Source organism: Dendropsophus ebraccatus, chromosome 1 (assembly GCF_027789765.1).
Source record: "Dendropsophus ebraccatus isolate aDenEbr1 chromosome 1, aDenEbr1.pat, whole genome shotgun sequence".
Lineage (NCBI taxonomy): Eukaryota > Metazoa > Chordata > Amphibia > Anura > Hylidae > Dendropsophus > Dendropsophus ebraccatus.
In genome coordinates this window covers 203082166-203148425 of record NC_091454.1, presented here as the reverse complement: position 1 = coordinate 203148425, position 66260 = coordinate 203082166, and the positions used below count along the sequence as shown (strand labels likewise).

General features: G+C 43.4%; 2 protein-coding genes across 3 annotated transcripts; one reads left to right on the top strand and one right to left on the bottom strand.

Annotated features, from left to right (window-relative positions):
• The first annotated feature begins 5552 nt into the window (after window positions 1-5552).
• On the top strand, window positions 5553-32207 carry PLAT (plasminogen activator, tissue type). Its single transcript, XM_069944935.1, has 15 exons — window positions 5553-5618; window positions 13821-13897; window positions 17701-17784; window positions 18303-18345; window positions 19053-19184; window positions 19615-19725; window positions 20006-20180; window positions 21865-21956; window positions 23329-23500; window positions 27329-27414; window positions 27963-28155; window positions 28231-28367; window positions 28629-28769; window positions 29532-29680; window positions 31257-32207. The coding sequence occupies exons 2-15, from the start codon at window positions 13889-13891 to the stop codon at window positions 31422-31424; spliced, it is 1692 nt and encodes a 563-aa protein (XP_069801036.1). The 5' UTR covers window positions 5553-5618; window positions 13821-13888; the 3' UTR covers window positions 31425-32207.
• A 5849-nt stretch (window positions 32208-38056) lies between these two features.
• Window positions 38057-53483, bottom strand: AP3M2 (adaptor related protein complex 3 subunit mu 2). Of its 2 annotated transcripts, none has more exons than XM_069966100.1 (9): window positions 53424-53483; window positions 44464-44780; window positions 43908-44079; window positions 43649-43786; window positions 41895-41980; window positions 40571-40704; window positions 39659-39866; window positions 39430-39574; window positions 38057-39045 (listed from the first exon to the last, which is right to left on the bottom strand). In XM_069966100.1, exons 2-9 carry the CDS (start codon window positions 44734-44736, stop codon window positions 38945-38947), a joined length of 1257 nt encoding a protein of 418 aa, XP_069822201.1. In that variant the 5' UTR covers window positions 44737-44780; window positions 53424-53483; the 3' UTR covers window positions 38057-38944. The 2 variants fall into 2 exon arrangements, with proteins under 2 accessions (XP_069822201.1, XP_069822119.1); XM_069966018.1 differs by lacking the exon at window positions 53424-53483 and adding an exon at window positions 46876-46963.
• Between the last annotated feature and the right edge of the window lie 12777 nt (window positions 53484-66260).

Below are 66260 nucleotides of genomic sequence, written 5' to 3'. Positions count from 1 at the left end.
GCAAAATTCAGCAACTTTTCCTCAGTGTGAACATATCCTAAGAAATACAAGAAAACAAATGGACAGAAGGCAAAAGACTTGGTTTGGACCTGATCCCATAGAGAGATTTTGCCATTTCTGAATGGGACTTTTGTGACTTAACCCCTTGAACTGCAACTTTCCATATAACACATATATATATATATATATATATATATATATATATATATATATATATATATATATACACTCACCGGCCACTTTATTAGGTACATCATGCTAGTAACGGGTTGGACCCCCTTTTGCCTTCAGAACTGCCTCAATTCTTTGTGGCATAGATACAACAAGGTGCTGGAAGCATTCCTCAGAGATTTTGGTCCATATTGACATGATGGCATCACACAGTTGCCGCAGATTTGTCGGCTGCACATTCATGATGCGAATCTCCCGTTCCACCACATCCCAAAGATGCTCTATTGGATTGAGATCTGGTGACTGTGGAGGCCATTTGAGTACAGTGAACTCATTGTCATGTTCAAGAAACCAGTCTGAGATGATTCTAGCTTTATGACATGGCGCATTATCCTGCTGAAAGTAGCCATCAGATGTTGGGTACATTGTGGTCATAAAGGGATGGACATGGTCAGCAACAATACTCAGGTAGGCTGTGGCGTTGCAACGATGCTCAATTGGTAACAAGGGGCCCAAAGAGTGCCAAGAAAATATTCCCCACACCATGACACCACCACCACCAGCCTGAACCCTTGATACAAGGCAGGATGGATCCATGCTTTCATGTTGTTGACGCCAAATTCTGACCCTACCATCCGAATGTCGCAGCAGAAATCGAGACTCATCAGACCAGGCAACGTTTTTCCAATCTTCTACTGTCCAATTTCGATGAGCTTGTGCAAATTGTAGCCTCAGTTTCCTGTTCTTAGCTGAAAGGAGTGGCACCCGGTGTGGTCTTCTGCTGCTGTAGCCCATCTGCCTCAAAGTTCGACGTACTGTGCGTTCAGAGATGCTCTTCTGCCTACCTTGGTTGTAACGGTTGGCTATTTGAGTCACTGTTGCCTTTCTATCAGCTCGAACCAGTCTGCCCATTCTCCTCTGACCTCTGGCATCAGCAAGGCATTTCCGCCCACAGAACTGCCGCTCACTGGATGTTTTTTCTTTTTCGGACCATTCTCTGTAAACCCTAGAGATGATTGTGCGTGATAATCCCAGTAGATCATCAATTTCTGAAATACTCAGACCAGCCCTTCTGGCACCAACAACCATGCCACATTCAAAGGCACTCAAATCACCTTTCTTCCCCATACTGATGCTCGGTTTGAACTGCAGGAGATTGTCTTGACCATGTCTACATGCCTAAATGCACTGAGTTGCCGCCATGTGATTGGCTGATTAGAAAATAAGTGGTAACGTGCAGTTGGACAGGTGTACCTAATAAAGTGGCCGGTGAGTGTATATATACATATATATATATATATATATATATATATATATATATATATATATATATATATAATTTTTATTTTTACCATAAAATTATCTATGAAAAAGTCTTTCATTTCTGAATTACAAAATTGTATTTGCTGTTGCAGCAGCTGACTGGCCCTGAGCTTATTCTCCATTACTATTCCTGTGACACTTGGTAAAGTCGTCTCGTGATCGTCATATGTTACTGATCATAATGATGGCCAAAAAAATTACACAACCCTCTCTAGTGACTGTAGAGTTACCAATGATTTGTAATGGGTGAAGTATTGTTATGGTTAGATATCATCTGTACCGGACTCACTGCCATTGCATTTACCATAAGCCTGCTCAAGTGTTCTTCCTGTGAACATTGGGTCGATTTCCAGAAAATTTCCGGCAAATTCCTAAATCGCTCTCGCAGTGTTTAATAACTGGGACTGCCAATAGCTGGATGCCAATGATAACAGTTTTAGGTGTCATACTGTTAAAGGGGCAGTGAACGCATAGACAGTTCCTATTATTGTCTGTTCTTATTAAATGATCTCTATTAATTTCTTAATTCTTGTCCCTTAAAGGGGTAGTTCAAAATAAAAAATTCTAATCTTCTGGTACTAGAAAGTGCCAGAGATTTGTAATTTACCTCTATTAAAAAAATCACAAGTTTTCCAGTGCTTATCAGCTGCTGTATGTCCTGCAAAAAGTTTTCTTTCCAGTCTGACACAGTGCACTCTGCTGCCACCTCTGTCCATGTCAGGAACTGTCCAGAGCAGCAGCAAATTCCTATAGAAAACCTCTCCTGCTCTCCAGGCTGCAAAAAATATTGATTCATACAGGATATACAGCAGCCGATAAGTACCGAAAGAAAAGATTTTTTTATATAGTAATTTACAAATCTCTGGCACTTTCTGGCACCAGTTGATTTGAAGGAAAACATGTTTTGGTGAACTTACCCTTTAACAATAAGCTGATTTCAAAGTGTCCCATTGATCAGTTGTTATTTTTGGGATAACTTTTCAGTGTTTGATTTCCCAGCAGCGCCACCACAGTATGAATAAAGCATTACACAGAGACTGTTAAATTAAAGGAGTTGTTTGTATAATGGATGACAGGACAGGTCCTTCTCAGTGGGAGTCTTTGTAACCATTCTCTACTCAGATCAATAAACTCAGAATAATGTTATCGGGCCCTACTATATAGGATGGCTCATCCAAATAGAAAGAACAGGGGACAGGGGTGCAGGTGTAAAATATGGATGCACATCCTTATCCCATTCCTGACAGTAGGCTTCAGATGTTTTTAGGTGGCATTTGGTCACTCAACTATTTTGTGACAGATACAACTTATCCTCAAAAGAAACATGTAAACTCCAACAGTTGATGTCCTACAGTTGTAACTATTTTACACCAAGGCAATTTGAGTTCCTTCTCTGATTAGTCCAGGGACTCCACCCTCCCTCCCCACTATGTTACCATTATAGTGAGATAATCTCTACAACACTGGAAGCACTGTGCATCTAACTATCTCTACAACACTGGAAGCACTGTGCATCTAACTATCTCCACAACACTGGAAGCACTGTGCATTCAACCATCTCTACAACACTGGAAGCACTGTGCATCCAACTATCTCTACAACACTGGAAGCACTGTGCATCCAACCATCTCTACAACACTGGAAGCACTGTGCATCTAACTATCTCTACAACACTGGAAGCACTGTGCATCTAACTATCTCTACAACACTGGAAGCACTGTGCATCCAACCATCTCTACAACACCGGAAGCAATGTGCATGTAAATATCTCTACAACACTGGAAGCACTGTGCATCTAACTATCTGTACAACACTGGAAGCACTGTGCATCTAACTATCTCTACAACACTGGAAGCACTGTGCATCCAACCATCTCTACAACACCGGAAGCAATGTGCATGTAAATATCTCTACAACACTGGAAGCACTGTGCATCCAACCATCTCTACAACACTGGAAGCACTGTGCATCCAACCATCTCTACAACACTGGTGGCACTGCATCCAACTATCTTTACAACACTAGGAGCACTGTGCATCCAACTATCTTTACAACACTAGGAGCACTGTGCATTCAACTATCTCTACAACACTGGAAGCACTGTGCATCTAGCTACAGTATCTCTACAACACTGGAAGCACTGTGCATGCAACTATCTCTACAAGACTGGAAGCACTGTGCATCTAACTATCTCTACAACACTGGAAGCACTGTGCATACAACTATTTCTACAACACTGGAAGCACTGTGCATCCAACCATCTCTACAACACTGGTGGCACTGCATCCAACTATCTTTACAACACTAGGAGCACTGTGCATCCAACTATCTTTACAACACTAGGAGCCCTGTGCATTCAACTATCTCTACAACACTGGAAGCACTGTGCATCTAACTACAGTATCTCTACAACACTGGAAGCACTGTGCATGCAACTATCTCTACAAGACTGGAAGCACTGTGCATCTAACTATCTCTACAACACTGGAAGCACTGTGCATACAACTATTTCTACAACACTGGAAGCACTGTGCATCCAACCATCTCTACAACACTGGTGGCACTGCATCCAACTATCTTTACAACACTAGGAGCACTGTGCATTCAACTATCTCTACAACACTGGAAGCACTGTGCATCCAACCATCTCTACAACACTGGTGGCACTGCATCCAACTATCTTTACAACACTAGGAGCACTGTGCATCCAACTATCTTTACAACACTAGGAGCACTGTGCATTCAACTATCTCTACAACACTGGAAGCACTGTGCATCCAACCATCTCTACAACACTGGTGGCACTGCATCCAACTATCTTTACAACACTAGGAGCACTGTGCATCCAACTATCTTTACAACACTAGGAGCACTGTGCATTCAACTATCTCTACAACACTGGAAGCACTGTGCATCTAACTACAGTATCTCTACAACACTGGAAGCACTGTGCATGCAACTATCTCTACAAGACTGGAAGCACTGTGCATCTAACTATCTCTACAACACTGGTGGCACTGCATCCAACTATCTCTACAACACTGGAAGCACTGTGCATCTAACTACAGTATCTCTACAACACTGGAAGCACTGTGCATGCAACTATCTCTACAAGACTGGAAGCACTGTGCATCTAACTATCTCTACAACACTGGAAGCACTGTGCATACAACTATTTCTACAACACTGGAAGCACTGTGCATCCAACCATCTCTACAACACTGGAAGCACTGCGGCACAACTGTAGCAACAAGTAGCCAGCCCATCAGCTGACATTAGCAGAGTTCCTCTCCCAGTTTTTTCCCCCCAATTCCTCTTTGCAGTGCTTTAGGATATGGGCTGCCCTGCCCTGACACTACTCACGGTGGACTTGCCTCATGATGACCGCATAGGGGACACAAATTACTTCACACATCTCTACGTCATTGTTACTCGTTTTGGCGGACAAACCCCAAGGACGCACCAACCAACTTCACTCATTACTGCTATAAATCTCTATGATGACTTGAATGTATGCCTGGCAGCCAGTCACTGCTCGATCAGTCACATACCAATATGGCATATTATCACTCTTGATAATCTCCGCTCCATTATTCATTCTTCACTTCAATATCCTACCTTCAAAATTAAGAACTATATGGCGTGGATATCAGCTTAATGCTGGGGATGGGGAGTGCCTGCACCATACGTATAAATTCGCCCATAGGTAACAATCAAACTAGACTTTATTAGTGGCCAATGCAGAAATCCAGGTAATTCCAAAGGGATCACCGTCTTTTTCTTACAACTATATATTGTGTAAGAGACTAGCGGAATAAGCGGCCAGCCTCTCCAGGCCTGTACAGGTCACATTGTCTTATCTCCTGACTGTAATACCAGGTTTCCGGTTATTCAGCTAAAAAGGGAAAGCGGCTAGCAGGGGGGATTGCACTAATAATTCCTAAACAAAATACACCAGTGCCAAGTCCTGAGCCTGTGAAGCCAAAGCATGCGGAGGGTGGAGACTTATGGCGTCATCCCACGTTCTCCCACTACACCAATCCCTCCAGCCCCCTGCTACTAGCTTTATAAAGAATCAAGTGGCATCAAAGTGTTCACATCTCAGGGGCAGAAAACCCGCAGAGGTAAGTGCCAGCTCCCCGGATGCAGGGGGACAGCCAATGACTATGGATGCAACTGCTATATGCAGATAGGAAAAGGATGAATAATGCTAAAATACTGAAACATTAATATATGCAAGTGGTCTGTATCTGTATTGGGCACAGTCTCATTTTATATATATATATATATATATATATGTGTGTGTGTATTCTATGTAATAGGACTGTTCCCTGGTCTGTATCTCAGTATATAGTGCACAGTCTCTGGTATATATATATATATATATTTACTTTACATAAAAGGACTGTTTTCTGGTCTGTATCTTGATATAAAGAACATAGTCTCTGGTAAATATCATGTATATAACAGGACTGTTCTCCGGTCTGTATCTCAGTATATAGGGCACAGTCTCATTATATATATATATATATATATATATATATATATATATATATATATATATTAGAACCGTTCTCTGGTCTGTATCTCGGTGTAAAGAACACAGTCTCTGGTATATACTGTATACATATATCATTTATATAATAGGACTGTTCTCTGGTCTATGTCTCAGTGTATAGGACACAGTTTCCGGTATATATCATGTGTGTGTGTATATATATATATATATATAATGTGTGTGTATAATAAGATTGCTCTCTGGTCAGTATCTCAGAGTATAGCACACAGTCTCTGATATATATATATATATATATATATATATATATATATATATATATATATATATATATATTTATATATACATATATATATATAGGACTGTTCTGTGGTCAGTATGTCAGTGTATAGGACACAGTCTCTGATAGATAGATATATATATATATATATATATACGTATGTATATACAGTGGTACCTTGGTTTAAGAGTAACTTGGTTTAAGAACGTTTTGATATAAGAGCTCACAGTTTTTCAAAATTATGACTTGGTTTAAGAGCATTGCTTTGGTTTAAGAGCTCCCTGTACTGTGGGAGTGCGCATGGAGGAGGGGCATGGTCTGCATAGCGGGGTCTACAGCCCTGTACTCAGACCCAAAAGGTCTTCCTCACCTTCCAAATCATACCAGATCCACTTCAGGCTCGGGCTTGCATCAGGGGACAGGACTGTGGAGGTAATCTCTCCATAGCTGTAACCCCTCTCTCCCCGGACAGAGAGTGCTGCTATACTGTGCCCACATATGTCCGGCTCATTCCTTCATGCTCCCTGCAGTCTCTGTCGGCCCTTGTGTTTCCCATCCTCTCCATTACTGTACAGTAACCTATAATATCACAGATTCTGCTGTTTCTGAATGTTTGTTTCATTAATTTTACATGTTATTCAGAATAATAAATCATTATTTTTGGGATGTGGAACCAATTGTCTGCATTTCTGTGATTTCTTATGGGAAAATTTGCTTTGGTTTAAGAGTGGATTTGGATTACAAGCACGAATTATGCTCGTAATCCAAGGCACCACTGTATATATATATATATATATATATATATATATATATATATATATAGAGGACTGTTCTGTGGTCAGTATCTCAGTATTTCCCTCCTGCCGGTTTAGGACTTTCTCCATCCTATAGACATGACGGTCTCCGTGCTCCGGTATACTATATGTGTGTTGGGCCTCTTGAGGTCAGATATCAGTAGGCTCCTGTATGTGTGGGGCCTGGGCTGTGATGGTGTCAGGGTCAGATAACCCTTATCGGCTGTATCAGGACCTCACGTGGTAAACAAACAGATTCAGCCCTGTGGATCAGGATGGCAATAAGAATCATCACTGGGGAATAGCAATGTGTCCTCCTGCATGCGGCTGATTTCGGGGGTCCCCTACTAGGAGCCCCCACAATCACTTGTTCTGCAGGTGCTCATAGTACATATGGGTAGAGGATGTATAAACTATCCAGCATCACTATAGAGTCACAGGGGTCCCATGCTGTGCACATCCCAGAGATCCTTCCTGCGTTTGGTAGATCATGACTATCTCAGCACCTGCACCAGTGATGACATGACCTGCAAGAGGAAGGAAACGTGACTCTTTTTGGCCATTTTACTTCCATGTTTAGGCTCTAAAAGTTTTTGTAGGACACATGAACCAAGTAACACTCCTTACCATCAGGTGCAGGGTTGGAAAAACACAGCTACTTTCTTCCAGAAACAGTGCCACTCTTGTCATGAGTTTGTGTGTGGTATTACAGCTCAGTCCATTCAAAGGGGAAAGATTTTTTTTTTTATTCAAATCAACTGATGTCAGAAAGTTATACAGATTTGTAATTTACTTCTATTTAAAAATTGGCATGGACAAAGGTGGCAGCAGAGAGCACTGTGTAAGACTGGAAAGAATATACCACTTCCTGCAGGACATACATCAGCTGATAAGTACTGGAAGGCTACAAATTTTTAAAAAGAAGTAAATTACAATTCTATATAACTTGCTGACACCAGATAATTTGAAAAGTTTTTTTTTGCTGGAGTTCCCCTTTAAGTTAAAGTAGAAGCCCGGACATTTTAAAAAAAGCAGGCAGCCAGCAGGGGGAAACATAACAACCAAACATTACTTACCTCTCCACGTGCCTGCGAAGCGCCAAAGGCTCCCGGAGTCCTGATGACGTCACAACGTGGGGAATAATGCCGACCCAGATGACACATTGCACGCTCAGCCAATCAGTGACTGCAGCGGCGTCCTACCCCAGTCGTTGACTGGCTGAGCCAGAAGCCCATCAACTGGGTTGTGACGTTAGTTTAGGAGAGATCACAGAGCCCAATGGGAGTCCCGGAGCAGCGATCCAGCACTAGAGAGGCACGGGGACAGGTGAGTAATGATAGTTAATTTTTTTTCTTTGCTTTAATAGAGCCAAGTTGTAATACCACACTTAACCTGAAGATAGGTGTGGCGCTGTTTTTGGAAGGAAGTAGCAATGTTTTCAGAATCCTGGATAACCCCTAATACCCTTTCACCGTAGATGATGCATCCGTCCATCAGCTGTAATCTGAAGCGAGTTTCTTGTATGAGTCGCCTCCTTATATCCAGGTGTCCTTTACCTTCACTGACAATTGCACATTCTTTCAAGGAACGCTTTCACCATGAGTCACCTCTCACACCGACCACTTAATGGCGGTATCACAGACAAGGCTACATTGTATTATCTAAGACTCTGCTCTTGCTTTGATTTTTAATTACGTCCGCTTTGCAATCTTCAACGATAAAGCTCCAACATATATAACTGTACTAAGTGTATACCACATAGGAGCATATATCTTCTATAGGGATGCTGCTGCTTTCATTACAGCTATAGGCCATGTTCACACAACGTATATTTTTGTAAAAGTACGTCCGTTGTTGCCGATTGCAACAACGGCCGTGATTAATACGAAAATATACGTTACCTTGACGTCTATGGGATCCCGGCCGGAACGTATACACATAGGGGGAGATTTATCATCATGGTGTAAAGTGAAACTGACCCAGTTGCCCCTAGCAACCAATCAGATTCCACCTATTATTCCTCACAGACTCTTTGGAAAATGAAAGGTGGAATCTTATTGGTTGCCGGGGGCAACTGAGCCAGTTTCACTTTAGACCATGTTTGATAAATCTCCCTCATAGTATACACTCTGACCGGGATCTCTAGCGGCACCGCAAACAACTGACATGCTCTGGCCGCACGATCCATAGTGTGCAGTGGGGAATTCTGATGCGGGCGCGCACGGATATGCCCGCATCAGAACTCTGCGATGCTAAAGATCATCCGGCCGGTACTGCAGTTCCATCCTTTTGTATGGCTATATTCACACGCTGTATTAGACCGGTCGTTCTGTGACCCGGTCGGGTCACGGAACGGCCGGTCTCATACAGCGCGTAAACATAGCCATACAAAGGTGAATTGATGTGTACCCTCCAAATACTTAACAATAGGAAACTTTATTGGAGTCTATGGAGGCTTTTTGCATAGATGCAGGAACACACACTACTGAGGATGGACCTACAGTGCCCACCACTCCCCCAACCCAACAATACCAACCAGGTCTGGGTATGAGCGTTGTATGTCTAGTAAGATAGTAAAAAAACTAGAAAAATACATATAGACAAATCCTAGTAATAGGGACCATATGCACACTATAGTCACCCATCATAGAGAGTTTTACATATCTACGATATGATTTGGATCCATGAAACATGGTCAGCAGGATGTTGTCTTGACTGGAAAACTCATTTTTATATACATTATTGGGACTCCATAGAGGGGCGTCTTTTCTTTGGGAGCTGAGAGTGGCTACTAAGTGAGTCCTGATCTTTGGAGGACCATACATGACATGGACACCTCATTGATTTCCATTTGAGATGTGTAATGCCTCATTTCCCCTGTGGCGGTGCTGTAGAGAAATTCAGCAATAGCTTGGAGAGTGGGGAGACCTTCTTGCTCTACCACTGGTTGGGGCCACCAAAATTTTTTCCCTTGAGCCAGGGATTGAAATACAGGGTTAGGGCAATACACGGAACCTTTGCCCCAGGTGAAAAGAAGCCAAACTATGGGAAGCTGAGGAAATTGAATATTACACCATTGAACACTATAGCTGATGCTACAGCAGTGATTTCTTTTTTTTTTGGGGCTCTCCTAACAAAAAAGGGATAATTTATACTGGAAAACATCTTGGTTAGTGATTTCATCATTGCACAGAACTCTTGAACTCTCTACAAGAGGATAAATAGTTCCTGACACATCCTTCATGCGCAGGTTTTGGAAGTCTGCATAAGTTTTTAGTTTGCACGAATGACCTAGATATGGTTTCCATAACCAGAACTTGAAATAATCATCTTTGCTAACATGACTGTGTTATGATTCATCGTAACCAGACCCTTAAATTATCCGGCTTTGGAAGATGGTCACACTCTCCTTCCCAATCTCCTACCATCTCCGATGGTTAAAAAAAAGATTTTATTCTATGGAAAGTAGTGGAGACAAGACTAAATAGCACCAATGTATGGAAACTTAGTTGTCACGGAAAGTACTGACAAAACAATCTCCTTAGCAGGTGATGGACTTTTAAAAAGTGTTGGCCAACCATTGAAATGATCGGGTCCACCAGTGGACAGAATTACTAAAACAGGGCTCCGTAAACTTTGAGTTCTTTAGAACCTTCTCACTGGTTCCTTAGAAGACAACAGCCAGGAGAGCAAAGAGAAAACACACCGTCATATATAAGGACAGGCAAAAAAGTCAATATATCTAATATATACTGTGGAATACTTTACTCAACCCTGCACCAAGAGTTCATGGGCATACGCGAGTTTACTGGCATACACGTTAGATAAAGGTCATCTAAACCCACAATTTTCAGTGAGACAGGACAACCACATAATATGTACGCTGACCTCCTTACACTCCCCCAAGAGTAGATAGTAAAGTGAAGGACTACCCGATCCTTTTGTTCTCGAGGACAAAAGCTGCCACCAAAGGAGACTGCCCTTTGCCTGTTGAAAACACATGGATGCTTAGCCAATGATGCATTTGTATTGGGAGGATCGGAAGAGATCACGTTTGGTGAACGCCTGTCTAATGTTTATGACCAGATTTAAAGACTTTCAAGCATAGTTCATGCACGGTTTTGTTTCATGTATTTTTTGTATTTTTCAGCATTTTCATGTTTTATGCAAATCAGATAACGGCACTTGAGGAAGTTGAATGTCACACTATTAAACACTCCAGAAGATGGGTGGGTACCCACCATACTATGATCACTTTTATAATACCCAATAGGGATGGTCCGAACCTGCCGCGGTTCGGGTTAGTACGAACCTGAACTTTCGGCAATGATTCCTGCTGTCTACCCGCTCCGTGGAGAGGGTGGATACAGCGGGAGGACTGCCTGGAAAACTGGGATACAGCCATAGCCAAAGGCTGTATCCCAGTTTTCCAGGCGGTCCTCCGGCTGTATCCACCCTCTCCACGGAGCGGGCAGACAGTGGGAATCTGATGCCGAGAGTTCAGGTTCGTACAAACCCGAACCTCAGCACGTTCGGACCATCCCTAGTACCCAACCATCATCTGTAGTGACCAGTAGTGTAACATTAAACCTTCCCAAGTGCCTGGTTTCCTGGATTAGAGGGATTGTCTCTGCTGGAAAACCACTTTGTTTGTGAATTCCTCATTACACAGAACTCCTGTTTAACTTCTAACCCATTGTGGACAGGTTTTGGAAGTTTCTGCATAAGTTTTTAGTTCACGTGAACCCTACAGAAGAGAATGACCTACATATGATTTCCATAACCAGATCTTACAATAACACTCTTGACTTTAATAACATGACTGTGTTATGATTCATCGTAACCAGACCCTTAAACTATCCAGCTTTGGCAGATGGTCACACTCTCCATCCCAGATTACCACCAGCTCCAGAACGAAAAAAAATTTATTTTATGGAAAATCGTGGCAAAATTGAGACAAATAACACTGTTTTATTGCTGATTTGAAGTATTCATGGAAACTACTGACAATAATCTCCTTAGAAGGTGATGGACTTTCAAAAAGTGTCGGCCAACCATGGAGATGAACTAGTCCACCGTAAACCTCCGGTGGCTCCTTTCTTACATAGTAGCCTGATTCTGCTGCCACTATCAGACACCGATTGTGGTTACATATTTTAGTGGTTACTTTATGGTATAGCTACCATAACACGACCTGTAAAACATGCCTGGATATCAGTTGTTGTGTCGAAAGAGTAGGAGGTAGAGATGAGTGAAACTACAGTAAGTTCAGGTTCGTGAAAGCCTGAACTTGGGATTTGACTCCTGGTGGTTAAAGAAGATGGATGCACCCTTAGGGAGTCCTGGGAAAACGTGGATACAGTCTATGAGTGTTTGGGGTTTCGCAAACCCAAACTGACTGTAATTTCATTCATCTCTAGTAGGTTGCCTAAAGCCAACCATACACACTAGATAAATGTCACCATTTTTAACAGGACCGGCCAACCATCTAATATGTATAGGGGCTCCTTACATTAACCAATAGCAGATGTTGGGGGACAGAAAGATTTTAGCTATCCAATCCTTTTGCTCTTGGCGACATAAGCTGCCAGCAGAGGTATCTGGCAACAGCTTAACCTGTTTGGTCGAGCATACATTTGTATACAGGGATTGGGAATTGGTAATAGGAGGGAATGAATTAAGAGATAGCCAAGTCCTTAAAGGGGTTATCCAGCACTACAAAAACATGGCCACTTTTTTCCATAGACAGCACCACTTTTGTCTCCAGTTTGGGTGCAGGTTTTGTAATGGTGCATTTACACAGACAGATTTATCTGACAGATCTTTGAAGCCAAAACCAGGAACAGACTATAAACAGGGATCAGGTCATAAAGGAAAGGCTGAGATTTCTCCTCTTTTCAAATCCATTCCTGGCTTTGGCTTCCAAAATCTGTCAGATAAATCTTTCTGTGTAAATGCACCCTAACTCAGTTCCATTAAAGTGAATGGAGCTTAATTGCAAACCGCACCTGACCTGGAGACAAGAGTGGTGCTGTCTCTGGAAGAAAAAGGCCATGTTTTTGTAGAGCTGGATAACCCCTTTAAGGGCAAATTGGCCTCCATTCTCATGATCATTGGTGGTCCCATCAGTCAGACCCCTGCCCATCAGCTTGTCCTGTAGATCGGGGTTAACTCTTGGGCTAACCACTATAAGTAATTCATCCACAGACAATTTTTAAGGGATTCTCCATAACAATGACTTGCCAATTGTCTTACCGGCAGCGGTACATATTATGGCTACCTACTTAAAGGACCTGGGGGGCAATTTGCCAGCTGTCCCCAGTAGTCAGCATGAGTAAATTCCCCTTCAGAGATGAAAAGGTTTCTAAACACTTAGATATACTAAGAGACATAAACATATCTGACGCTGGAGTCCACTCACTATGTACTCACGTAAACTACTTTACATTCCGCTTCTGGTTAACCCCTTGTATTGAAGCGTTTACACGTCTATGATGTATATTGACTATGTGATGTATTACTTCCCTGAATATTTGTTCGCTGGGCACACTCATCACTTTGTGTCTCTATAACTTCCTCTATATGAGCACTCTCTTTCTCTCTGAGTTGTGTTGTGGTCCTCTCTTCTAGGACTCTCCTCCTCCTCCTACACATGTCCCCCGCCTGCCTATCTCCTTTCTTTCCCTCTGCTGACTAACCCTTTAGTAATGTTGTCCTCTGTCTTTTCTCTGAGCAGCTGCTCGCAGTCTTCTGGGAGAACACAAGGCTACAGACTGCAGAAGGTCTAGCAAGAAGTCTCCAACCATGCAGAAGGTAAGGGAGCAAGCACTATACATTACATACGTGATACCTCTATGATCAGTGTCTGGAGGACCAGAGAATCCTCCGGTGGGCCCCCAGGTTTAGAACCTGCACTAACAATGACTGACATATTGTTTCTCAATGGTTCTTCATTGGTGGCCCCCAGGATCATTTCCGCTGGTGGGCCCCAGATACCCCAGTCCCACACTGTCTATGATATCATGACTTACTGGTTGCAGACGCAAGATGCATTAGCAAATGACAAATTGCATCCACCAATATGAAATCATGTGATGGGCTGTAGAAAAGTTTCGTAGAGAAAGGATACTGCTTCAAATACCTTCTTGAAGTAGTACTTAAAGTAGTTAAAGCAATTGTCTTTCCATTCATCCTAATGGCAGAGGCGTAATTTGAATCTCCTATGCAAAATTAACATATGTGATATAAAATGATCGGGTCTTGATATTTGGGCTTCCATTAGGCATTAGGGTCTGTTCACAGCTGCTTCCTCTGCAGCCCCTATAACTGTGCCCATATCATAGGGAACATGGGGGGATTCTCTCTTTAAAGGCTTGGTATTTATGCATTATGTAGATGCCCTATGATTGCAATGGGTGTTGTGTACTTCATCTACAAGGATAAGGGCCCTATTCCACCGGACGATTATCGTTCAGATTATCGTTAAATCGTTCGAATCTAAACTATAATCGTTCGGTTGAAATGCAGTTAACGATTAACGACCGAACGAGAAATCGTTGATCGCTTTATAAGACCTGGACCTATTTTTATCGTTGCTCGTTCGCAAATCGTTTGCATTGAATAAGACGTCGTTCGGTCGTTTGCAGTAGACACGAACGCAATAGCGAAGAAATAGCGAAGAAAAAACTATCGCAATTACGATCATAAGTAACGATTATTGTTCCATGGAAATGAGTGAACGTTTTCAGGTCTTTCGCAATAGCGGTCGTTTGAGATCGTTAACGATTATGCGAATGATAATCGTCCGGTGGAATAGGGCCCTAAATCACAGCTGATCACCTGAGGTCCAGAAAGGAGTTGACCAGGGGCTACTTAGTTGAGCATAGAAGAGCTTATTTCTCGATCACTTGCTCCTTAAAGGGAACCTGTCACCTAGACGATGCTATATAATCTATCACCATCATGTTATAGAGCAGGAAGAACTGAGCAGTTTGATATATAACTTTGTGGGAAAAGATTCAGTATAACTTGTAACACGTTGAGTGAAATCCCTCCCAGACCCCAACTGATGAAAAGTTTTTGAAAGTTTAACGTTTTTAAAGTGATGGTACCTCTTAAAAAAGTGTCCGGTGTTGCAGTTCAATCCCATTCTTTTGATCATACTTCTGATCAATGGGGGTTATGAAGGTCAGGACCCCATTCATCACTAGGGAGAGGCCATCAACGCACTTTCCCAAACAACCTTTTTTAAGTCATGCCAAGAACCCTTTTCCTTAGCCATCCCTGTTGCTAAGCATTATCTTGATGGAAATACAGCCGCCCTGTCATGCATCGCCTTTAACCCTCCGGAAATGTACTATAAAAACATAAAATTCTTCCCAGAACAGCCAAATTGCATCTGACCATTACAACTTATGGTAGACGCTTCAACATAATTTCGAGATTCATCAGCCGATGACGAACTCGCTCCAATGAGTTTTTCTGGATATCTTCCATTAAGGAAACAATTGTATAAAGTATACCACCTTAATACTTAGAGAGTACGGTATGTTTGGCTAAACAGTGAAAAAGTTGAGACACGAAGAAGAAAACACACAACACTTCATTTGATTCCAAGTAGACCAGGCGCTGAGCCAACTGGAAGATGCTCTAGTAATCTGGTGGGTCAGACTAGGCCTGGAGTGATGTTTTTCTTGCCTCAATAACCTAAGCCCGTGAGTCATCTGATGACCCATAATGGTTCATGTTTTCAGACATAGAGTAGTAATTGAATCCAGCTCATCCACACTGCTTGGATCTTAAAAGAGACACATTTCATATGATGCTTGTAGCTTTTTTTATACAGTAAGTAATGGGCTTTAGAGTTCAGGTAATTAAAGACATATTTTTTTTATCAGAAAAACAAAAAAAGTTACCAGTAAATAAAAGATTTTCACCCCTGTGCCCTTAAGTTATTAGTATTCATTGCACCCAGGGAGACTAAAGTTATTTAGACTTAATTTAGATTTCTTAATAGGATTTCTATCATTTATATTATTTTAGGAATTAGTAGTATTGTTATTATTACTGCTCATTTACCATAAAAAAGAGGGAGGGGATTACTTCTGAGCTAATATGAATCTCTTTAGATCATTATGCTGTGTAATCATAAGAGATCTCCAGTGATTTAAAAAAAAAAAGTAAAACATATACCAGTAAATATAAGCCCCACAGTTTTCCACCTCTGTGCTCTTAAATGATTAGTATGAATGACACCCAGGGAGATTAAGGTTAGTTAGGCTTGAACTAGATCCCCAAATGGGATTTGTACAATTAGCATTATTATAATAAGTAGTAGTATTGTTGTTATTATTATTATTATTATTATTATTATTATTATTATTATTACTGCTTTACCATACCAAAGAGGAATGGAATTATTTCTGAGTTAATAAGAATCCCTTTAGATGACAGGTGTCAAACTCTTGGCCCTCCAGCTGTTGCAAAACTGCAATTGCCATCATGCCTGAAATTGTAGTTTTGCAACAGCTGGAGGGTTACAAGTCAGACACAGTAAATATAAGCATCCAAGTTTTTCACCTCTGTGCCCTTAAGTTATTAGTATAATTGACACCCAGGGAGTCTAAGGTTATTTAGGCCTGAATTACATATGCTAATGAGATTTATATAATTAATATTATTATAAGAAGTAGTAGTATTGTTATTATTACTGCCTATTTACCATTTAAAAAGAGGAAGGGAATTATTTCTGAGCTAATATTAATCTCTTTACACCATTCAGCTGTGTACTCATAAGAGATCTCCAGTGATTTTAGAAAAGCAAAAAAAAAAATAAAATAACAGTAAATAAAGGCCATAAGTTTTCCACCTCTGTGCCCTTAATTTATTAGTATGAATGACACCCAAGTGGACTAAGGTTATTTAGGCTTGAATTCGATCTCCTACTTCGGATTTCAATTATTAATATTATTATTATTATTAGAAGTAGTGATTATATTATTGTTATTAATTCTGAGCTAATATGAAGCTCTTTAGACTATTCACCTGTGTACATAAAAGACATTTATGACCAATCATACCATCATACGACAGTAGCGGTCAAGACTATTTGTAAATTTTTTTTTCTTTTCATTTTTGGGCCAGGAAAGTCTTGAAACCACATCCTCCATTTGCGTAAATCCCAGCACACTTTGTCATATACAGTAACGGACAGTTCATTGTAATACCATGTGGCAGGCAGACAGAAGGCCTTTGTTATGGGAAATGTAGGCTGCGTAGAACTGATATCAGGAACTTCTGTTCTATGTCATCTGATTATTTCAGTAAGGGCTATATCTAGACCACACATGGACAAGTCTATAAATTACAGCCTCACTGACAGATCACTGCCGTCATTCCAGGCCTGGATTCAAGGGATGAGATAGGAAAGATATAGTACGTGTTAGATGCGAGGATCAAGGTCTACTAATAGTCCTGGGTTATGTTATTCTATAGAGGGTTCTGGAAACTGTAAGTTATGGAGACATGATAAAGACAAGAATGTGGGGGAGAAATCTTTGGCTGTGAAATATTCTGGATGAGTAGCTTCATCTTAATTTAGTGTCTTCTCCTTGCAGGCCGAAACATGTCTTCTTGGCCACCGGGCCATGACCATCTTATTGATCGTCCTCCTTGGTGAGGTTGTATCATCCACTACAGAGGTAAGAGGTCTGATCAAATAACGCTACAGTACACTATATGCTTTTGGTTATAGGCCTTAGCCTAGATTACCTCCTTGAGGCCGGGAGAGGTGGCTGTTGGACAAACTCTAGGACCTCACCATACACATAAATGGGAGGGGTAAGCCCCTATCAGAAGCGGAGCCGTCTTATACCTCCAAGAACAAAAGGGTCCAGAGTTAGAAATCCATCACACTCGACCCCCTTTTCCACCAACATCATCTTTTGGTAGAGAATTGGGAGGCCTTTATACACCCTATACTGTTGACCAGACCCACAGGTAGTGGTGGATTTGGCTGACTTTAGTATAAAGTGTTTGGCCAACTTAAAGAGTAGCTCTGTTAGAGTTGTTCCCTTTCTGATGGACTCTTTCAGCCTTTCATATGGCCATGTACGGCTCCACATCATGGCTCCAAACAATCACTTTATTGTTTATGCTTAGTATTTCACAAAATCCACGATCAGAATGTCCACGAACAACACTGTCACTTCTTTCTCAGGTCTTTCATCGACGAGAGAAGAGAGGAACAAGGACCAATAAATGTGATTATTGATTTTTTTTTTTTTATTGTCTTGGGTTTGGACATTCATTGTGAGGAATGAGACAATGGGGAAGATGCATTTCGGTTTCATATATAGTGGTTTGTTAAAGGGGTACTCTGTAGAAAAAAAATGCTTTCAGATCAACTGGCCAGAATGTTATACAGATTTGTAAATTACTTCTATTTAATATTCTCCTGTGTTCCAGTACTTATCAGCTGCTGTACGCCCTGCAGGAAGTGGTGTATTCTATCCAGTCTGACACAGTTCTCTCTGCTGCCACCTCTGTCCATGTCAGGAACTGTCCAGAGCTGTAGCAAATCTCCATAGAAAACCTCTCCTGCTCTGGACAGTTCCTGACATGGACAGAGGTGGCAGCAGAGAGCACTGTGTCAAACTGGAAAGAATACACCATGTCCTGCAGGACATACAGTAGCTGATAAGTACAGGAAGACTGGAGATTTTTAGAATAGAAGTAAATAACAAATCTATATAACTTTCTACCATCAGTTGATTTAAAAAAGTACCCCTTTAAGTGGGAAATGTAAAGAAGATTCACTCACTATACTATGGTGTCACTTCATTTATGGGTAGGGGTGATGTGATAAGAGAGCTAGTCATTGGGAAAGATACTGTATCATATATGGACACTTTGAATGAATCTACAGCCCATGTAAAAATCATTTTGCTTATTTCACCTTTATCTACAGTAACCTGCACAGAAAGACATTCCGGAAGAATCTACACGGCTGGCGACACCTGGCTGCGCCCTGCAGGGCGGAGGGTGGAGTTCTGCCGCTGTGATGAGGGGCGAAGCAGGTGTCACAGTGTGCCATTCATGGGTAAGACGCTAATTCCAACGGAAACATGTCTGACGGCTATTTGTCCTGACTAGAGATAAGCGAACCGGCCGAGGTTCGGGTTCGTATGAACCTGAACTCTCGGCTTCTGATTCCCGCTGTATCCCAGTTTTCCAGGCCGACCTCAAGGTTGTATCCACGCTCTCCACAGAGCATGCAGACAGCGGAAGTCAGAAGCCGATTGTTCAAGTTCATACGAACCCGAACCTCGGCCGGTTCGCTCATCTCTAGTCCTGACTCCCCGCATGCACACCCAGCCCATCTGAGCGTACATGTGTTCCAGATGGGAAAAGTAAAACCAGACACCTCTAGCCTGTCTCTTAACTTATCTTGATTCTACTTAGACATTAGATATGCGTTCCCCTCGGCTAAGGACAATAAAATTAATTCTCTCTCGTGTTTTTTTCAACAGATTGTACCGAGACCAAGTGTTACAATGGAGGGCGCTGTGTACAAGCTCTGTACTCCCCGAATTACCTGTGTAAATGTCTCAGCGGATTCACTGGAGAGCACTGCGAAATAGGTACGAGGGGTGGTAGCCATGTTGTACTGGTTATAATGAAGGTATATGAGGGTATCCATACACTTCATATACCTATACCAGCTATATGGTCATATAATATGCAAACAAGACAGCGGGGAACTGTTCATATACAGCCATATATTATGGTCACATACCAGGCCCAAATGTCCTTGGCACCATAACAGGGCTCTCTGGTAACCTTTACTATGTCCTCCCCATACTTATATGTACTTCTTTATACTGATTGAATGATATTGAAAATCACATGACTGCTTTGCAGATACTACAATGTCTTGTTACGAGGGCACAGGACAGTCCTACCGAGGAAACTACAGCCGGACAAACAGCGGACTGAACTGTGTGAATTGGAACACCCAGGCACTTAGTCAGAAGCTGTACAATGCACAGCACAGAGACGCACAACAGCTCGGGCTGGGAAACCACAACTACTGCAGGTACTATAATTACTGTGCATGTGTATACTGCCCCCTACTGGTATGACAGCATTGGTACATAACTAGTATTAAAGAGACTCTGTCAGTAGGGTTAGGCTGTCCTATTTCAGGGTAGCATAAACTAGTGACAAAGAAGCTGAACAGAATCATGTATCACTTACATTGATCTGTGCAGCTGATCCAGAGATATCCTCCTGAATAACAGTAGTCCTCTCCATTATGTGCATGAGCTCAGACTCCTGGATATTCATGAGAAACAGAAAACTTCGCCCACCAGCTGCTGATTGGCAGTTATCTATCCGTGCTGTGTATAGGCAGTCACCTGTGAATCAGCAGCTAGAATCCTATTCTCCTGCATATTAGGAGAACGGCTGAGGAAAATTAGTAATACATAGATCTGTTCAGCATTTCTGTGACTAGTTTATGCTGCCTTCATTTAAGGCGGCATAAACCTAGTGACAGGTTCCTTTTAAGTTATTATAGTAGTCACTTAAAGTGATACTGTCACTCTCTTTACTCTCGCTTAATTTCATCGGTGGACAGTGTCACCTAGGCTGGGCTTCATGGCAGTCAGGCCCAATATCCTGGCTATGGAGAGAGCCCAACTGTCATGAAGCCCCGCCCAGGTGACACTGTCCACTGATGAACTCATTTTAGAGCAGATGATCTAAGCTTGTGGATGGTGCAAAGAACCGCACATAGAGTAAGGGGGGTGACAGTATCACTTTAAATGATCTGAGCTGCAATACCAGATGCAGATTAGGGGCAAGAATGGTGCTGTTTCTGTATTCATGTAGTCATAGGTGTATACCTTGTTACAATCTTATAGAATTTAAAGGACAACTCCCGCGGGACCCCCCCCCCCCCCCAAAAAAAAAAAAAAAAACACAGACACACACAGGCACCATACTCACCATCCCTCTGGTGATGATCGCCACTCAATTCGCCCGCCATTCGTCTCTTCGTCACCGCCGTCCAGCAATGTCTCTCACTTCTAGGTCCAGGGGATGGAAAAGGGGGCCAGACCGGGTATTTAACCACATTACAAAGTTATATAACTTGTGTGTTTAATAAGCAAAAAAAAAAAAATTTTGTGGGAGTTGTCATTTAATATGGAATATCAAGATGGCGATGCTGTACTGAAATGTATTAAAGTAATACCTGTCACTTTAAAAACTGTTGACTTATCTTAGAGATTAAGTCAAAAGTTTCTTAATTGGTGGGAGTCTGGGTCTTGATTGATAACGAGAATGAGCAGGGAGAAGCACACAGCTGAGAGCTTCTCTCCATGCTCACTAAACAAAACGGGGCAGTCCGAGTCTGTAGCGAGCATTTCTGCCAATTCCATCTAGCCACTGGTGGTGGTCTGAACACCCAGACCTTAACTGTCCAAAACTTTTGACAAAAGTTTATTTTTAAAGTGACAGTACCCATTTAAAATCCCTGGAAAGAAGAGTGCAATAAATGGTAGAGAAGTAGTTGTTCTCACTTTCTGGCTATCTGGATAGGTCAGCTCCTGGCACACTTGGCCTGCCCTGCAGACTGAGCAGGAGGAGGCAGGCCTGTTCTGAGGCAGGAAGCCATTCTGGTGACGGGCCAGCTCTGAGATATTTATATAACTATAAAATCTGCTGAACTGGGAGCCACTGCAGCACCTAGATTAAAGTGATTTATTATTTTACAGGAATCCGGATGGTGATAAAAATCCCTGGTGTTATATATTTAAGAATGGGAAGTACAGCTGGGATTACTGCAGCGTGCCAGCCTGCCGAACAAGTGAGTGCCAGCACAGTCTGGAGAACGTCCATTGTCGTACCACAGGATGAGCTGCCAGGAAACAGCTTATAGTGTTACAATGGAATTTCCAGCAATTATGGAGACAAATTATATGTAGTGATAGAATTATTACCAACACCTAATAGCTGCGTACACCTTTACTACCACTCCGCCTAGTTATACAGGAAGTCCTGGGGCCCCAGTGCCAAATGTGTATAACTTCTATAATACTGCGGTATGTGCCACCAGGGTTATGCTTATAACATCCCCCATTTCTCTATTTGATGTCTATCTAGGGTAGCAGAATATTTAGTTTTTTATTGTCCCAATCGAGCAGCTTTGTACAAAGCCTGGAGAGAACACAAGGGCTCATCTCCTGCTAATCTGTTCCAAGGGGGTGGAGTTTAATTCATGGGCGGAGCTTACACTCTATCTTCCAGAGGGGGGAGGCTCCTGCTGCAGCCACAGTTATAGGCAGGACAGTGAGGTTAAGGGACATTGGTAATCTCCTTGGACACAATGATTTCTTTATATATTTCTCATTGTTAGGCCCCCTTTCTCACATCAGTGTTATACTGTCCGCAATTACGGATCCATAATTGCGGACAGTGCAGTACCCGCTGACTTCAATGGACCCATTTACACATCTGTAGCTGCTATGGATCACTGGAAAGGGCTGTGATCTCTGCCGGATGACCTGTACTTAAGAATGGGTCTGTGCAATTGTGAACATCTACAGATTTGTAAAGGGAGTTTTAAAAAAAATGTTTGTGCATTTTTTTATTTGTGTTATAGTGTTTATATATTGTATGTATATTGGGGGAGATTTATCAAACATGGTGGAAAGTGAAACTGGCTCAGTTGCCCCTAGCAACCAATCAGATTCCACCTTTCATTTTCCAAAGAGTCTGTGTGGAATGTAAAGTGGAATCTGATTGGTTGCTAGGGGCAACTGAGCCAGTTTCACTTTACACCATGTTTGATAAATCTCCCCCATTGTGTATACAACACTGCAATATATAGTGTATATATATTGTAGTGTAACATGGAGGTGAGAGAATTTTTTTATTTGACTCCACCTGGTGGTGATTAGCGGTATTTTTTATTGTTTTTTATTTTGCATTTACTTTATAAGTGAGTTATGGGGTGTACATCTCCTAATAGTAAAAAAAAATAATTCTGTCTATGAATCACCTAAGCAGTGTGTCCTAGTTCAATACTTTGTTCATTAATACAGGCCAACATAGTGGACAGGTGAATTTTGTTTGATGCAGTAAAATCTGTATCTCTCCGCCATGAAAGATACATGGATGACTAATAATTCACTGTTTAGATCATCATGTAATAGAATAAAAATATTTCTCCTATACAGACACTTCAGACTGTTACTCTGAGCGAGGGACCACATACCGAGGATCGTGGAGTACCGCCATATCTGGCTCCAGCTGCTTGCGGTGGGACTCACCATTGTTGAAGAGAAAGCAGTTTAGTTCCTGGCAACCTAGTGCCCGTAGATTAGGGCTGGGAAGCCACAATTACTGCAGGTAAGTGCTGTAAAGGTTGTGTAATAGTAATAAAATATATATACAGTGGTACCTTGGTTTAAGAGTAACTTGGTTTGAGAGCATTGCTTTGGTTTAAGAGCTCCCTGTGCTGGGTGGGAGGTGGAGCAGGGGAGGGCATAGTCTGCATAGCAGGGTCTAAAGCCCTGTACTCTGATCCAGGAAGTCTTTACCTTCCAAATCATAGCAGATCCACTTCAGGCTGGGGCTTACATCAGAGGACAGGACTGTGGAGGTAATCTCTCCATTAATGATGAGCGAATAGTGAGCGAATATTCGATCCCATTAAAGTCTATGGGAACAAGTATTCGATAAGTGAAAAACATCTATTTGACCATTTGGAGGGTGAAACCGGAAGCTGGGGGATTTGAATGCTTATCGAATATTTGTCGAATATTCGCGGGATATCTATCTATTCGATCGAACAGTATTCGCTCATCACTACTCTCCATAGCTGTACCCCCTCTCTCCCCGGACAGAGCACTGCATGTATGTGCCCACATCTGCCCTGCTCATTCCTTCCAGCTCCCTGAAGTCTCTGTCGGCCCTTGTGTTTCCCATCCTCTCCATTACTGTACAGTAACCTATAATATCACATATTCTGCTGTTCCTGAATGTTTGTTTCATCTGTTTTACATGTTATTCAGAATAATAAATCATTATTTTTGGGGTGTGGAACCAATTGTCTGCATTTCAATGATTTCTTATGGGAAATTTGCTTTGGTTTAAGAGTGGATTTGGATTACAACCCCGGCCACGGCCCCCCCCCCCCCCCCCCCCCCCCGGAACGGATTATGCTCGTAACATAATAATGCACCACTGTACTCCTATATAACACTGTACACTATGAAAAACCTAATTGTACACATGAGACATGAGAAGCTGTGTGTCAGGCAGCTCTATCTCTTAGAGCAGGAAGTCTCAGCATGTTACATATGGCCCACTCACCTCCACACAGCCCAAGGCTATGTTCACACAACGTACACTACCGTTCAAAAGTTTGGGGTCACCCAAACAATTTAGTGTTTTCCATGAAAAGTCACACTTCTTCACCACCATACGTTGTGAAATGAATAGAAAATAGAGTCAAGACATTGACAAGGTTAGAAATAATGATTTGTATTTGAAATAACATTGTTTTTACATCAAACTTTGCTTTCGTCAGAGAATCCTCCTTTTGCAGCAATTCCAGCATTGCACACCTTTGGCATTCTAGCTATTAATCTGTTGGGGTAAGCTGGAGAAATTGCCCCCCACGCTTCTAGAAGCAGCTCCCACAAGTTGGATTGGTTGGATGGGCACTTCTGGCTTACCATACGGTCAAGCTGCTCCCACAACAGCTCAATGGGGTGGTGATCTGGTGACTGCGCTGGCCACTCCATTACCTATGATAGAATACCAGCTGCTGCTTCTGCTGTAAATAGTTCTTGCACAATTTGGAGGTGTGTTTAGGGTCATTGTCCTGTTGTAGGATGAAATTGGCTACAATCAGGCGCTGTCCACTGGCTATGGCATGGCGATGCAGAGTGATAGCCTTCCTTATTCAGAATCCCTTTTACCCTGTACAAATCTCCCACCTTACCAGCACCAAAGCAACCCCAGACCATCACATTACCTCCACTATGCTTAACAGATGGTGTCAGGCATTCTTCCAGCATCTTCTCATTTGTTCTGCGTCTCACAAACGTTCTTCTTTGTGATCCAAACACCTCAAACTTGGATTCGTCCGTCCACAACACTTTTTTCCAGTCTTCCTCTGTCCAATCTCTGTGTTCTTTTGCCCATCTTAATCTTTTTCTTTTATTGGCCAGTCTCAGATATGGCTTTGTCTTTGCCACTCTGCCCTGAAGCCCAAAATCCTGCAGCCGCCTCTTCACTGTAGATGTTGACACTGGTGTTTTGCGGGTACTATTTAATGAAGATGCCAGTTGGGGACCTGTGAGGCGTCTGTTTCTCAAACTAGAGACTCTAATGTGCTTATCTTCTTGCTTAGTTGTGCAACGCGGCCTCCCACTTCTTTTTCTACTCTGGTTAGAGCCTGTTTGTGCTGTCCTCTGAAGGGAGTAGCACACACCGTTATAGGAAATCTTCAATTTCTTAGCAATTTCTCGCATGGAACAGCCTTCATTTCTAAGAACAAGAATAGACTGTCGAGTTTCAGATAAAAGTTCTCTTTTTCTGGCCATTTTGAGCGTTTAATTGACCCCACAAATGTGATGCTCCATAAACACAATCTGCTCAAAGGAAGGTCAGTTTTGTAGCTTCTGTAACGAGCTAGACTGTTTTCAGATGTGTGAACATGATTGCACAAGGGTTTTCTAATCATCAATTAGCCTTCTGAGCCAATGAGCAAACACATTGTACCATTAGAACACTGGAGTGATAGTTGCTGGAAATGGGCCTCTATACACCTATGTAGATATTGCACCAAAAACCAGACATTTGCAGCTAGAATAGTCATTTACCACATTAGCAATGTATAGAGTGTATTTCTTTAAAGTTAGGACTAGTTTAAAGTCATCTTCATTGAAAAGTACAGTGCTTTTCCTTCAAAAATAAGGACATTTCAATGTGACCCCAAACTTTTGAACGGTAGTGTATATTTTCGTAAAACCGTGTCCGTTGTACAACGGCTGTGATTATTACGAAAATATACGTTACCTTGCTGTCTATGGGACCCCGGCCGGAGCGTATACACGAAGTATAAGCTCCGGCTGGGATCCCTAGCAGCACCGCAAATAACTGACATGGCAGTTTTCATTGAATAGCGGCTGTAGAAAACTCTGTCAGTGCACACTATGGAGCGAGCAGCTCCGGCCACTCGCTCCATAGCGTGCAGTGGAGAGTTCAGAGCTCTGCTGCTGCAGAGATCATCCGGCCGGTACTGCAGGGATGATCTTTTCAGAGACCGGCCGTTCCGTGACGTTGTGTGAACATAGCCTCAAGCTGTATCACGTCTTTGGCCCGCAATACAGTTTGATTTATAAACAGGTAGTACCGTTGGAATTAGGTTAGCTCCATAGCACCACCTAGTGGCATCTGAGAATACTCCCTGGCATGGCTGTTTTAGTAAATATGTACTTGTATTTGCCATGTGCCATTCCAGGAGAGATAACAAGGGAATGGCACAATGCAGAATCCTAAGTCTAGGTGATATCCCAGGGTAACTACAGTCATTTACAAGAACAAACTTGTCAAAGAATTAACAGGAACTATTTAAACAATTCCTCTCATTAAAAACAACTTTACATATTCTGATATTACATCAATATCCAATATTCACTTCACTTCACTTTTTAAAAAATGGAGCTTTCTCTGTGAAATCCAAGGTTATAACATTGGCCACTAGGTAATAAAACAAGCATTTGTTTCAATATAAGCATACATTGATTTATACTGTAAAAATAAAATGAAATTGTAGACGTCACAATCATATACACAAAGTATATAGGATTAGTTCAGGAGATCACCACATGTGGAGTGAATGCCTTTCTGATATTTATTGCTCTCTCCCTGCACTGTGATTGACAGCATGGGAGCAGAGCTTTCACATCAAAATTGCTATAATTATTGACGCTAATTCATTGACAAAGTGGAGCTCAAAATAGTGACACCTAGTGGCCAATGTTATAGCTTTGAATAACACACAGAAAGGAACTTTTTTTTTTTCATAAAGTGAATAACAAATATGTTAGATATTGATGCCTATTAACAGCAAAGCTGTTTTTAATGACAGCGCCCATTAAACCATTTTTCTGAAGCCTGGATACTTAACGTAAAAAAAAGTAAATTCACCTTTGTACTTTGCAGGAATCCAGACAATGATGTGCGTCCTTGGTGTCATGTGATGAACGGCACTGAAACATCCTGGGAATTCTGCGATGCCCCCCGATGCAGTAAGTGACACTGAATAATGTTATATAGTTTGTAAAAACACAGCCATCCAGTTCATCCTATTACCCTACAGTGTTGATCCAGAGGAAGGCAGGAACCTCCATAGGGTATAAGCCAATCCTCCTCATAATTGGTCAGAAAGTTATACAGATTTGTAAATGACTTCTTCTTAAAAATCTCTAGTCTTGCAGTACTTATCATCTGCTGTATGTCCTACAGGAATTGGTGTATTCTTTCCAATCTGACACAGTACTCTCTGCTGCCACCTCTGTCCATGTCAGTAACTGTCCAGAGCAGGTGAGGTTTTCTATGGGGATTTGCTGCTGCTCTGGACAGTTCCTGACATGGACAGAGGTGGCAGCAGAGAGCCCTGTGCCAGACTGGAAAGAATACACCACTTCCTGCAGGACATACAGCAGCTGATAAATATTGGAAGATTTGAGTTTTTTAAATAGAAGTAATTTACAAATCTGTATAATTTTCAGGCACGGTTGAGTTAAAAACGTTGGAGTCACCCTGAAACTAAAAACAATTTTTTATTTTCCAACAGCTACTTGTGGTATCCGACGACCCCAGCTACAGCCTCGCTTCAAAGTCGCTGCGGGTAGATCTGCACACATAACCTCTCACCCATGGACGGCGGCCATCTTCCGTGTGTCCAGGGGAACAGAATATTTTCGTTGTGGAGGGACCCTCATAAACCCCTGCTGGGTGGTGACAGCGGCCCACTGCTTCCATGAAGAGTGAGTCTTTTACCTGTCAGGCTATAGATGGCGCTGAATATATTAGGTCTCATTACTTACAGCCTTTTTTTACAGGTCCTCCCCGAAATTACTGCGGGTGAAGCTGGGGCGGACATTCCAGGTTAAGCCCGGAGAGGAAGAGCAGAGTTTTAGGGTGGAACAATTCCACATACACCCCCAGTTTGATGATTTTACCTTTGACAATGACATTGGTGAGTGCATGCAGATGGAGTACTCCTCCTATCATGCCTGCTCTTTTAATGGGCTACTTCTTTCTAGAAATGACACCACTGTTGTCCAGTGGCTGTAACTGGTACTGCAGCTAAACTTCATCCACTTACAGTGTACCTGTAAAGTTATAGGAAAAATGATTACAGTGCAACACAGTGCACAATAATTATTTTTAAAAAATTACTTTAATTCAGAGACCATTGCCATTTGTTATGCATCTCATGACTATTCATGCCTTACAGCTCTTCTAAAGCTCAAGTCTTCTTCTGGATCATGTGCTATGGAGACAGACAGCGCTCGGTCAGCATGTATGCCTGTCAGGGACCAGATGCTACCGGACTGGACAGAATGTGAAATCTCAGGATTTGGGAAGCATGCCCATAGTAAGGAAACAACAACAACAATAATAATAATAATAATAATAATAATAATAATAATAATTAGTGGGACTCATTGTCTTACAGATTTGACTATTTTTTTACTGTATATTACATACATCCTTAACTGTAAAAATTGATACAATATATAATATGTTAAAGTTGCATAAACATATATTATATGATTAAAATACAAACTAGATACAAACTAGAATAAAATAATATACATTAAATTCATTGAGATATTGGTGACTAGTACAGTTTATTGCAATACCACTTTTGACCAGAATTGGAAGAGAATATTTGTTATACACATCAATGCAACAGCGCCCCCTCCTCCAGTCACAGTCAAATGTACTAATATTTGGTATATAATATAAATGTCAGCCTTGTCCTATAAAGAGGACAGGGTATACCTACTTATCATATGGTCCTATTAATACAGCATACAGATACCATGTACACTGTCTTGGGTCTTTAACCCTCTATGTCTTATATGACCTGTACAAATCATTGTATCCACAAGATTTAAGAAAACATAGATGCTATCCTACATAAACAGTGCCAGTGCCACCATTGTCCTCAGGTTGTGCATGGTATTACAACTCGGCTTAATTTAGTTTAATGGAATGGAGCTGCAATACCACCCACAAACTGAGGGCAAGAGTGGCGCTGTTTCTGAAAAAAGTAAAATTATATAAATATTTGTTGTTTTTTTTCAACAAAAAAAAACCCTTTGGATAACCCCTTTAATGATTCCACTTTCAGATTCTCCATTCCTGTCTGACCAGCTTAAGGAAGGTCGTGTAAGGCTATATCCTGACAAGCTATGCACCCCTGAACAACTAGCCAACCGAGATGTGACTCCAAACATGTTGTGCGCAGGTGACCCAGTGAACCAGGACGATGCTTGCCAGGTGACTGCTTTTTGTCCTTTGAAATGCTTGAATTCCATACTTGTATTTCTACTCCCAAAATGGAGGCAAATCCCATAGTGCAGGAAGTTGGTCAGATTGTATATGGTGCCTGGCATCCAGCCAAAAAGGACATCTGGGAGGAGCATTGTGGGCGTAGTATTAATATTACTGATGGGCGGCATCTGGCAGCCTTCTTACTTGGATCCCAGGTCCAACAATAAGTAAACAACGCCCCAAACTCTGATTCAGGGAGCTGCATATGAGATATCTTATCATTCACTAATTTGTTTAAACAAATGCTTATTATAGATGACCATAAGGGAAACCTCTGTTTTAAAGGGGCACGCCATACAGATTTGTAAATTACTTCTTTTAAAAAGTTTCCAGTACTTATCAGCTGCTGTATGTCCTGCATGAATTGGTGTATTCTTTCCAGTCTGACACAGTGCTGTTCACCTCTGTTCGTGTCAGGAACTGTCCAGATCAGCAGCAAATCCCCATAGAAAACCTCTACTCCTCTGGACAGTTCCTGACATGGACAGAGGTGGCAACAGAGAGCACTGTGTCAGACTGGAAAGAGCAAGACATACAGCAGCTGATAAGTACTGGAAGACTGGACATTTTTAAATAGAAGTAATTTCAAATCTTTATAACTTTCTAACAGCAGTTGATTTGATTTTTTTTTGACAGAGTACCCCTTTAAAACAGAGGTTCCCTTTATAATCACCTATAAGATGTTGTTCGTATAATAATGGCCATTATGTTCTAATACCGTCTGTTATTTGCTGGTAAATTATGACAGTAAATCATTTTTGACAGTATACATAGCCCGACAGTGTAAAAAAGGGGTTGTCTTATTAAAACACCCTCCTTTAGGCTATGATCACACAGTATTTGAAAGTGTTTTACACTGTATTAAATTCAATTCGATGGAAAAACTCCTAAAAATGTATGTGTATTATTATTTTCTTTTATTGCAACCTTAATTATTAGAAAATTGTTTAAAAAAAACAACATGGGGGGAGATTTATCAAACTGGTGTAAAGTGAGACTGGCTCAGTTGCCCCTAGCAACCAATCAGATTCCATCTTTCATTTTCCAAAGAGTCTGTGAGGAATGAAAGGTGGAATCTGATTGGTTGCTAGGGCAACTGAGGACCCATTTACACAGAAAGATTATCTGACAGATTATCTGTCAAAGATTTGAAGCCAAAGCCAGAAATGGATTTAAAAACTGGAGAAATTTCCTTTATGACCTGATCTCTGTTTATAGTCTGTTTCTTGCTTTGGCTTCAAATCTTTGGTAGATAATCTGTCAGATAATCTTTCTGTGTAAATGGACCCTAAGCCAGTTCTACTTTACACCAGTTTGATAAATCTCCCCCATGGTATTAATTTTGGACAGTTGAGACTTGTATAGTAGCTTAGCGCCATTGAAGTGAATGGGACTGAGCTGCAATACCACACACAACCTGTAGATGGCAGCCATGTTTTTCCAATCGTGTACAGCCCCTAGAACTGCAACGATCAACAAATCCTATTGTGTCAAATGCTAATATTACATCCCTTCCCTGCAGGGCGATTCTGGGGGGCCGCTCGTATGCTCCGTCAATGGCCGTATGCATCTCTTCGGCGTCATCAGTTGGGGTGAGGACTGCGGGGTAAAGGACAAGCCTGGAGTATACACCCGAGTGACCCGCTATATAGACTGGATACGGGATAAAACAGGCATCAAACTAAACTGAGAGCCAATGGACACTACAACCATTCATACCACTAAAGACATTGCTGGATATGGCGGAGACCAAAGACTTTACCCAGCGTCACTAACAGGGGCCCGGCCTACGCTGTGCAATGACTATAAGGGATATTTATGAGGTTTTATATATTTAATAGGCCAAGGACTAACTTGAGTCGGTCCCTGTTTCGGGAATCTCCAAGGTGACACTAAGTCTAGTAAGGAATCTTATAGATCTGGATGGATCTGCAGTATGGGGCGTATTACTATTACCGAATGATTCTCTATACTGATGGGTAAAGTCGGCCGTGCTATAGTCATATTGAGGAAGCAGTGGAAAAATTGGACCATGAGGACGCCCTCACACACTTTTTGTCTGGCTTTTTTCAGGCCAAAAAAAAAACGACAATGCGGCGCATTTTTGTGTTTTTTTTCCAGCATTTTTTTCTGGTGTTTTTGACTTTATGTGTGAATGATCTCCTGTTTGTGGTTTAGGCGTTTTTGTGTGCTGAACAATGTGACTAGGTAAAGGGGCCAAGGTCGATATGAGCGTCTACACGTATGTAACCTGGTGTTACAGGATAGAGATATATCAATGAATGTAGAGAAACCACTATATGTATACATGTATACCTGGACAGATAAGTCGCTTAAATACATAACCATCAGGTAAGCATGTGACTATGTATTAATGGATGCGATCTTATTAGAATATTTTATATTGTTTGAAGTGTGTTTTATTTCTCTAAAATAGATTTATGATATTAAAACTGATGGGGGTCGTCCTGTTTTTATATCCAGTTTTATATACGGTGTCATAGTGCCTGGTTCAGAGTAGCTCCTACACTGGAGGACTGAGCATGGTCACGGAACGGACGGTCTCAGAAAATATTATCCCAGCCGGTACTGCAGTACCAGCTGGATGATCTTTAGCGCAGCAGAGTTCGCTCCATACTGTGCACTGACAGGGTTTTCTGCGGCCGCTATTCACTGAATAGCAGCGCCGTTAGGGATCCCGGCCAGAGCGTATACTATGTGTATACACTCCGGTCGGGATTCCATAAGCGGCAATGTAACGTATATTTTCGTATTAATCACGGACGTTGTTGCAGTCGGCAACGACGGCCATAGTTTTACAAAAATATATGTAGTGTGAACATAGCTTCAAGAGGCAAATAAAATGGCTTTTTACTCCACTATGGTCAGCAACCTGCTAGATTATAGCTCTCTATATGAGGTCTCTTATAGCTGAAGCCCCACATATAACACTTTAAATGGTACTAGAGATTAAAGGGGTTATCCAGGATTAAAAAAAAAACATAACTGCTGTCTTCCAGAAACAGCGCCACACTTGTCCTCAGTTTGTGTGTGGTACTGCAACTCAATTGAAATGAATAGAGCCAAGTATTAATACAACACACAACCTGAGAACAGCTGAGGCGCCCCTTTTGGATAAAAAAAAGCAGCTACGGTATGTTTTTATAAACTTGGATAATCTATTTAATACCAGGCGTCTGAAGCAAGGCATAGCCAGTCATCATGTCTTTGTCCTACTTGGGGCCAATCTCACCTATGGGTTGCGTCTAGCTGCAATACCAGATGCAACCTATGGAGAAGAGTGGCGCTGTTTCTAGAAATGATAAACTATGGCAAAACCTGCATTCGGCTTCCACCTTTTACACTCCTAGATACAGTCACGTGGCATATACACTGCAGCCAGTGTGAATGGGGACCTAAGTGGTTGACCAGCTTTTCCTATTATACATTTCTATTGAAGTTTTCCCAAAGACAAGTAATTCACCACTGACCACCTTCTACCCATGTTAAAGTTGTAATCTAGGATTAGAATAACAGAGCTACTTTCTGTCAGAAATAGTGCCACTCTTGTCCCCGGTTTGTGTATGGTATTGCAGATCAGTTCCATTAAAGTGAATGTAGGTTAATTGTAATACCATGCACAACCTGGATAACCCCCTTTAAAAGGCAGGCATATTATAGGGATCAACATCTGTGGACCATGCTGGACCATGTCTGATGTCATCAATGCATAATACTGTATATAGACAGTCACTGGGTCCTGCTGCTCAGATTAGGTGACGGTTATCTATTATGTATGGGCACACAATGGCCATGTTGGGAGCAGTGTATTACATTACTGCGCTTGTAGGGTTTATAGCCCATGTGTGACAAGTTCCTGCTCAAAAGCTGCTTCTGCAAGATCCAGTCGGATACAGAAGTCTCCATCTATTAAAGGAGTAGTCCGGTGAAAAACTTTTTTTTTTACTAGATAACACACATTACAAAGTTATACAACGTTGTAATGTGTGTTATTTATGTGAATGGCCCCCTTCCCCATGCCCCCCCGACGCTTGACTAGTAAGTGTAATACTGAATACTCACATAATCACTGTCGACCTCTTCAGTCCCGGCCGCCATCTTGGGACGATTACGTCACTCTTCAGGAGGCCGGTCTGACTGCTCCAGCCCTCCCTCACGCCGACTCCCCTCCAGCGCGTCATCAACTGCTCAGCAGCAATTGGGTGAGCATAACAGACGTCTGGGGCTACAGAAAATCAAAACACTGCCGGTGCGCATGATTGGCTGCAGCCCCAGACATCTTCTGTTATGCTCAGCCAATGGCGGCTGAGCAGCGGATGACGCGCTGGAGGGGGGCCGGCGTGAGGGAGGGCTGGAGCAGTCAGGCCGGCCTCCTGAAGAGTGACGTAATCGCCCCAAGATGGCGGCCGGGACTGAAGTATGCAGTATTAGAATTCCGGGTCAAGAGTCGGGGGGTGGAAACATGGGGAAGGGGGCCATTCACATAAATAACACAATTACAATAAATTACATAAATTACAATGTTGTATAACTTTGTACTGTGTGTTATTTAGTGAAAAAAAGTTTTTCACTGACTACTCCTTTAAGGCTGATTACAGTGTATTCACATGTGGCGTTTTTGTTTCCCCATTATTATAAACTTACCATGCAAAAAAAATAAAATAAATTAAATTCACAAAACCAACATGTGTGAATGTACCTTTAGGTGTGTAATATTGTAAATGGTGATTCAATGTTAACGTGTGAGTGTATGAAGATACTACTAATAAAGTTTTATTTGCTATAAACTTGTGCGTTTTATAAAGAGATCGCGTCATGCCCAGTAACGTGTGCCAAGGTTCCACTTAAAGGATATGTCCACCTTTCCCTACCATTTACAGTACTAAGGAACCTAAAATGAAAAAAAGTGGTAGAATGGCACGGGTCAGCATGAGCCGCTATACTGTGTACCTTGGTACTCACCACCACCGGCTTCCCGCTGTCAGGTCTAGGTTCCTTCTTTGTGGCAGGAGTTCTTGCTGTGGTTTATAGAGTGCGCAAGCAAATGCTTCCCCTGCAACTTTTATAAGGCTACATTCACACATTAATATACTGTTTATAACATATATACACTCACCGGCCACTTTATTAGGTACACCTGTCCAACTGCACGTTACCACTTAATTTCTAATCAGCCAATCACTTGGCGGCAACTCAGTGCATTTAGGCATGTAGACATGGTCAAGACAATCTCCTGCAGTTCAAACCGAGCATCAGTATGGGGAAGAAAGGTGATTTGAGTGCCTTTGAACGTAGCATGGTTGTTGGTGCCAGAAGGGCTGGTCTGAGTATTTCAGAAACTGATGATCTACTGGGATTTTCACGCACAACCATCTCTAGGGTTTACAGAGAATGGTCCGAAAAAGGAAAAACATCCAGTGAGCGGCAGTTCTGTGGGCGGAAATGCCTTGTTGATGCCAGAGGTCAGAGGAGAATGGGCAGACTGGTTCGAGCTGATAGAAAGGCAACAGTGACTCAAATAGCCAACCGTTACAACCAAGGTAGGCAGAAGAGCATCTCTGAACGCACAGTACGTCGAACCTTGAGGCAGATGGGCTACAGCAGCAGAAGACCACACCGGGTGCCACTCCTTTCAGCTAAGAACAGGAAACTGAGGCTACAATTTGCACAAGCTCATCGAAATTGGACAGTAGAAGATTGGAAAAACGTTGCCTGGTCTGATGAGTCTCGATTTCTGCTGCGACATTCGGATGGTAGGGTCAGAATTTGGCGTCAACAACATGAAAGCATGGATCCATCCTGCCTTGTATCAACGGTTCAGGCTGGTGGTGGTGGTGTCATGGTGTGGGGAGTATTTTCTTGGCACTCTTTGGGCCCCTTGGTACCAATTGAGCATCGTTGCAACGCCACAGCCTACCTGAGTATTGTTGCTGACCATGTCCATCCCTTTATGACCACAATGTACCCAACATCTGATGGCTACTTTCAGCAGGATAATGCGCCATGTCATAAAGCTAGAATCATCTCAGACTGGTTTCTTGAACATGACAATGAGTTCACTGTACTCCAATGGCCTCCACAGTCACCAGATCTCAATCCAATAGAGCATCTTTGGGATGTGGTGGAACGGGAGATTCGCATCATAGATGTGCAGCCGACAAATCTGCAGCAACTGTGTGATGCCATCATGTCAATATGGACCAAAATCTCTGAGGAATGCTTCCAGCACCTTGTTGTATCTATGCCACGAAGAATTGAGGCAGTTCTGAAGGCAAAAGGGGGTCCAACCCGTTACTAGCATGGTGTACTTAATAAAGTGGCCGGTGAGTGTATGTTCTCACTGAGCAAAACAGGCAGAATTCCACGGCGGAGCCCCTTCTGCCTCAGTGTGTCTATGGGAGGGCTCGCGCGCCTCCGCTCCAAGAATTGACATGTCAACAATCAAAGGACTATCCAAAACTTGATTGTATGCCATTGTTGCATCTTTTGAGCAGACTATAAAATCATTGCTAATCGTTTGCAAACCTTTCGGTGTATGTAAACATTGTTCATTTGTAATTATGATTGTTCATACACTAAAATATGCAAACGACCGTAATTGCGATTGTAACTGACGACTATCATTCCATATAGAATAGTGAACAATTTCAGGTCGTTCCTTAAAGCGCTCGTTTGCAATAATTTATCGTTAATATGTAATAGGACCCTTAGGGTACTATTATACGGAACGATAATTTCCGAATATCGCTCCATGTAATAAATACAACGATCAGCCGATGACAACGATCATTGGCTGATCGTTGATATAGGTTTGGACCTATTTTCGGCCGGCGACTGACGATATACATTACCTATCCACGTTCCAGGGCTGCTGCTGCGGTCTTCTTCTCCCCGGGTCCTGCGCGCTCTAGCTTCAGAGTGGCCTGTCAGCTGACAGGCCGCAGCGGTCCCGGCCTGTGATTGGCTGAGCGGCCTGTCAGCTGACAGGTCACTCTGAAGTTAGAGCGTGCAGGACCAGTGGAGAAGAAGACCGCAGCAGCAGCCCTGGAACGTGGATAGCTATTGTATATAGTTAAGCAAGGGCTGCAAGGACATTGGTAACGATGTCCCTGCAGCCCTTGTTTAACGATTATCGGGCCGTGTAATAGGTCCAGTAAACGAGCGACGATCTAGCAGATCGCTGCTCGTTTACAGGTATTATTGGGCCCCCATCGGCCCGTGTAATACCACCCTTAGACTTCGCTTCCCACTATGGCCCTAAACCAAACAAGTAGTAAGTGTGAATACAGTCTAATTACAAATCTATTGCTTTCTGTTTCCATGGTAACAGAACACAAACAAACCCTATGTAGTCTGATGCTACAGCCCCTTTACCTTTTCTCCCCTATTCCTTACTGACATACCCTGTAGGTAATAATAAAGCCAGGGACAGATGGTAGCTAGTGAGACAGCAGGGTCAGACTACAAATGGTCTCTGTTGTCTGTTACTATGGAGACCTATAGGCCTGTTTAGAAGCTGTAATTATAAAAGGTTAGGAAATTCTAGATTTTATATTGATGACCTATCAAGCAATACCAGATTCTTAAGGATGTGATTTTAAGCAGCACCATCAAAAGATTTTAGGAACCACAATGCTCATAGTTTTATGGAGCTGTAATATGAAGCTATAGATCAGGTATAAAGTATACAGGTTATACCTGTATACTGAGCTGCGCTGCTCCCCTCTGCACAGTAACTATGAGCGCTCATAGTTACCGTGCAGCAGCAGCACTGACAGAGTGGGAGCTATTGGCTCCCTCCCTGTCAGTCACTCTTGTGGCCGCAGCAGTCACAAGAGGCCGCTCTGTGTCTCTGGTGTCAGTGCTCCAGTGACGTCAATGGAGTACCGGGACAAGGGGAGAGCGGCCTCTATCGACCGCTGCAGTGTGGCCACAAGAGTGAAGAACGCACAGGGGGACTATATACTACTGAGGGAGCGCACAGGGGTCTATATACTACTGGGGGAGTGCACAGGGGTCTATATACTACTGGGGGAGCAACAGGGGGGCTATATACTACTGATGTTCAGCTCGGACCTTCACCTGACAATAGATCATGATAAGTGGAACTTCACTAAAGGTTGTTGAGTACCCCTGCTATAGGTACTCATTGTGCCACCATATCCTGCTGAATATGGCTTCTTATAATTTACATTCAATGTATGGAAGATGGACAAATCTAATAAATCATCACGGTATAAGGTCTTGAATCTAAAAGACAACACACATCATGACTATAAAATAGGACAGTACAACTAGAACTCCATCCTGGGAGGAATAACTTTATTACACAAAAGAACTGGAATTGGTGAACAAGCACAGGAAGAGCCCCCCCCATTGACAATCCCACCATATAGGGATCACATAGTAGTGCTACAATTCACTATCAAGTATCAGTCCTGCGGCAAGATTCACAATTATTAGTTGCACATTCAGTCAGTGCATGCTGGGTAATGCTAGTGCAAGCCTGGTTCCGGTACTATCTTGTAAATAGGTCAAGGAGTGCAATGTACTTCAGTAGTCAGAGATTCGCAGTATAAAGTAGTCACACGTATTGGAGAACAATGAACCATGGCACACAGTCCACCATACACACTATACAGTAGCTATTACTTCTAGATATAATCTCACCTAATGTCAAGATTTATGAAGTCGGCAAGAAGAGTGGTAAAGTTTGTCCTGATACACACATTATAGAGGAAACCTATAGGCTGATATGAGGAAAAGCTTGATTTCCTTGTTCCTCAGGGGCGGGGCTAACCTAAGCTGGGCTCCTCCTCTTTAGGGACAAGAAGAGAGAACCATACATTAACCACAGTGGCTCCTGCAGGGAATGAAAATGGAAAGGACGACAAACTTCATGTTTTCCTGCCCTGTAAGGAATGGATGGTGGTTCTAGTGTGAACAAGCACCAGAAATAGGCTTGTATTTTGTTTTCGCAAGTAGCCAGTAGTCTAGAATAGGATAATGGAGGCACCTCACTTATATCTCTCATTCACACCTCTGAGGATCTAAATACCAGACACGTGCTACACAGCATCTACATACACGCACTGCAAGTCACATCTCCTCATTTACAAGAGTAGTATGTTGTAGGAGCGTCAGCCGCATCTATACAGTTCACAGGCCTCCGCAGAATCTCATCTTCTTTTATGTTCTGACCTGGAACTTGCCAGCCTTGGTCATGTATTTGATTCCTTTGAAGGGTTTGTACTTCTCGCCGTACATGTCCAACCTGTTAACCTTCAATCCTGCAGGGAGTAGAGTACGGAAAAAGAGGCATCAGAAGAATGTTGTCTGTTTACACAACAAGTACTGACTTAAAGGGGAACTCCAGAAAAAAACTGATGTCAGAAAGTTATACAGATTTGTAAACTATTTAAAAAAACAAAACAGTCTTTCAGTGCTTATCAACTTCTGTATGTTCTGCAGGAAGTGCTATTTTCTATCCAGTCTGACTCAGTGCTCTCTGCTGCCACCTCTGTCCATGAAAGGAACTGTCCAGAGCAGGAGCAAATCCTGCTCTGGACAGTTCCTGACACAGACAGAGGTGGCAGCAGAGAGCACCCTGTCAGACTGGAAACAATACCCCACTTCCTGCATTATTAGGAGTGGTAGGCTCATCCGGACTGTACCTGAGATAGCTAGCTGCTGGATCTTGAAGTTGAGGTTTAGTGTTGGATTCTCATCCGGTTTCGAGCAGCCAGCTTGGAGGATCATGGTTCCCTTTAGACTTGGTAATTTCTGAGGATTAATCTTCCCTACATCCCATGATAATAACTAAGAGGACATATGTAATGGTGAGATAACAGCACAATACTGAACATTACACCCTAATATTCATGTACAGGCTGCACTACACACCTTGGTTACTGGATCAAAGACGTAGGTGCCCTGGGATGGGGTCAATGTCATGTTGAGGACTCCTTTAGGCATCTGCCCGGTTACAGTCACACCCTCCACAGTCTTGCCCATACTCTGCTTAGGTCCTAGGGTCACCTCAAAACGTCCAGAGCTGCTTCCTTCCCGAAAACTAATCCCATGCTTCACATAGACTGGAATGGCCACCAGGCTGCAACGCAAGACCAACCATATTCCACATAATTAGTAGACTATATCATGTTTGAGCCCAAGTTGCAATGTGTTTATGTCTATTGGGCTACAACTCAACGTATAGCATGGCGAGTCATTGGTAAGGTTGTCCTGGGTTAGAAAACATGGCTGCTTCCTATTAGAAATAGCGCCACAACTGCCTGTGGGTTACGTCTGGTATTGCAGTTCAGCTTTAGTAAGGTAAATAGGGCTGAGATGCATTACCACATACAACCTGTGGATAGGTGTGGCACTGGTTTTGGATGAAGTATGCCATGTTTTCCTATTTCTGCACAATAAAGTACTGTTGACACTACTTTTTTGACCGTTAAAAAAAACGGATCCGTTAATTGGATTGCAAAAACGCAGTGTGAACCCACCCTAATAAACACTATTCATGGGAAATGCACATATACTGCTATTTCCCTCATTTTAGTAGATCAGGCAGGTTTAATTTCTCTAAAAAAAAAATGTGATGCCACGACCCAGTCTATACCTGAAGGGTCCAGCAGGGGGCGCAGTATATGTAGAAATTACATGTAAAAAAAAAAAAAATCATAGCTTTGCTAATGTAATTACATATTAAAAAAATAATTTTTTTTAATTTATTGTCTTTTAAAATGTATTGTCTTTTAAATGTATACTTTTTGCAAGAAAAGACTGAGAATCTTATTTCCTTCTTACTTCTGGGCGCTGACATGGTAGGACAAAAGTCGGAAATTCCCATCTGGAGGGATAAAGGACAAGATCCGCTCTGATTCCCAACGCTTAAAACGCACGCAAGGGTGGAAGCTGACGTCATCCAAGAGACGGGGATTCTGCAAATATCAGAGTACAGATATATTGTATATCCCTGTATAATTCCATGCGTGGCCGTCATGCATACTCCTTATACTCAGAATACTCATGCCTCCCAAGGTCCACAGATCACATACAACTTCCCTAGCTTCCTTTTTGCAGGAGAGGAGGCCACACTTTCTCTCTATTATGGTCTATGGAGGTGCTCAGCTGTTTTGGATTATGGCCACCTCTCTCCTGCATCAAGGGCCGACTACTATACATCGCCTCTCCATGCTCTGGGTCTCCTCCTGCCCTCTGATCACTTCCTGGTGCCAGGCCACAGCGTTCCCGGCCAGTGAGCTGAGCGGCCTGTCAGCTCAGAAGCTGTAGCCGTGGCTCTGGGAAGCGAGCAGAGGGCAGGAGAAAACCAGGACCGTGGAGAGGTAATATATAACAGTTTAGAGCAAGGGCTGCACGGACATCGCTAACGATGTCCGTGCAGCCCTTGGTAAACGATTATCAAGTTGCGTAATAGGCCCAGTAAACGAGCACCGAGCTAGTAGATTGGAACTCTTTACATTATTGATCGAGTCGGCGTCGGCCCGTCTAATAGGACCCTAAGGGTGGTATTACATGGGACGATTTTTTTGAGAATTAACGATAAACGATCTCAAACAGGCTCTAAGACAAACGCAAACGATCTTAATTGGTTCACTCTATTACACAAGATGATGATTGTTACTTATGGTCGTTCTTGCGCTCGTCCTTTCCTGGCTGATAGATCAGGAAACGACCAAATGACCTGTTATACCACCAAATGATGTTTGAGCAATTTATGAACGAGCAATGATGAAAATAGGTCCAGATTCTATCAAACGATCAACTATTTCTTGTTGGTCGTTTAATCGTTGAACGTTGAATCATTGATCGTCGAACGATAATCACCCCGTGTAATACGGCCCTAAGTCTACGGGACTGTTTTCTTCGCATGCACAGAGAACGGGGAGAGAAGTGCTCAGCCACAAGCTTCTCTCTCTAATTGTTTTAGCGATCACTCGGGGTCTGAACACTCTCACTTAATCCAAGACAAGGTAAATTTCAATAGACCTTTCTGAAATGTCAGTGACTAAACTTGCAGTAGTATAGGCCTCCGACCACCAAAATGCTTACACCATGTCAGGCTGCCCTAAGCTCTAATCTATATCCACCATTATATAATCTAACTTACCATAAAAGACAATGTTAGATCAGGCATCCCGCTAAGTTTTACACAGGCGTCTATCACACCCTGGATCTCAGCGGTCACTGTGCATCCTGTAATGGAGAAGGAAAATACAAACTTCAAGAGGGTCCCTAGATACCATAGTGAATAGCGATCACAGCATTAAGGTAGGTAGTCAGAGGGAGAGGGCACTTGTGTTACTCAGTGTAACTGCAGGGTGCTGGGTGGCTAAGATGACGTCCAGGGACCTAGTGATGGCCCCCAGGACAGTCATTTTACTACTCCGAGTACTTGCTAGTTGGAGGTATGGTGCACTAGGAAAAACATAGAATTATTACAATATACTGTAGAAGCAATCAAATGGTACTCAGGAGGTCGCTCACAATTTATGTAAAAAAAAAATAATATATATATATAACATATAAATCATTTTCCCCATTTTTGGTACCATTGAAGGGCAACTCCAGCAATTTTTTTTTTCTTTCAAATTAAATCGTGTCAGAAAGTTCCAGAGATTTGTAAATTACTTCTATTAAAAAAAAAAAAAAAAAATTATAATATATATATATATATATATATATACACATATATACACACACACACATACATATACACACACCGTGTTTTCCAGTGTATAAGACGACCCCCAACTTTTCCAGGTAAGACATAGATACATCCAAAATGGATACACACATGCACATATGTATAAATACTCAATGTTGAACTATTGTAATGTACATCACAAACACAGTCTCAAATCAATAATAATCCTATAAAGGGAAAAAAAGACCTTACGTGTAATAATAAACTGAAATCAATACAAAATGATTGGATGCCGCCAAACCCCGACGTACGTTTCGTCTCCTTCATCAGGGGGTCTGATGAAGGAGACGAAACGTACGTCGGGGGTTTGGCGGCATCCAGGACGGGCAGTGAACTGTGGATGGGTATGTCCTGCACCTTGCTCCATGCACCTTAGCACTTAGTCACTTTGCCATGGATGGTCCAGTTAGGTCATTATTTGGGCTTTAGAGCCATTTATCTCGGTTACATATAGTATCAGTGTATGGTTGTTTGACTATCCCCCAGTATCTTACAGCGTGTTGCAGCCTGCATTATCAGGTTACCCGGACCTGCCCACACCTGTGGTGCTGTTTTCCATGTGTGGTTTCTGAACTTTTTACTGCTATTGTTGTTACTTTTTAACCAATAAAACTTTGAACTCTAATATTTTTGTATTGATTTAAGTTTATTATTACACGTAAGGTCTTTTTTTCCCTTTATAGGATTATTACAGGTAAAACATAGAGTATGGGATATACTCGCCGTATAAGACTACCCCTCTTCCAACGCACACCAAATAAAAATTAACAAAAAACATGCAGCAAGATCTGAGCGGCAGAGAAGCAGGTACAGTAAGTAGGATACAAGGGCGGCCAGCTGGGTGAAAGAGGTGTGTGTTCCTGGGCACAGCGCCACTCTACCATATCTCTTTTTTCCATACCCTGGAAGGCTGCAGCTTACTTTGCCCCTATAATGGTCACCACATACGTCAGGGACACAGACGTTTTTTAGCTGTCCCCACCGTATGCGGCAATTGCAGATTCTCCAGTCTAGTTCTGAAGTTTGTCAGCACCCGCCTTATAAGACGACCCCTGACTTTTGAGAAGATTTTCCTGGGTTAAAAAGTAGTCTTATACGCATTAAAATACAGTACATAGTATTGCTGGCCATCACGGAGACTTCCCCAATATAGTTACCTGATTTATCAATGATGGCGTCTATCTCTTCTATTACATCAAAGTAGGCCTCGTTGTTGGTATATTTCACCCCTGTTCTCCTCCATGGAACTACAGAGAGTTGTCCTGTAGGGAGCTGGTCACCCACATTTGAGCTGCCTGAAAGCAAAAAGTTGATTAAATCCACAGTATACAAGAACCAATCTGTTAAAGGGATTGTCCACTTCTGGGCAATCATTTAACAAACCCCAAGTTTACATAGGAGCTATGAGAGTGTTACCTGTGATGGTGTTCACCACACTGCGCAGGATGGTTGGAGGTTTGATCAGCTCCTTCAGGATGTTGGACTCGGTGGCAAGTGGGAATCCATTGTCCAGCATCTCCTCAAGAACCTCATAGACCACCACAACGTTCTCTTTAATAACGGCTTCTGAGCATGAGCCAAAGTAGTCCTAGGGGATTAGTAGGAGTAAGATATATGGGGAAAACATGACATTAGGGCACTGTATGTCCTTAACCCAGGAAAATAGTCCTGGGTCTTGGCCACTAGGTGTCTCACTTCTCTGCAATCTACTGTCCAGTGCCTGTTGCTAAGAAAAATCTGTATCTCTATTAACAGCTAGATCAGGACAAATTACAAAGCAGAAAGTAGATTGTTACCCAAACTGGTGATAAGCCCGATATAGTCACTATTTACAGAACATGTCAGTATATTCTCAATACAATAGGTTGTGTAATGCAGGTCAAGCAGAAAGTAAACCTCAAGGGCCTGTGTAGCAATTTTACACTATGTGGATTAACAGGTGAGTAAATAGTCACTTCAAAGAAACCCATACCTGAAATGTGTCCACTACCCGGTGAAGGAACTCAATCGCAAACAGTGGCGGCACTTCAGTTTGGATGACGGCCACAAAAAAGATGGCATGGCGGTAAACACTGAGCAAGTAGTGGTGAGGGGTAGGGATGATCGGGGGCACGTTTTCTGCCTCCGACGCCCTTTCTTGAGCCTCAAAAAAGTAGTCACAGACAGAACGCGATACAACACTCTTCCAGTGTTTCTCCAAGAAGATGTCCCCCGAAGGGTTAATTAGGAACAGGCTGTGGATCATGGCTGGTGAGGGGCAACTACGATATTGATGATGTTCTGGGGTCCCTGCAAAGGTAATACAATAGAGTTTAACAAGATTTAGTTCACTCACATATAATTGTGCTGATAAGATCCTATTCACAACATGTTTTGCAGATACAACTGAGGTTCTCATCAGGGTGTCAACATATACCAGGGTGACTGCATTCATTTTCCAAACATATACTGGATTCAGTGTAGTCACCAGTAGACTATATTTGGTCAATTAAACTCAATGGTCCCATTGTGAGCACACTGCTGTATACCAGACATAGGTCAGCATAGTTGTTTGAGTGTTTGTTTTTTGCAGGACAACTTATACTGTACTTTTCAGTGGCATTGTTAGTCAAGACCTATAATTCATTGATTTGTTTTCATCCCTATGTGTTTTTTTTTTCTGCACCGTTTTCAGCAGGGTTTCCCCAATCAATGGGGTAGATCAGCGTTGTGGCTATGCATATGTTTTCCCATTAAAACCAATGGGATGGAGACTATGTTCGGTTTTCAGATGGATAAGGATGGAGAATATTAACAAAGAAAAACCAATATAAAATGTAACCACAAACCCTGCTACTATGTGTTATTGCCAGATAACCGGACTTTCCAGATAATCAAGTGGGATTATACTGTATATCTGTCCCTCCATGAATTGTGTAATTTACTTTCTATCTTATAATAAAAAGCCTTTGTGTGGACACAGGATCACTTGTCGTATGTAAACATCCTGGAGAGGCGTCTCTGGGGATGAATAAGGAACGGCTTATATCTGGAGATGTCCATGTCACATGACCTGGAAGACATTCTGTGACCAATGTCAGGGAATCCGGAAATATGGAATGTTACCTTATAGTAGAGGGGTGGCAAACTCAGGCCCTCCAGCTGTGGCAAAACAGCTGGAGGGCCCAGGTTATACACCTGTGCTATAGTACATCGGGATCCCGGTCTAGTTAGTGATCAGAGGGTGGAACGATAACTTACATATACATAACGTATCACATACACAAGTCGGAAATTGGGTGACCAAAATGAATAGCGCCACAAGTGCACTAAATTTATATAGCAATGGCCTCCAACCTGCTTCTCTTCAGCCGTTCCAAAACTACAACTCCCAGCATGCACTTAGGGACATACAAATGGAAAGGCAAAGGTCGGCGAGCATTGTCTTACTACATTGTTCCTTAGTCTTTAGCTGTCAGGGCATGCTGGGAGTTGTAGTTTTGCAACAGCTAGATAACCACAGATAGCAGAACACGGTCTTGTAGCATTACCCCTGTCTTTGACTGTAAGGGCATGCTGGGAGTTGTAGTTTAGCAATAGCTCCAGGTTGGGGATTCCGCTCTTGTTTTATTATTCCCTTGTCTTTGGCTGTAAGGGCATGCTGGGAGTTGTAGTTTAGCAATAGCTGCAGGTTGAGGATCCCTCTCTTGTTATATTATTGTCTTGTCTTTGGCTGTAAGGGCATGCTGGGAGTTGTAGTTTAGCAATAGCTGCAGGTTGGGGATCCCTCTCTTGTTGTATTATTCCCTTGTCTTTGGCTGTAAGGGCATGCTGGGAGTTGTAGTTTAGCAGCAGCCAGAGAGCAACAAGTATAAGACCACTGTTATAGAGGAACAAACCATCACTGTTGGACTACTCCGCTCCAGATAGGGCCGTTATTATGATTCCTTTAAAAAAAAATACTGTATATACACACATGTATTATTATATTTTAACCCCTTTTTGCATTGAATTTTTTTAGAAAATCCCACAAGCCTTTGCAGCTCTTTTAGATTCTAAATCCCGACCTACAATTCCATACTCTCTATAGGGCCTTTGTGTGACTACATAATGACCAGATGGCACGGAGAGGCCAGAAGGTCAAGCAGTCCCCCCCATAGTAGTCCCTGATCCGCACTCACTATATGGCTGCATCTCTATACATTTGCCCCATATTGCTTGGGGTACTCACAGAGGATCTAATATGATGCAGCTACATAGGGGTAGGGAGCAGTATGGGGTTAGTATTAGCAAGCCTATCACTACCCAACCCCCCTTCTCACTCAGCTTCGGAACTCTGCAAGGTGCAATGATCCTGATGCACTGGGTGGGGAATATTTTGGGGGAAGGATATGGAGGGTCCTACCTTACACAGGTCTCCGCCACATTGGATCCAATGTCAGGCTCATTGAGTGCAGCTCCTTCCTCTGTATCATATGATGCTTCCTCCCCTCTGGCAGCTCAGCTGACTCCCTCCTCCTCCTCCTCCTCCCACAGTAGCAGCAGCATTATGTGCACAGGGGAGGAGACTGCCTGGCTGCAAGGAGATGTAGCAGTGCTGAGCCTGTGTCATGCTTGCTGCTGTTTCTCCATGTCCGCACGTTGCGTCAGTGCATTTCCTTATAACGGATGCAAAGGCTAAGAGGGCGGCACGAAAAAAAATAGACATTTATGTAATGAATCGACTTATCAGATACGTAAATAAAAGTTGGCTTGGTCTCTGTTCACATCTGGCTTATTATTTCTCTCATGGTTAAGTTAGAAAATCAAAAATTATACATTGCTGGATTTGTGGTACGAAGGACACCATGGATTTATAATGGAACTTATCAGGATTCGCTGTTTCACTCAGTTTTAAAAGGAAAAATAATATTGCATCCCGCTCTGTTCTTTCAATGAATGAATCTGCATTGAGAACATGTAAAGCAGACGTGAGCGGAGAATAATCGTCATTTTCAGAAACCCTTTTAGGAAATGGTGATATTGGTTTCCTCTGTTCAGGACACTCCCCACCAGAAAGCAACTGTAAAGATGTCCTCTTACTCTGGAGGACCCCGCATATATATGCGCTACACAGATTAGATTCAGTGGAACTGTTGTACTTTGCAATGACAGGCTGAATGTTTTCATAAAGTACACTGCGAAACCAGAAAAAAATTCAAAGTGTGGTGAAATTGAAAAAAAAAAACGCATTTCTTTTATTTGGGGGTTTTCTGTTTTTACGCCGTTCGCCCTGGGGTAAAACTGACTTGTTATATATGTTCCTCAAGTCGTTACGATTACGACGATATGTAACATGTATAACTTTCATTGTATCTGATGACCGGTAAAAAATTCAAACCATTGTTAACATAAATATGTTCCTTAAAATCGCTCCATTCCCAGGCTTATAGCGCTTTTATCCTTTGGTCTATGGCGCAGTGTGAGGTGTAATTTTTGCACCATGATGTTTACTTTCTATCGGTATCTTGATTGCGCATATACGACTTTTTGATCGCTTTTTATTACAATTTTCCTGGATTTGATGCGACAAAAAATGCGCAATTTTGCACTTTGGGATTTTTTGGAGCTTACGCCATTTACCGTGCGAAATCGGGAATGGGATACATTAATAGTGTGGGCGATTACGCACGCGGCGATAGCAAACATGTTTATTTATTTATTTGTTTATTTTTATTTATAACATGGGAAAAGGGGGTGATTCAGACTTTTATTAGGGGAGGGGGCTTTTTACTAATAGTAACACTTTTGTTTGTACTTTTACACTTATACTAGAAGCCCCCCTGGGGTTAGGGTTATTCCCCCCTGGGGTTAGGGTTATTCCCCCCTGGGGGACTTCTAGTATAAGTGCACTGATCTCTCATTGAGATCTGTGCTGCATAGATATGCAGCACAGATCCATGAGATAGGCACATCGATTGCTTCCGGCTGCTGCAGCCGGAAGCAGTTGAGTGCCGAGCCGGGATCAGCGCCATTACGGCGCTGACCCCAGAAGGGGTAGGATGTGTGGATCGCTCCTCCGGGACAACGTCCCGGAGGAGAGATCCTCCCCACTAGACACCAGGAAACGGCTGCATTCGGTAATCGGATGCAGCTGTCAACCTTGACAGCTGCATCTGATTACTGTATTAGCGGGCACGGCGATCGGACCGTGCCCGCTAATACCCGCGGTCCCAGGCTACGAGCGGCACCCGGGACCGCGGCAGTTCAGAGCGCGGCCCCGCTCTGAACGCGCGGAGGCGGCCCTGGACGTACAGGTACGTCCAGGGTCGCCTAGGGGTTAAAGGGGTTGCCCACTTTATAGTAAAATAGTTCAGTTTACAGTATTAGTAAGTGTACTCACTGTATATACTGACAGCAGCTGTGTACTTCATAGAGCTAAAATCAGACTCCCCTCCTCCAGGCTGGGCTGCCCTGCTCTGTGGTGTTTCTGTCCATAAGATGGCCGACATGGAGGAACATGTGACCATGCCCCGCCCCCAGTGTCAAAACTGAGCCTGTATATGTCTATGGAGGACACAGGGGACAGGGCATGGTCACATGCTCTTCCATGTCGGCCATTCTGCTAGAGCCTATTACATGGCTCACCTATCGTGCAGCCTATAGTTAACAATGTCCAGGCAGCCCTTTCTTTATATATTAAATATTAAACATATATACTTACCTGTCCTCGCTCCCTGTTGTCCTCTTGCCTCTTCCCAGGTGACCAAAGCCGCCTCTTAATCTTCTTCTCGCATCTCTGAAGTGACAGGCGGCACTGCCAATTGTTGACCTAGACAGGACAGTCCCGCGGCCTGTCACTTTCTAGACGCTTCAGCACCATCTCAACTGGGAAGAGACAAGAGGACACCGGGAAGCCTGGGCAGGTAAGTACATATGTTTATTAGTTACTATATACTTTCATCAGCCGCCAACCACACACCTTCTATTAAACGGAGCAACACGCTGTCAGCGGCCAATTATTTTTTAACATTTGTAAGACAACGATCAGCAGATCATCAGATCCTTAGCCGATCGTTGTCTTTATTGCACAGGATGATATCGGGCCTCATTGGGCAGATAATCGCCACATGTAATAGGGCCCTTACACTGGGGAGAAGGTGTACATGTGTTTCTTAGCTTCACCCCAGGACCTTCAAGGACTTCAGAATAGACATAGTTTATAAAGATGAAAAAAAGACAGCCATCCATCCAGTTCAGACTATCACCCTGCAAGGCTGATATAGAGAAAGGCAAAACAAAACACAGGTTAGGCAGGTAGAAGCCAATTTTTCAATATCATAACTCAAATTAGACCTGAAATGTATCCAGGCCCCTTTTGAACTCTTCCAGTTTCATAGTCTCACTGCTGTTACAGTAAAGAATCTTCTTCAAACATTTTTCTCTAGACCAAGTGGCTGCCAAACTACCAGTCTTCAAGGGACCTGGACCCTGGAATTCCAAGTGGAACAGGTACAGGTGTAACGGACAGATTCTGGCACTTATAGAGATGACTTTTACTGAAAATGCAATACAGCTGAAACAGCACAGGACTTGACAGATGCAGGTGACAGTAGTGCATGAGGTAGTGACTAGAAGGAGTAGAGAGTAGAAGCAGAGGTGAAGCTTATCTTAGGGAAGATAGAGTGACCGTCTTGGGGGCCTTGTCCAAGGCAGTAGTGTACTCTGCCGGGATAAGTGTGAAGAATAGTGTGAAGCACTATTGTCGACCGGTCACTTGCCAGATGTTACTGTGTGTGACGCCACTACTGTGGTGGTTGGTTGGAGTGTAGCTCAGCCGGATGGTAGGTTGTCATGATGCCAGTGCCAGGTGGGCACACAGGAGGGCTGCCTATACCCTTTCCCCTGTGGTCGGGGGGTGAGAGGGTCCCTTGGGTACTTATTATGGTGGTCCGGAGTGGGGTTGTGACCTACCCAGACTATTGGAAGATGACCCAAGGATGGGGTAATGACTGTGTTACCATCAATAAAATCTTCTTTACTTCAAGAATACTTTGTACAGTAGCAGATAATAGACTTCTGACTTGACTAGACTAAATCTGCGTTAAGATGTTTTGGAGCAGAAGAGCTGTGCTGACTTGGTTGCGTGCTGAGAAGTAGAGTGAGTTTAGTGCAGTAGAGAGGAGTTTGTGCTGAGAGTTCAGAGTAGTAGAGAGGAGTTTGTACTGAGGGTCCCAACCCAGAGTAGAAATGTGCTCTGACGGACTTTTAGAAGAAGAGGAAGTAGAATACTGAAGACCTGGAAATAGAAGAATACTTTTGCCCGTTTTTCGACCTTTGTTGTTGCCCTAGAGTGTTGGGTTGAGCAGAGTGGCCAAGTTTACCTGGTTACAGCTACGATGCGAGATAGAGTATGTAGACTTGTATCAACTTTGCTCTATCCGGATCAGTTCCTCTAGTTTCAGGATACTGTCCTGCTCTTTTAGAAATGTTCACGGCATGGGTTGGGGTGATCTCTGACTCGTCCTCTCCTTTAGTGATTTAACAGAAGTGCTGCTTTCAAGAAACTGGTGTCTGCGTCTCCCATGTGCGTTCGTCCACTAACACACTCCAGACTAGACTACACTGGATACTGACTAGGTGGGGCCCAGCTGGACTACAGAAGGGACCATCTTATCTTGTGTCCTCTCTTCTCCAAGACTTAGGCAAGACTCCCTAAGTGCAGGCGTGCCTTTCCTCTCCCCATGTGGCAACTTCCTACAGGAGGTATAATGTCCCCCCTGTGAGTGGTAGAGAAGAAAGTGCAAAAGATGAAAAGGAGCAGAGATAGGTGGAGAAGAGAAGAGAGCTCTTATTGGTGCGCAGATTACAACAAGCAATAACCCCTTGTTCACTACAGCTGTGCAATACACAAGTGCATATATGAATAACAGTGACATCTAGTGGTAAAACTTAGGTACTACTTTATTACCATGTTAACGGACAAGTCCGGCGAAAATTTTTATTAAAATATTGTATTACCTCCCAAAATTTATACAAATCACCAATACACACTTATAACGGGAAATGCTTATAAAGTGCTTTTTGCCCTGCACTTACTACTGCATCAAGGCTTAACTTTCTGGATAACATGGTGATGTCACTTCCTGGATAACATGGTGATGTCACGACCCAACTCCCAGAGCTGTGCGGGCTGTGGCTGCTGGAGAGGATGATGGCAGGGGGACACTGAGGGACACAGGGCACTGGAGGGACACTAAGCATCCCTCTGCCATCATCCTCTCCAGCAGCCACAGCCCGCACAGCTCTGGGAGTCGGGTTTTGACATCACCATGTTATCCAGGAAGTGACATCACCATGTTATCCAGGAAGTGAGGCCTTGATGCAGTAGTAAGTGCAGGGAAAATGCACCTTATGTGCACTTCCTGTAATAAGTGTATATAGGGGATTTGTATAACTTTTGGGGGCGAATACAATACTTTAATAAAAATTTTCTCCAGACTTTTCCTTTAACTTGAGGTACAGGCTTTTGCAAGGGGTGTATAAAGCAGGTGGGACACCGCAGAGGTGCATCCACCTGGGGTAGAGGCCATGCCACCGGGGACACAGTGTTAGCGGCGGAATTGCAGCCATGGGAATTTGCAGGAGGCGCCGCTGTCCAGCAAGACAAGATACCAACTATGTCTACCAACGCTTTGGCCGTAGCCATCACCACATGCTGCTCTCCTTCTGCCATCTTGCAAGCATGTAAGGAGACTTGGGTACATCCAGTAGGCATAGACAAGCAAGAATAGTGTAAGTCTATGGGAGCAGGCTCTGACAAGATGGCCGTTCCTTGTCAGCAGACATGTGCAGCAGACTCAGGGGCTCCAATAAAAGCACTGTAGAGTTCTACCTGCGGGTGGCAATGAGGCATAGGTTGCAGCTTATGTCAGGAACACTGTACTTTCTCTTACAAATAGACACTTAAAGGGGTTATCCAGCGCTACAAAAACATGGCCACTTTCCCCCTACTGTTGTCTTCAGTTTGGGTGGGGTTTTGAAACTCAGTTCCATTGAAGTAAATGGAGCTTAATTGCAAACTGCACCTGAACTGGAGACAACAGTAGGGGGAAAAGTGGCCATGTTTTTGTAGTGCTGGATAACCCCTTTAAGGGAAGTGAGACACCAAGTGGTGAAAGTGCAAAACGACAGCTTCATCCCCTTTGTGTGACACTTGACAGAGTTACCATTTACCCAGGTGACAAAAAACTTAGTGAACCACCGGTATAGGGACACTACAAATGCAGGAGGTGTGTACAAGCTCAGTCACTGTATGACACCTGGCGTGCGCTCCCTCTGCCCAGCAGGAGTGGTCTGTGATTGCTTCTGCAGGGAGCGGTGGTATAAATTCTGCCAGAGGCACGGGGGACATTTTATAGTCTCCATAGCAACTTCACAGTCGTTTTTTGTCCAGTCCTGCATATATGTCATGTTTATGTGTTTAGACCTAAAACAAAGGGAGCGGATGAATAGCTATGACGTAACATAATGGACAGCAACAGCTGCTCAGATACAGCCGGCCATAAAATGGAGATCGCTTTACTGCCAAACACTCCTATGGCCAACAGCCATACTTCTAGACTTCCTCATGTTTATTGCCGTGATGGGGAGATGGGGATAAATAGATGCCTGCTCCCCCCAATTGCAGACACCAGGAGACACTTAAAGGGGTATTCCCATCTCAACTAATATAGTTATACTTGTAGGGCTCTTCATGTTATATATTTTTGCAAATACATTTATTTAGCTAACTTGTCTCTGTCTCCTGATATGCTGCTCTTTTCCTCCCATTGTTGACAGCTCATTGTCTCTAAAAACAGTGGGATGGCTGTAGTATCTATGTATCTATATAGCTATAGTATACATATTTATGTATATTATACAGTATATACTGTGGTGACCCTCGATGTGCACGTACGGCCGGTCACTTGCCAGATGGTTAAGCGTGACGCCAGTCCAGTGGTGGTTGGCCGAGATATAGCCTTGCCCAGAGATGGCAGTATGTCGTGACGCCAGTGTCGGTTGGGCACACAGGTATGGTGGCACACCTGGTTTTATTTTAGTGGGCTGGCTATACCTTGTTCCCCTGTGGTCAGTGACCTGCCAGGTTGTTGTGGGGTCCCTTGGGTACTTATCATGGTGGTCCGGAGTGGAGTAGTGACCCACCCAGACTATTGGCACTGCCACCCACAGAAAGGAGAGATGACCCAGAGAGTATGTGTGTGCTGTGTCAGTGTTTGACGAGGAATCACAGAGTCTCTTTAGCATAAATATAATCTTGTTTACTCTAAAGATACTCAAGGTAGACAGTAGATCATACAGCCTACCAGAAGGAGTGGTACAGTCGTGCTGACTTAGTTACGTGCTGAGAGGTAGAAGAGAGTGTGATGCCCGGGCCCCTAGGGGCCACTCCGCTGATGGGTGTTGTTTCTGGCAGGAACCGGGGCAGCTGCTGAACAGAGGATTGTCACGGTTTTGGCACGAGGGCAACACAGCTGGAAACCGGGCTCCTGACCGAGCGGAGACTAGGCATGCGATTCTTCGTTGTCCTTAGTCAGGGCACCAATTATCACACCAATGCCAAGGTTCAGAAACAACGGTAGTTGTATATTTATTGTAACGGGGGTAATTGGTAGCAACAGTCTCTCCGGATGCAACCGGGTATAAGGCAGAGTAATGGGTAATGCTGCAATAGGCTGTGATGATAGCATGCTGAATGATGGGAGTAGTAGTGATACTGAGGATAAGATGCTGGGTGAAATGAAACTGAAATGAATACTTACTGTTGATGATTAGAGAAGATGATGAGAGGAATGACTGAAAAACGGCACCCAGATCTGGAGAATAGATGAGAATCTTGAGGGCTTGAGAATAGAACACAGCCAGGAATACTTCTGGTAATGCTGCAGCAGATACCGCAGGGTTGCGGCCTTGTGACACAGGAGCAGCAGCAACACACAACAACAACAACAACAACACCACCACACTATCCCCCCTGTGGTAGGAGATAGACTGAGGTAGAACAGGAAGTCACATGGTATTCCCCAGCCAAAGGTCGATGGCCATTGGAGTTACCATGGAAGCAGGGGCAGTCACGTGACATCCAGCCATTGCATCATCACACCATTAGGCATATACAGTGAAATATACATGAGAAGTACCATACTTGAACACTGGGGGGCAACATAATATCCTTAGGCACTGATAACTGAATATGCATACAAGAAATGAATGAAATAGCAGATCTGAATAATGCAGGGGGTGACATAACACACACAGTTTGCAGTGAACCATAGCTTTCCAGAACAGGACTAGTTATAATAAAAGTGTGAGGATAGAACTGCAGACCAAAGGGCCTGTTCTGGGACACTGCAAGAGGATCAAAAGAGTAGAGAGGAGGATGTTAGGAGAGTTCCAAACCAAGTAGTACTGTGCTCTGACGGAACTTCAGAGGTATAAATAGAAGAATACTTAAGAGTAGGGAGAATACTTGTGCCTGTGTTTTGGCTCTTTGGTCTTTGCACCACCTTTTGCCCACCAGTTTTGAGTGACCCATCCAAGAGGGTGACACAAGCCCCAGACCTTGTTACCTGGGATGAGCGGTATGCTGAGGGTTTCCTGCTTACACCCATGCTGCGAGATAGAGTTCATAGGCTTCTAGCAACTTTGCTCTATCCGGATCAGTTCCTTACTTCTTTATGGATACTGTCCTGCACTGTGTTCCTCTGGTCCACCGTGTGGGTTAGGGTGATTCCTGACTTGTCCTCTCTAGTGGAAGCTTTACACTGCATAGTGTGTAGTGAGGTTGCTTGAGAAGAAAATGTGTCTAGATACATGTACTCTTTGTCTAGACCACAACTTAGACTGGGGACCTGGTGGGGGCCAGGGCCCAACTGGACCACTCTAGAGAGCGTCCTGGCTGGTGTTCGTCCTCTACAGAGTCTAAAGACAAAAGACCCTACACTTTCTCTACCTATGTGACTTCCTTCCTCCAGCGAATGTAAGGTGTGCTGTGAGTGGGTGAGGAGTGCGTATGTGAAAGTAAAGAGAGAGATGATAAGCGAGAAGCCGAAATAACTCTTATTGGTGTACAGACCCATGTAGTATATAAACAAACAATAACCCTTTGAGTACTACAGCTGTGCAATAACTGAGCATACATACTTGCAATAACAACATCTTGTGGCAAAACTCTGGTACTACTACATCACCACTTACTTTTACAACCTTTTACGAAGGGTGCAACCAATAGCAACACCCGTGGTGGGACACCACATATACACTATGGGGGACATTTATGAAGGTTACAGCTGGGATATACACCAGGGAGAAGGTGTAGATTTGCCCCTTCTCCCTGGAGTACGCCTGCCGTATGCCGTATCCCCCCTTGCCTGATGGGTGGGTGGTAGAGGGGAATCGGCAAGGCGGGAAGGTGGCGTGGTTTCCTTCTGTGCCACATTTATCATGACTTACGCCTGCTAAATGAATGTATTTGCAAAGATATTTCATTTGCGATCATTTTACACTGTTCAACACTCATTGCCAATAATTGTTAAAAGGGCCACTTTTTCAGAGGATCTCATCACAATTAGGGGACTCTTCTTATATACATCTCATGTGTACAGCCGCCTTTTCTTTGTTCAAGAAGCTATTAAAGAAGCTTATCCTGAAAAAATCAGATCCTCGTAGGGCTATGTCAAAAGAAGAATAAAAAAAATCTCTGCAAGGGGTTAAATTCAGCATATTATAAGGTAAATTATCTAAAGTTCTTTTAGTCCAACACCCACTGGTCTGGAAATCATGATAATCCAGATAATTCTCCTGTAGCAGCCCCTGAATGGAAATGTGCGACCGGCTGCTACTTCCCTAACAATATCAGAGGGGGGATTTAGCAGCGGGGGGCTTCCTTTTAACAAGCAATGTAATAATGATAATAACAATGATAAAAGAATGAATAATATTCCAGGATTCCAGCTCCATCTTGCAGATAAACTAGGACTGGAGCTCGGCAGCATAAGAAAACTAAGATGGTGCACAGCGGCACAGGGAGCAGAGAAGGACACAGAAACACTTACCTTCCCCTTTAGGCAGTAAGCTTAGCAGTTATCAAGAGAAGGCACAGTCTCCTAAGGTCCTTTTAGATGGGCTGATATGGGTCTACGGGAGCAAACGAGTTTCCAATCAGCGAGATCAGCACTCGTTTATAGTGCTTTCAGAAGGTGCGATCAGTCGTGCTGCCAAGTCACTCAAACTATTTCCATGATAGCGATATATCACACATCCCCTGATAGCGATAAATCCCACATCCTACACATCCCCTTTTTGCGATATATTCTAGTGCAGCCCAAAAGATGCGATCAGCCAAGTATCGGCCCATGTAATAGGTCCCCTATACTGTATAATGGTTCAAACAGACTGAGGAAATCTCCGATCTACTGTTCTCTGCTTCCCACTTTTGTTTTATTCTTGGCCAAACTCACATGGGGAAACTCTCTTTGATCTAGTCTGGTCTCTTACCTTCTGTATACTGCTCCCGCCTTTAGCGCCTGTGGCCTTTCAGCACTTCAGACGCCACAACCCCTGTCTCTTACTAGTAGTGGAATGAAATTTATCCTTAAGGAGAGCAGCATAGAGATGTATACAGACTTACAGGACATTGAGTATTCTAGGAAGAGGGACATGCAAAACAGCTCTGTAAAGTCACCCTTTAGAGGTAGATTTTCCTGATAAGAAGTCTTAGGACATGACTGGGAATGTAATCTAAAGGCCCTATTAAACGGGCTGATCCAGAAGAGTAATTGAGTGCCGACCTGTCAGGTCAACACTTGTTTGCTCTTCATTCCCCACCCACTGCCGGCAATATTACACGCGCCGACAGCGAGCGGGTATGAGCGGGGTGGTCGAGGGAAATTGGAGAACGGGATCCCTGGACAATCTTTAGATTGGTTAGGAGCGGTAACAACCACCCCTGGACACACTGCAACTGGACCTTGGTTAGGACTGATGTGAGTAGCAGAGTGTAGGTACTGGTGCAGTGGTAGAGATGACCCACTTTAAAAAATGTTTAACTGTACTTAGAAAAGGTATCTTTAGTGCAAGAGTAGTAACAAACAGTGCTTGGGAGTGAAAAGGGTAACAGTGCAGGTGTCAGGGACAGGATAGGAGGGACCCTTGCCTAATGTAGTGAGTATTATGCTGGGATGTGGTGTAGTGTCTATAGATAGTGTGTCGAAGAGAATCCTTGTACTCACGTATAGTTGAGTCTCAGTTATCTCTATTGATCGCCTTCTGTCCCTCAGTGCAGATTTCCGTCCTAATGGGGTAGTACAAGTCCCAGGTCTCTGTCACTTGGTGACGCTGGCTTCTAGTATCCTTCCTACTAAGCCGAGCATAAGTCAGAAGAGATCGTCTAACTTGCACTGTGCTCTACTGCGGTACAGTTTTAGTGTTCCTCTCCTTTCTTTAGGTGGTTGACTGTCCTGAAACTAGAAAAATCCACGGCGTAGGCAAGGGGTAAGAAGACTTCCTTGTCTCTGGCTTCCCTGGGGGTAAAGTCTAGCAACTCATGGAGGTTGAGTCACTAGCTCTGGAGAACAGGTCTTCTCTCTTCTCTGTCTGAAACTAGACTAGACTTCCAGGAAGTGGTGAGTGCGAGAGATGTGTGTGTAGCTGAACCTAGTTTTGACTGCAGCTGTGCTGTGGGAGTGTGAAACCTAGTGGTTGGAGTAAGGTATAGCAGCTTACTGTCTTTACTGTGACACTGAATAGAAATACTTTTCACTAGGTGTAAGAGAAAAAGAAAACACGTAGTGGGACACTACACTCCTATTGCACGGAGCGACGATCTGCAGACCGTTGTTATCGTTAAAAAAACTTCAACAGGTTTAAAAACAAAGATCAGCCGACATCGTGCATGTTGGCTGATTGTTGCTTTTTAACAGAGGCTATTACACCGTGGGATTCTCGGCCATATGGACGATAATCACTTGGTGTAATAGGGCCTTTAGTCAGACAAGTAGCAGAGATGGATCTTGGCAATGGTGATATCTCAGCTCTCTCAGCTCCCAGCCTTTAAAAGCCCAGAGGATTCTGCACTGGACCCCTTTATTTCCTATGCAGCAGTCACAGATATCAGGCCACCATTCCTGTACAGTAACAAGTTTTCTGCACTCTTCTTGCCCACACACACGACATACTGACATACAAAAACATGGCCACTTTTCCCCCTACTGTTGTCTCCAGTTCAGGTGCGGTTTGCAATTAAGCTCCATTTACTTCAATGGAACTGAGTTTTAAACCCCACCCAAGCTGGAGACAACAGTAGGGGGAAAGTGGCCATGTTTTTGTAGCGCTGGATAACCCCTTTAACCTTTATTCCTGTTGGGACAGTGATGTAAAACCTGTACAGAAAATCCCAAGAGAGAAGTGGGGAGCTCTTGGAGAGTGTGGTTCTGGCCACAGGCATTTCTCTACTTGTAGAAACATTGTCTAAATCGCGTTTTTCATGTTTTTTAAACAAATTTTCACATTGAATCAATGACTAGACTAGTCTGCATATTGTCTGAGGGGCCAATACCACCATACCCCTACCCCACTTGAAAAGACATCATATTTAGTGGCACGTCTGAATGGGAAGTTGGAGACTAAAAACTAAAAAAAAGTTGTTTGTTTCCCTCTGCTCCCTGGTGCTGCCCCCCTGCAAGGTGCTGCCCTAGGCACCGGACCATGGGTGCCTAGTGGTAAATACGGCCCTGCATATACAGTACAATAGTAGTACAGTCAGTGCACCACCATCTCCCATCCTGTACAGTGCTGTATAAAATTGCTGGAGTGCATATACAGTACAGTAGTAGCAGGGCAGTTTCTAGGTCATTTTGGAAACAGGGCAAATCTGGATAAAAGCGCTGGGGTAGGTAGGGGGGCTTTTATCAAGATCGGGGTTATTAGGAAGAAGCAGTGTGTGTATTGCGACATAGAGTAGTCCAGCGCTCCTACCAAATATAGTTCTACTACTAATAATAATAATAATAATATTTATTTGTATAGCGCCAACAGATTCCGCAGCGCTTCTACTGAATACAAAATCTCCATGACGGTTTCTTGCAGCTACAATTCATCTTTTTAGGATCTGCCAGACAAACATCTCAGGCTCCGCACTTCCAGCAACTTCCTTCCCTTTGCCCACCTACAAGGCCCCAAACTGTATGCTGGGAGAGCTGGGTGACCTCCATTACACGGATATACAGGATGCTGGGAAAGCTGTGTGACCTCCATTATACTGACATACAGGATGCTGGGAAAGATGGGTGACTTCCATTATACTGACATACAGGATGCTGTCAGAGCTGGGTGACCTCCATTATACACTGACATACAGGATGCTGGAAGAGCTGTGTGACCTTCACTACACTGACATATAGGATGCTGGGAGAGCTGGGTGACCTCCATTACACTCACATATAGGGTGCTGGGAAAGCTGTGTGACCTCCATTACACTGACATACAGGATGCTGGGAAAGCTGTGTGACCTCCATTACACTGACATATAGGATGCTGGGAAAGCTGTGTGACCTCCATTACACTGACATACAGGATGCTGGGAGAGCTGGGTGACCTGTAAAATTTGGCTCCGGGGGCAGGGCTTATCAGGGGGGGGGGGCGTAGGCTTATGGGGACATATCTGGGGCTCCCTTTGTGCAGGATTTCCCCCCACCAGCTACTCACTTGTCATCCTGCAGCTTCCAACTCCTCTTCTGGTCCCTCCGTCCTCTTCCGGCGCAGGCAGCCACCTTTCATACAGAGGCCGCCTGCACAGGAAACCTCTGTGTCTCTGCCTCAGCTGCTGTTTCCTTTATCTGTGCGTGGGTACGCACAGCTAAAGGTCGCTCTGGCCAGGGGATCTGAAACTTTGATTCCAGATGCCCGGGCAAGCCCTGAGGATGCAGGGTTTGCGGGCCGGGTATTGTGGGGCGCCCCGTGCAGTGGCCCGGCTCTAAAAAAGGCCCTGAGTAGTAGTACATTTAGTGCACCACCATCTCCCATCTTGTACAGTACTGTATAAGACTGCTGGAGTGCATATACAGTACAGTAGTAGTAGAGTCAGTGCACCACCATCTCCCATTCTGTACAGTACTGTATAAGATTTCTGGAGTGCATATACATTACAGTAGTAGTACAGTCAGTGCACCACCATCTCCCATCCGTTACAGTGCTGGGATGGGGGGGGACTCTATACAGTAAAGGATGGGTGAGGAGTTAGTGACTACTGTACTATAATTGCTGGTTTTGTTGAATGTTTCTTGTGTATAATGTCCTGTACAGTATAGTGCTGCTCTGTACTGTAGTGATTATACTGAGCACTTATCAGTGTAATATATGGGTACTGTAGGTAATTATTGGTGGCTGCTGGAACCAATTAAACACATTTACATTATTTCTTATGGGAAGACACTGCTCGCTTCTCAAACTGCTTCCGGAACCAATTAAGTTCGAGAACCGAGGTACCACTGCATTCTGATACCTTATGACCTGCTATGCTGAAACGCCCGCCGATCGCTAAAACGAAGGAGCATTAACACTGAGCAAACACACTGGGCGCTCTTCCCCTACATCTCCGCTCTTACTGCTAAAGTAGCGGTTAACTGAATTATAATGGAACCTATGGAACTTCCGGTAATTGTGTCAACTGGTGTCAGAAAATTATACAGATTTGTACATTACTTCTATTTAAAAATGTCAAGTCTTCCAGTACTTATCAGCTGCACAGGAAGTGGTGTATTCTTTTCAGTCTGACACAGTGCTCTCTGCTGCCACCTCTGTCCATGATAAGAACTGTACATCTTTCTGACACCAGTTGATTTGACGTGATTGTCTTTTCTGGAGTACACCTTTATGTACATGGTGAGTCCATTTGCTAACCATTAGGTGTACCCATGTGTCCTTACATTATAAAGCTATGTTCACACTACGATATGTCCGGCCGCATATTTTCGCGGCCGGACATATACGTGTTAAACTCCGGCCGGGGATTTACGTAAGTTGCGGCCGGCTACGTACGGTCTGCGAACTTACGCCCGTAGTCTACTTATGCTTCCCGAGCGCCGTACGTAGCGATCTGACAGCGGTCTTTTACTTGGAAATCTTCGGCTAGCCCGGACACCCCACAGAACCTTTTGGATCGGCAAAGAAAAGTGCAAAAATGAAGAAATCACCACTCCGTACGGGACCGCATGTAACGCTACGGGCGTAAGTTACGGCATTTTTGTCCTCAAACAATGGTCTGGTTCATTTTTTACGGCGCCGCGTATGATTCGGGCGTAAGTTCTTACGTAGTGTGAACTGTGCAGCCGTAGATCGTATACTTTCCATTGTAGGCAAACTATGTAAATCTCCGTCCGCTTATTCACGGAACGCGCCACGTCCGGAAACTTACGTAGTGTGAACATAGCCCCCATCTGGCTTATCTGCTATTGTATCTTGAAGTCTATAAAAGCACAGCACTTTCTTTCTGCCCTGGCCTGCTGTTAGCAGTAATAGACATATCTGATACACATATGATATCATTCTCACCGTTCTATGAGATCCATGCATTCCGGCTCCGTCTTCTGCTAAACATTACCTTCCATTGTTGCCATAGCTGCAGGTTCTTCTAAGGTAATCTTCCAAGATATTAGTCCTTGACCTAAATCACACTTGTCTTGTAGCTGTCAATTTCTGAATGCAATCTCCATAGACACTTATATGCGGCACTGTCCGTACACGGAGATTATAAGAGCGTAATTCTGAGAAAAACAAGTATTTCTGGTCTACGGCTAATTCTAGCGACAAAGAGGTAATAAAAGGGTAGGAAAAAGAAGATTACTTAAAGGAATTTTTCCACTAAGGATATTCATCACCAATCATACACTTACATGAATGATCATTAGAAAGTCTCCATACGTATCCATTAGTTATACAGATATAAAGATGTACTCCAGAGGAAAAAACTTTTTTTTTTAACCTCTTAAGGACGAAGCCAATTATCGTTTTTGCGTTTTCGTTTTTTCCTCCTTGTGTTTAAAAGGCCATAGCAGTTGCATTTTTTCACCTAGAAACCCAAATGAGCCCTTATTTTTTGAGTCACTAATTGTACTTTGCAATGGCAGACTTAATTTTTGCATAAAATATGCTGTGGAACATGAAAAAAAATTAGGTGGGCGGTGAAATTGAAAAAAAAAATGCTATTCTTTTTCTTTGGGGATTTTTGGTTTTTTACGCCGTTTGTCCTGACTGACATGTTATACATGTTCCTCAAGTTGGTACGATTAAAACGATATGCAACTTGCATAACTTTTATATTATCTGATGGCTTTTAACGCTTTTATCCTTTGGTCTATAGGGCTGTGTTAGGTGTCATTTTTTGCGCCATGGTGTGTTCTTTCTATCGGTACCTTGATTGCGTATATGCAACTTTTTGATCGCTTTTCATTACAATGTTTCTGGATTTGATGCGACCAAAAATGCGCAATTTCTGCACTTTGGCGGGTCTTACGCCGTTTACTGTGCGAAATCAGAAATTTGATAAATTAATAGTTTGCGCGATTACGCACGTGGCGATACCAAACATGTTTATTTATTTATTTTTATTTATAAAATGGGAAAAGGGGGGTGATTCAGACTTTTATTAGGGGAGGCGCTTTTGTTTATGAATAAAAACTTTTTTTTACTTATACAGTAATAAGAAGTCTCATAGAGATCAGTGTAGCTGAATTATACAGCACCAATCCATCAGATCAGTGCTCTATTGCTGTGGTCTGCTGCCAAGGGACCAAGGGATCCCCCCTCCGCGATCACATCATGGGGGGAATCCTGCCACTAGACACCAGGAATGGGCTGCAAATAACACTGTTAGATGCAGCTGTCATGTTTGACAGCTGCATCTAACGATCCTTATTAGCGGGAGCGGCAATTGGCCCGCTCCCGCTAATAGCCGCAGTCCTGTGCTGCAGATAGCAGTCGAGATTGCGGCAGTTCAGAGCGGGGTCGCGGCGCGACCCCCCTCTGAACCCCTCTTTCGGACATATGGCGTACGGGTACGGCATTTGTCCTTAAGAGGTTAAATCAACTCGTGTCAGAAAGTTATACAGATTTATAAATGACTCCTAATTAAAAATCTCAAGTCTTCCATTACTTATCAGCTGCCGTGTGTCCTGCAGGAATTAGTGTATTTATTCCAGTCTGACACAGGGCTCTCTGCTGCCACCTCTGTCCATATCAGGAACTGTCCAGAGCAAGAAAGGTTTTCTATGGAGTTTTGCTACTGTTCTGGACAGTTCCTGACACAGACAGAGGTGGCAGCAGAGAGCACTGTGTCAGACTGGGAAAAATACACCACTTCCTGCAGGGCTTACAGCAGCTGATAAGTACTTGATCTTTAAAAAAAAAATGAAGTAATGCACAAATGTAAATAACATTCTGGCACCAGTTAATTTAAAACATTTTGTTCCCCGGCCGGAGTACCCCTTTAAGTGGAGCAGCAGTGAGGATCCTCCTCTACCCCAGTTGAGTAAAACCTCCCTATTCCCCAAGGTGAAGGATTGCCTAGCGACACATCTTGTTATGGCGTATCCCAATAAAGGTGGGAATACCTCTTTAATCTTGTTGAATACTTTATCTTCAAAGTAAATCAGGATCTATCTATACACTTCTTTATTCTCCAGCTGTTGGGGACATTCCCGCTGTAGATGCCAGCCCTTCTTATTATACAGGGACAGCCCCCGGTTTTCTATATTCGCCCCAGGACAAATGTTTCCCCTTAAAAATAACCTTGCTATTATTTCCCAGAGAATTACTAGTTTTTAAAGGAGTATTCCCATCTCATAAAGTCATGGGGGTAGATTTATCAAACATGGTGTAAAGTGAAACTGGCTCAGTTGCCCCTAGCAACCAATCAGATTCCACCTTTCATTTTCTGAAGAGTCTGTGAGGAATGAAAAGTGGAATCTGATTGGTTGCTAGGGGCAACTGAGACAGTTTCACTTTACACCATGTTTGATAAATCTCCCTCATGGTATATTGGATATAATTGGTGAGGGTCCTCTAAGACCTTTGACCCTCAGAAATAAGGGGGGCAGTGCTGATTCAGTCCTGTGCCCATTCACCTACTGTACAGGTGACATTAGGGCTGGGCGATTAATCGAATTAATTCGATTAATTCGCCCAGAATTTGAGAATCGATTTGACTTTTTTGGCAAATCGAAAATCGATTTTCCAAAAAAATCATTGGATTTGGGCGCGCGGGCGGGCTGCTCGCATCCTCCAGCTACTGAAACAGCGTGAGGAGCGAGAGCGGCCAGCAGCGTCCTATGTCCCCACCTCTGACCCGCCCCCATAGCCGGACGTGTACGCGCGCTTCCTCCCGGCCGCACATGGAGGTCCCCGGAGGAGGCTGCAGATACTGAAGCATCGGGTGATCGCTGCGGGTGCTGGAGCTGTACAGCAGCGACACTATCACCCGATGCTTCAGTATCTGCAGCCTCCTCCGGGGACCTCCATGTGCGGCCGGGAGGAAGCGCGCGTATATGTCTGGCTATGGGGGCGGGTCCGCTGCGGGGAGTAGTGCGGGCGGGAGGAGAGCGCAAGTGCCTGTGGTGTGCGCCCGCGCAGAGCGGGTACACCAGGTATGTTCCCTCCTGCCCCGGTCTGCTGCATGCCCCTGCCGATCTGCCCTATTCTACCCCCGATCTGCCCCATGCACCCCCCAGTGTACCCCATGCCTTTCCCCCCTAGTCTGCCCCTTGCTCCCCCCAGTGTGCCCCATACTTGCCCCCCCCAGTGTACCCCATGCTCTCCAGCCCAGTGTACCCCATGCCCTTTCCCCCCAGTCTGCCCCATGCTCTTAGCTATGTCCCTGACCCTCATCTTTACCTGTACTACTACTACACTCCTCATCTTTACCTGCACTACTACTACTGCACCCCTCATCTATACCTGTACTACTACTACACCCCTCATCTGTACCTGTACAACTACACCCCTCATCTGTACCTGTACTACTACTACTACACCCCTCATCTATACCTGTACTACTACTACACTCCTAATCTTTACCTGTACTACTACTACACCCCTCATCTATACCTGTACTACTACTACACTCCTAATCTTTACCTGTACTACTACTACACCCCTCATCTGTACCTGTACTACTACTACACCCCTCATCTTTACCTGTACTACTACTACTACACCCCTCATCTATACCTGTACTACTACTACACTCCTAATCTTTACCTGTACTACTACTACACCCCTCATCTTTACCTGTACTACTACTACACCCCTCATCTGTACCTGTACTACTACTACTACACCCCTCATCTGTACCTGTACTACTACTACACCCCTCATCTTTACCTGTACTACTACTACTACACCCCTCATCTATACCTGTACTACTACTACACTCCTAATCTTTACCTGTACTACTACTACACCCCTCATCTATACCTGTACTACTACACCCCTCATCTTTACCTGTACTACTACTACACCCCTCATCTGTACCTGTACTACTACTACACCCCTCATCTTTACCTGCACTACTACTACTGCACCCCTCATCTGTTCCTGTACTACTACTACTACTACACCCCTCATCTGTACCTGTACTACTACTACACCAGGCTCATCTGTACCACTACTACACCCCTCATCTTTACCTGTACTGCTAATCCACTACTAATCTACTAATCTACTACTAATGTACTAATACACTAGTACATAGGGCAC

Bases quoted from the DNA above. Each gene is read 5' to 3' on its own strand.
- PLAT (XM_069944935.1), top strand. The intron at 28,156-28,230 runs GTGAGTCTTTTA...CTTTTTTTACAG, and splicing joins GCCCACTGCTTCCATGAAGA to GTCCTCCCCGAAATTACTGC. The intron at 28,770-29,531 runs GTAAGGAAACAA...TTCCACTTTCAG, and splicing joins ATTTGGGAAGCATGCCCATA to ATTCTCCATTCCTGTCTGAC.
- AP3M2 (XM_069966100.1), bottom strand. From the start codon at position 44,736: ATGATCCACAGCCTGTTCCTAATTAACCCTTCGGGGGACATCTTCTTG. The intron at 44,080-44,463 runs GTATGGGTTTCT...CTAATCCCCTAG, and splicing joins GGGTAGTGGACACATTTCAG to GACTACTTTGGCTCATGCTC. The intron at 41,981-43,648 runs GTAACTATATTG...TCTCCATTACAG, and splicing joins CGCCATCATTGATAAATCAG to GATGCACAGTGACCGCTGAG.